Genomic DNA, 72,089 nt, shown 5'->3' on the forward strand with positions numbered 1-72,089 from the left:
CTTCTTCTTCTCCTCCTCATCCTCTTTCTTCTCCTCTTTCATATTCTCCTTGCCTTAATTTCCGCAACAATGACATAATTAGCCAATTTAGCTCCTAAAAGACATTATAAGCTCAAAATGGAATAAGAACCTTGGTTAGCTCATTAATATTATATACTTAGCTTGTTTTCCTCTATAAAGACATAATTAGCCCATTTAGCTCCAAAAAGACATTGTTAGCTAATTTAGCTCCAAGAAGAGGAGAAGAGGAGAAATGAAAAGAAGGAAGAAGAAGAAGAAGAAGAAGAAGAGAAGAAGAAGAGAAGGAGAAGGAGAAGGAGAAGAAGAAGAAGGAGAAGGAGAAGGAGAAGAAGAAGAAGGAGGAGGACAAGAAAAGAAGAAGAAGGAGGAGGACAAGAAAAGAAGAAGAAGGAGAAGGAGGAGAAGAAGGAGAAGGAGCCCTCCTTCTTCTCCTTGTTCTTCTCTCCTCCTTCTTCTCCTCCTTCTCCTTCTTCTTCTCTTCTTCTTTTTTCTTCTTCTCCTCCTCCTTCTCCTTCTCCTTCCCCTCCTCCTCCTCCTCCTCCTCGTCCTCCTTCTTGTTTTTCTTCTCCTTGTTCTCTTCTTGCTTCTTCTCTTTCTTCTTCAATTTAGCTTATTTGTCATATATATGTTGTTGTTCTTCTTCTTCTGACTTTCTTATTCCCATTTTGCAGATTGGATGTACTACATGCATGTAAGCTGGCATTGGAGTGCTTTAGTTTCCGTTTTTATTTAAGTTGATGAACAATGTGGAATTATATGTATATGTATATATGGATGAACAATATATGTGCAACTATATGTATGTATATATGGATGAAACTTTGTATGTGTTGGTTCTTTTGATATATGGGATGTACGTTGATGAACAAATGGCATTGATGACATATTTATATGTATATCATATATGTGTTGTGACCTATTTATCATATACTCCCTCCGTTCCTAAATACAAGACCTTTTAGAGGTTGCACTATGAACTACATACGGCTGTACATAGACATATTTTAGAGTATAAATTCACTCATTTTGCTCCGTACGTAGCCTTCTAGTAAAATCTCTAAAAGGTCTTATATTTTGAAACGGAGGGAGTATGTGCTATGAATTATATGTATATGTGCTGTGAAATAGAAAAAATAAACAAAAATGTGACAATATAGGCTCTTTGTCGTCTGCCAGCTCATGGAAAAGGCCTTTGCCATCAGCTGACCGACGGCAAAGGTGCCACGTGGCGCCAAGCTGTGCAACCTGGGCAGTAGCAGCTGGCCATATAGTATCTTTGTCATCTGCTTCCAGGGGGCAGACGGCAAAGGAGAGGGCACAGAGGAGGGGGGGGAGGAGGTGGAGGCATCCGGCACAGAAGAGGGGGGAGGCAGATGGCACAGAAGGGGGGAGGCAGACGGCATAGAGGAGGGGGAGGCAGACGACACACAGGAGGGGGAGGAGGAGGGGGAGGCAGACGGCAAAGAAGAGGGGGGAGGCAGACGGCACAGAAGAGGGGAGGCAGATGGCAAAGCCTTCGTTAGCCCCTAACGGAGGCAACGCCTGTCGTCTGCCGACTCGACCACTTTGCCGACAACTCCTATGAAAAGCTGACGGCAAAGCTCTTTGCCATCCGCTTCGGTGAGACAGACGGCAAAGAAGCTACAATGTCGTCGTAGGGTGACGCAGAAATTTTGCCGGCGGTTAGATACTTTGCCGTCTGTGATATTATGTTTGCCGTCCGTGATATGCTCTTTTTGACGTCTGCGATGGCAGACGGCAAAGAAGCTAATTCCTGTAGTGTAATATAAAGCTTGTACAATTTTAATTTGTGTCTAGAGTTGTGTTGTGATATCTTCGAGTGAGTCCCTAATCTTGATCGTGCGTACTTGCTTGTATAATTAGCATACAATCAAAATGGGGGCGTCACAAGTTGGTAATAGAGCCGACAATATGTAGGTAGCCCCGTTTCCAACTCCTTGGCCGAAGTTGAGTTTAGTACTTGAAAAACTTTTACTAACATTGTTGTGTGGCTTATGGCCCCACATCTCGATCGGATGTTATTAGGATCTTTTACTCCTCTTTTGTACTCTGGGTTTTGATCTCTCTTCTATTTAGGGTGAAGGAGTTTGCTAACTCTAACTCAAGGTTCTCGTAACTAGTTCCTCCCAGAGAGCCCCTCATTCCAGATGAAGGCTTGATTCATCAGAAGACTCCAAAGTTCTCTCAAGAACTTGTGCTCATCGCTTTTGCGACACCCTTCCTCCTCCAGCCCCTATGGATGACTACATACAAATGTTATTCATACTTTATTTTCCAATTGCTCTTGTTATTACAAGGTACAATGAATTATCTTACTCGGGATTCGTTTGTCCTCGGTTGACATAGGTTTTGCAAGTCCTTCGAATTGATATTCGATCTTCCGAAATCCTTAGTAGCCTATTGCTCTTCACCTTTCTCACCTACTTGCATTATGGTTATTTCCATATGTCTAGCAACATTCATTTAAATCCTTTGTGATTGTCCTTTGATCTTATTGATTTAGGTTGTGTGTGAATGCATGCAATCATCAGTTGATCCTCATAAATTATCTGTCCATCTCACACGTCTTTCCAAAGAGGAGCTCGTTCTCAGCAAATCAACCTTCAATCATTGTCCATCTAAGTCCAAACAACTTACTTGTATTTGATCGGAGCATCTGATTCTAATACACCAACCTAAAAAACATAATTCCTTTGGTATTTGAGTATTGATACTACTCACATGATCTATAATCTGATGCCTTCCATTTCTTCTTCCTCTGATTGGGTACTGATACTCACATCAGGTCCTTTGTGGACCGCCAAACCCATTGTTAGGTTATTACCCGATAGCATCCTTCATATTCAAAATTCTTGTGATATTCTTCCCATGATACATGATGGCATTGGTAAGTTGTGTCTTCTCCCTGTGATAAGTTGTATCCTATGCTTTTGTCAGCCATGCTCTTCAATCAGGTGTTAATGACTCTTAAAGTATGTGGTATATGTTCCTAAGATGCCCCGATGGGTTAAACCTATGCCTTCCCTAATCCATGTGAAGTCGAGAATTTTCACGAGTCTTACTCTTCACGTGTTTTGCTAGATATTATAGCAAAGCTACAACTTCATGAAAGGCGATGAGTAAATGGCAGGTGATGCATTGATGAAGTGGGAGTCAACCTTGAACTTTGTGTTCATACCCATGGACCCGGTGTATGTCTAATCATGGAAGATTCTAGTAACAATAAATTTTCCTTGGTATAATTTGATCTGGTATCTATGATCTTGTCCCTTCCAATTGTGGTTCCAACCATGTTGTTCTGATTTGTTTTCATTCTCACACAAGTGAAAGTGATTGTCTTCCACACATCAATACATTAGTCTAACCTCTAGTCTGATCTACCTCCGATTTTTATCCCTCGTATCTCGAGAATATCACTTAGCTATATAACTCCTTATGATCTCCTCATCAACTATGATATCTCCCTGAATCAAGTTTTCCTCATGTTCTGAGTTGTTGGACACTCTAGGACATCGATAACTGAATAGAGTATGCATTGCAATTCAACAACTCTTAGAAATCTGCTTTGCTTATGAGTTTGTACTCGATCATGTCATTCCAAGTTGTTAGGCTACATCATCATCGTCATGCTAGAGCTTGACCGTGCAATCTGTGTCCTTCATCCCCGTAACCCAATTCCAATAGTGCACTAAGCTTGCATCAAGCTTTCAACGTCATGCTGGTTGTGTTGAAAGGCAATTCCGATTCTGCGCTAGCACTCTAATCTTTGGTTCCGACAACCTTTCGCTTCTCCGTTCCTTTACTTCTGGTCATCGCTGAACGATTACATCTTCGTGAAACTTATCTTCAAATATGTTGTGATCATCATCAGCATTCTGAGCTCTTCCATGATATCAATCGAATTCATGATGATAAATACCATCCTTTCCCCTCAATGATTCATGTTATCATCGACAACCTTATTGCCTTCCCTCCAACACAAACGTGTTCATGTTTTGTGTTGTCCCTTGAGTTCCTTGCTATCCACCTTATGTTATGTTATACCTTGGAGTATTACCATCTTTTTATGTCGAGAATGTTATGAGAATTGTTGCACCTCTTAAAAAATCTTGATATAGTGATACTTCTCACCATCACCATTCATTTGTTTGTCCCGTGTTGTTTCTAACCGGAATACTAACAAGTGAACTCTGATGTCTGATTCCAATACTTCTGGCAACCATAACTCTTTAAAGTTAATGACTGATAGTTTCATTCTTAGTGTGTTGGTTGTTCACTCACCATTTTAGCATTGGTCGTGCTTCTGAGTCCGTATTTCCGAGTGCACCCTTTGATCAATTTTTAATTGTTGATATTTCCTCAAGCATATGTCATAATATCATTTGATCCAATAAATTCTATCTCCTTGTTCTTATAATTTTGGAAATTCATCCCTATCGAAATCTTGAGGGATTGTTGCTGATCCCATCGGCCATACCCTAAACTCCTCCATCTTTCATGATGAAGCTCTTGAAAGCATTATCTTTGTGCCTAGCTCATGAAGAATATGTTTGACAGAAGAAGTGGTTTCTCAAATTTCATGTGCATTCTTGTCACGACTAGTTTCCGAATAAAGGATTTAATTGGTAATCAGCCATTCGTGTCCACAGTGAAGAAAATATTTCTCACTGACACACTCAACTTGATGCAGAAAACCAGTAGTACTCAATATATTACAAGTAGAGCGAGGTCGCTCTACAAATTATTACAACACATCCAAGTCTTAGGATAGATGGAAATGTTACAGTGGTCTGGGGGTGACTCTACTGCTTGCAATAATAAAAGGGGCAAGTCACATGAGAGTAATGTGACATGACAAGTACTACTACACGCTAAGCCTCAGAGTGAAGCTCAACAATTTATTCAGTGTGGCGGAAGCGGTGGAATAAAACAGTGACGGACTCTAGGACCGCAAGACTGATCGGGACTCCTCTAGACATTGGACTCGCTATCGTAATCTTCGTCCATGAGATCTCCTTCATCCATATATGGCCACAACAACAAGCCAGTGATTACTCTGGAAAGTACTCGCAAATAGTTTGCACAAAAGATGAGATGCATGCAGTTCATTTTATTATGCATGGTTATAGTCAAGTTATATGCAAAAATATACGTACTGACAGTAAATAGGTTAGTGGATAAATCAGGCGGTAGTCCTCCCGAGATATCCATGCACAAAAATAAATACCACTATCGGGCGTCTGAGCAACACTACATACATGGGAAAAAGTAAATAACATAACATGCCACAATCGGGCGTCTCATCGACACAACATAAAGGGCTTATAATCAATAACAAAACAATGCCGCAGCCGGGTGTCTCAGTGACACCACATAAAGGGATTATAATGAATAACAAAACAATGCCGCAGTTGAGCGTCTGAGCGACACCACATAAAGGGTTTAAAATGAATAACAAAACAATGCCGTAGTCGGGCGTCTCAGCGACACCACATAAAGGGCTCATAAGAATAACCAAACAATGCCGCAGTCGGGCATCTCAGCGACACCACATAAAGGGCTTACAAGAATAATAAAAAGAATGCCACACTCAGGCGTCTTAGCGACACCACATAAAGGGCTTATATAAAATATTGAATATCCAGGAGGTAGAACCGTCCCAAGGATATCCAACAAAGAGAATCATAAGGGTTAGTCCAGACTAATAATACACGATATGATAATACCTTGTATCATCATATGGTTCACCACATCCAATATTATTAATATAACTTAGAGTCCAAAGACCGACTCTAGGACCGACACTTGACTTGTCCAACAACGTCCTTGACCGGGGACATGGCTACTCGAATAGTTTTGACTCTGCAGAGAGTGTACTCTTTACCCATAGTCCACGGTTTCCAATAGTCAATATGACTAATTCCGCATACGGCATTTTAGAAGTGGACACTCAGAATCATCAAACACCCACTTTACCTCCGCGAAGCCCGGATTCACCCGGACTACGCTGCCAACGTAAAACCATAAGACGGGGAGGCTCCGACCTCGACTAGCATGGGATCAACAATATTTATACCGCGCGCTTACGGGGAATGCCCTTCCTTCTAGTCCCAGACCGAAAACACCGATGCCCCCTGACTGGATGACTGGATTTAGTCCAGGGCCATGGAAACCTTCATACCGGTCCCTCTAATGGTGTGTGATTGATAATAGGTCTACAACTGACTATACCGAACCCATTATTCAGGGAACTGTGGTAGCACGGTAAGAAGTATGACACAGACAAGACTCGATCTAGGTCGATACTAGAGTTTACCAAATTTATACCAGCACCAATGTGCTCAAGCCATGACAAGGCCATAACCTAACACGTACCGCGTGACTAGGCTATTCCACAACCTTTCATAACCATCACTTGCCTTTATCATATTATATCACGGTTGATTATGTGTAACAAGTATGAAATATCAAGGTGTTTGAAAATTAAATATGAGCATGATAGCAAACAGCACACCAAAAGTAACAAACATGCTTGCCTAGTTCGACGTAGTCGGGATCAAGCTCGGTGCAGTTGGCGTCGGGTATCTCGGTGTCGAAATCTACGATATAATACAAACAACAACATAACCTACACTGCCTAGCTACTGGTATAGAAATATTTTTTAGAAAACTCTTAAAATAAACTAGACCTTATCAGGATCATTTTGCAAAAAGAATCACTACAAAAGGAGTTACAGAATAAAAGTTATAGGCAAAACAAAACTAGGGACTATTCTGTAATTAGTTTCAAAGGAAACAGGGGCTAGACTAGAAAGATTCCAAAGCGCCCGAGGGGGGTACGTTTCCCAGAAAGGAAAACGTCTTCGACCGAATACGCCTTTGACGAAAATGTTTCAGAGAGGGGGCGAGAGACTCACAGGGGAAGAACCCCCTGTCGGGTTTGAACTTCTCACCGGCGCGAGAGGCTTACGTTGATCGTCAGCGATGATAGGAGGGAGGAGAGAGCGAGCTAGGGGTGCAGGTGCACTCACTGTCGACTCGCGTGACAGATGGAGGTGGATGGGATGGCGGGGGATGGCTCACGACAGTGGCAGCAGATCTCCGGCGGCAGCAACTCCGGTGACACAACGAAATCGACAACCGAGGGCCCCTGTGATGAAATCAAGCACGGGGTAAGCATGGGAGGAAATCCTCGATGCGACCGAAGGTCTCAGGGGATCCTACCTTGACTTACACAGCACGGGAGCGGCCGGATCCCGAAGCGGATCTGGGCGGCCGGAGCTGGGGAAGAAGGTCCCTCAAGGGCCTCTTCCTGGATCGGCTGCTTCTTGGAGGGGAAGATGGAGTACGGGAGAGAGCTGGGTGAGCTCAGAAGTGCTGGGGAAGGGCTCTATCAATAGGCTCCGCGGGAGGGGCTTTGGCCATTACTCCGGCGATCAATTCCGATGAAGCAGACGCTTGGGCAGGCGATTAGGTGGTACTGGATGAACCTAATCACTCAGAGGAACTCATTTTTGACCCGAGGAGGCTTGGTCATGCACGAGTAGACTGTGGCGACGATGCGGTCAACACGGAGCTCTGTGGCAGCAGGAATGGTGCTTTGGGGTTGCAGGGGCGTTGCGACGGGTTTTGAGGGGTTGAACCAGAGCACGTGGTCGCGGGGAGGCTGCCACAGCGGTTGGCGGTGCCGGGCGGCGCGGGAGCGAAGCATGGAGCTGCCGCGGATGCTGTAGAGCCGGTGCCAGGGCTTTGGCTGGCTCTGTCTGTGAGCTACCGACGAGAGGAAGAGGCCAAGCCTCCGGCGGCACTGAGGATAGGGTCGAGGCACAGGAACGATGACAAACTGGCTGCTACTAGCGAGATTGATGACGGGGGCGGGGGGGAAGGTTGCGCATGTCTGAAGTTTCGTCTGAAATAAATTCAGACAGTTTCAGACAATTGCAAGTGAGGTGCTCGACAAAAAGAAAACCTTAGCGAGAAAAAGAATTGGATGCTGAAATTTGGAGGGGAGCACTCTCATTGGAAGAAAATAGGCTACAAAAATTTTCAGAATTTTTGGTGGAGTTTAAGGCAGGTTTGAATAAAAATAAGTTTCTGGTGTCAAACTATAATCGAACCAAATTTGAAATTTTCAAACTTGATGTCCCAAAGTTTTTGCTGGAATAGGTTGAGGATACTAAGGAGTACACACAATCAAGGTTTGGGGTCAAGATTCCAAAGGTAAAAGGAGGTTCCTTTGAAAAAAATTTGAAGCTCAAACTGATAACAGAATTTCCCATTTTAGCAATAAAAATAATTGGGGTGATCCAACCCTTCTAAATCTTTGGGAAACTTTCAAAGATAAGCTCAAGGATGAGGAGAGGAGTAAAAATATTTCAAAATAGAACGTTGATTAATTCTCTTTGAAGAATTAATAAATAAGCTTATGAAGTAATCCAAAAAAATAAATAAAAAGTAATCCAATTTAAGAATAAAAGAAATATTCTTTTACCCATTTCATTTATGAGAAAGGCCATGAGAATATTACTAAATTTGTTTGGTGGAGAAGAAGCTCAAAAAGTTTTCTCTCATGGAGATTGGCAAGAAAACTTCCAAGTTCTTGTCAAGTCGAAAATTTAAAAGAAAATCCAATTTAATCCAGAAAATAAAAGTTGAAAAATCTTGGGTGTTACAACACCTACCCCCTTAAGAAAAATCTCGTCCCCGAGATTTAAGCCATTCCTCAAGAAGTTGTGGTAATACTCTCTTTCCCATGTGGCTTCATCCTCTGAGTGGTTGCTCCACTGTACTCTAAATAGTTTGGTGACCTTCTGTCGAGTCCTTCTTTCTGATTCCTCTAATATCCTTACGGGGTGTTCCTGATAGGATAGATCCGGTTGCACTTCTATGCTATCATGAGATACTTGTTGCTCGGGGTTCCTCACACACTTCCTTAGCTGAGATATGTGGATCACATCATGTACTTCTGACAATTCTGCTGGTATGTCCAGTTGATAAGCAACTTGTCCTTTACAAGCAATAATGCGGAATGGTCCGATGAAGCGAGGTGCAAGTTTGCCTATGACTTTGAATCTCTGCAGTCCTCTCATGGGAGATACCTTAAGGTACATAATCATTGGGGTCGAAATCGACATCCCGGTGTTTTTGATCATAGTAGCTTTTCTAACGGCTTTGGGTTGTCTTGATTTTCTGTCTTATAACTTTCACCTTTTCCTCGGCCTCTTGGAGAAACTGTGGTCTGAAGATGCGGCTATCTTCGGTCTTTGACCAATTTAAAGGGGTATGACACCGTCTTCCATATAAGTCTTCGAAAGGTGACATCTCCAGACTTGCTTGATAATTGTTGTTGTAAGATAACTCGGTGTAGGGAAAACTGTCTTCCCAACTGTCTCCATATGTGAGTACACAAGCTCTAAGCATGTCTTCAGGGATCTGGTTTATACGCTCAGTTTGTCCTCCCATCTGAGGGTGATAGGTTGTGCTGAATACTAGCTGTGCTCCCCAGGCTTGTTGCGGATAATCCCAAAATATCGAGGTAAATTGGGTACCTCTATCGGATATGATAGTCTTGGGTACTCCGTGAAGACACACAATGCGGGCAACATATAGTCTTGCTAGCTTCTGGGTGGAGTATGTGGTCTTGACTGGTATGAAGTGAGCCACTTTGCTAAGTCTATCACTAATCACCCATATAGCATCATGCCCATGTCGGGACCGGGGTAGTCCGACAATAAAATCCATTCCTACCTCATCCCACTTCCATTCGTGTACCTTCATAGGTTGTAATAGCCATGTCGGCTTCTGATGTTCTACCTTGATTCGTTGGCACGAGTCACAACGAGCGATGAAAGAGGCAATATCTCTCTTCATTCCGTGCCACCAATATTTGGTCTGGAGGTCCTTGAACATTTTTGTGCCTCGGGGGTGAATAGAATAGGGCACGTTGTGGGCTTCCTCCATGATTTGAGTTTTGACGTTCTCTTGGTTGGGTATGCATAGTCGGTCTCTATACCACAGAGTTCCTTGCTCATCAATAATAAACTCGGGGGCTGATACGTCTCAAACGTATCTATAATTTTTGATGGTTTCATGCTGTAATCTTGTCAACCTTGGATGTTTTATGTACCTTTTATATATTTTTTGGGACTAACTTATTCATTCAGTGCCAAGTGTCAGTTCCTGTTTTTTCGGTGTTTTTGACTCCTTTCAGATTTGATTTTGGAACGGAGTCCAAACAGAATAAAATCCCCGAAATAATTTTTTCCAGAACAGAAGAAGATCCGGGGACTTGTGGGCCAAGGTAAGAGAGCTACAGGGGGCCCCACAAGCCCTATAGCCGCCACCAGGGGGGCGGTGGCTATCAGGCTTGTGGCCTCCTTGGCGCTCCCCTGCCCTAGCTCTTTCGCCTATATATTCCCTAAAATCCAGAAAAAATCAGGGCATCCACGAAAACACTTTTCCGCCGCCGCAAGCTTCCGTTTCTGCGAGATCTCATCTGGAGACCCTTCCCAGTGCCCTGCCGGAGGGGACTTTGGAGTTGGAGGGCTTCTACATCAACATCATCACCTCTCCAATGACTCGTGAGTAGTCCACTTCAAACCTACGGGTCCGTAGTTAGTAGCTAGATGGCTTCTTCTCTCTCTTGGATCTTCAATACAAAGTTCCCCATGATCGTCATGGAGATCTATCCGATGTAATCCTCTTTGGAGGTGTGTTTGTCGAGATTGTATGAATTGTGGATTTGTGATCAGATTATCTATGAATTATATTTGAGTCTTTGCTAATTTCTTATATGCATGATTTGATATCCTTGTAAGTCTCTCCGAGTCTTGGGTTTTCTTTGGTCAACTAGATCTATTATTCTTGCAATGGGAGAAGTACTTGGTTTTGGGTTCATACCATGTGGTGACCTTTCCCAGTGACAGAAGGGGCAGCAAGGCACGCATCATGTTGTTGCCATCAAGGGTAACAAGATGGGCTTTTATTGTAGATATGAGATTGTCCATCTACATCATATCATCTTGCTTAAGGTGTTACTCTGTTCTTATGAACTTAATACACTAGATGCATGCTGGATAGCGGTCGACGTGTGGAGTAATAGTAGTAGATGCAGAAAGTATCGGTCTATTTGTATTGGACGTGATGCCTATAAATATAATCATTGCCATAGATGACGTCACGACTTTGCGCGGTTCTAGCAATTGCTCGACAGTAATTCGTTCACTCACCGTCTACTTGCTTTCATGAGAGAAGCCACTAGTGAACACTACGGCCTCCGGGTCTATTCACAACTATCGTATCCACTTTTGCTTTTACTTTGCTTTGTTTACTTTTTGCTTTCAGTTCTCACTTTGCAAACAATCTATAAGGGATTGACAACCCCTTCATAGCGTTGGGTGCAAGCTCTTTGTGTTTGTGCAGGTACTTGTGACTCGACACGATTCTCCCACTGGATCGATACCTTGGTTCTCAAACTGAGGGAAATACTGACCGCCGCTGTGCTACATCACCCTTTCCTCTTCAAGGGAACACCAACGCAAGGCTCCAAGGCCGCGGGGAAATACTTTACATATTTGCCAAGGAAGTCCCTATAGGCGTAGCCCGTGACAGAAGGATTCCTGGCGCCGTTGCCAGGGAAGGTTTGTTGTCGCAGTAGCACAAGGATTTCTGGCGCCGTTGCCGGGGACGAGGATCGCTTGTCGAGGAGAGATCAAGTCAAGATTTCATTTGTCGTTTTCCTCTCGTTTTCCTCTCCCCCACTTCACATTTTCCGTTTTCATTTGCCTTTCTCCTTTTTCGTTTTTATTTGCATTTCTCCTTTGCCGTTTTCTTTTGCCTTTTTGCCGTTTTCCGTTGCTAGTTTTCTTGTTTGCTTGTGTTCTTGTTGGTTTGTTGAAGTCATCATGGCTGAAAACACCAAACTTTCCGACTTCTCAAGTACCAATAATAATGATTTTGTTAGTACTCTGATTGCTCCCGGAACTAGTGCGGAATGGTATGAAATCAACGCTGCCTTGCTGAATATTGTTATGAAAGAGCAATTCTCTGGCCTTCCTAGCGAAGATGCCGCATCCCATCTCAATACCTTCATCGAACTTTGCGATATGCAAAAGAAAAGAGATGTGGATAATGACGTGATTAAGTTGAAGCTTTTTCCTTTCTCGTTGCGAGATCGCGCAAAAACTTGGTTTTCTTCTTTGCCTAAAAATAGTATCGATTCTTGGGATAAGTGCAAAGATGCTTACATATCCAAGTATTTTCTGCCGGCTAATATTATCTCCCTATGTAACGATATCTTGAATTTCAAGCAACTTGATCATGAACACGTTGCACAATCTTGGGAGAGGATGAAGTTAATGATTAGAAATTGTCCCGCTCATGGCTTGAGTTTGTGGATGATTATACAAATCTTTTACGCTGGTTTGAATTTTGCTTCTCCCAATATCTTGGACTCCGCCTCAGGTGGAATGTTCATGGAAATCACGTTAGGAGACGCTACAAAACTCCTAGACAATATCATGACCAACTACTCTCAGTGGCACACTGAAAGGTCACCTGCTAGCAAAAAGGTACACGCTATAGAAGAAATTTAACTAGCTTAGTGCTAAGAAGGACGAGTTGATGAATTTGGTTTCTAGTAGAAATGCTCCTTTAGATCCTAATGACATGCCACTATATTCCTTGATTAAGAGTAGCAACGCTAGTTTGGACGTTAATTTTTTTGGTAGGAACAATTTTGGCAACAACAATGCTTTTAGAGGAAACTATGTTCCTAGGCCTTTTCCTAGTAACTCCTCTAACAATGATGGCAATTCCTACAACAACACTTATGGAAATCACAACAAATTACCCTCTGATTCAGAGAGTAATATCAAAGAGTTCATCAACTCTCAACAGATTTTCAATGCGTCCATAGAGGAAAAACTACTCAAAATAGACGATTTGGCTAAGAGCGTTGATAGGATGTCTTGTGATATTGATGCTTTGAAAGTTAGATGCGCTCCTCCCAAGGTCAAATTGGCTGAAACTTTCAAAGCTATGCGTGTCTACATGAATGAGAGCAAAGAAAGAACCGCCCAAATTTGCGCTAGGCATGAATGGTTTAAAAGGGTGCGTTCTAGTGATGCAAATCGCGAAGATCTTAAAGGGCTTGGTGTGTCTCCTCTTGAATCTTTGTTTTCGCGTGTCAAACCTATTTATGGAGGGGCTGGATATGAATCCACTTTGGTTGAAAAACGCCCCAATGATTCGGAGTCCACCTATCTTGATGATAAAGGTGTGGAGAGTGGAGTAGAAGAAATCAAAATATTAGGTAGTAATGAAACTCCCACTTTGGATTTCAAGGAATTCAATTATGATAGTTGTTCCTTGTTTGAATGCATTTCTTTGATGCAATCCATTGCAAACTCTCCACATGCTTATAGACAAAGCAAAGCCTTTACCGCTCATATCGTAGATGCTATGCTAAAATCTCTTGAAGAGAAGCTCGAATTTGAAGTCTCTATACCTAGACAACTTCATGATGAGTGCGAACCTACTATCAAAATCAAAATAAAAACTTATGAATGCAATGCTTTGTGTGATTTGGGTTCTAGTGTTTCCGCGATTCCAAAGTTTTATGTGATATTCTTGGTTTTCATGAGATTGAAGAGTGTTCTCTTAATTTGCATCTTGCGGATTCTACTGTCAAGAAATCCATGGGAAGGATCGGTGGTGTTCTTATTGTTGCAAATAAGAACTATGTACCCGTGGATTTCATTGTACTTGACATAGATTGCAATCCTTCATGTCCCATTATTCTTGGTAGACCTTTCCTAAGGACTATTGGTGCTATCATCAATATGAAGGAAGGGAATATTAGATTTCAATTTCCTCTATAGAAGGGCATGGAGCATTTTCCGAGAAATAAAATAATATTGCCTTATGAATCTATGATGAGGGCTACTTATGGTTTGAGCACCAAAGATGACTATACGTGATTCCATCACCTTTTGCCTAGCTAAGGGCATTAAACAATAGCGCTTGTTGGGAGGCAACCGAACGAATGTATCCTTTTTCTTTCTGTTTTGTGTTTTCCAAACTTTCATAATTCTGTTATGATTGTGTTTTTTGTGTTTCTTTTACGTTTGTGCCAAGTAAAACTGTTATGATTAGTCTTGTGGATGATCGTTTGGTCATGCTGGAAAAGACATAAACTTTCTGCTCACGAAAAGAATTTTCGTTTTTTTCTGTAAGAGCTTTTGAGTTGATTGTTTTTTCTGCTGATTGCTACGCAAATTCTTCAGACTTTCGTAATTTTTCAGAAGTTTTGATGTATCAGGAGTATACGAAGTATACAGATTGCTACAGACTGGTGTGCTGTTAACAGATTCTATTTTTGTTGAGTTGGTTGCTTATTTTCATGAAACTATGGATAGTATCGGGGGGGTATTAGCCATGGAAGATTGAAAATACAGTAACCCAACATCAACATAAGTATAATTTAAGTTTGCTACAGTACCTAAGTAAGTGGTGGTTTGATTTCTTATACTAATGATATCACGAGATTGAAAATATCGTGTTGTGAAGTTTTCAAGTTTTGGGTGAAGTTCTTATGGACAAAGAGATAAAGAGTGGCAAGAGCACAAGCTTGGGGATGCCCAAGGTACCCCAAGTTGATTCAAGGATGTCGTAAAAGCCTAAGCTTGGGGATGCCCCGGGAAGGCATCCCCTCTTTCGTCTTCAATCCATCGGTAACGTTACTTGGGGCTATATTTTTATTCACCACATGTTATGTGTTTTGCTTGGAGTGTCTTGTATCTTAGGAGTCTTTTATTTTTGTTGTGTCACAATCTTCCTTGCTGCACACTGGAGAGAGAGACATGCACTCACCGTGATTTTGTCGAGCTTCACTTATATCCTTTGGTAGACAATTCAGCTCACATGTGCTTCACTTATATCTTTTGAGCTAGTTGATTTGGCTCTATGTGCTTCACTTATATCTTTTAGAGCACGGAAGCGCGTGGCTTGGTAGTTGATCTACGCTATGAAAGAAGTCTCAAAAGGGGTAGTTATCCAAAGGGATATGAAAACTTCCACCTTCATGTGCATTGAATAGTAAGAGAAGTTTGATTCATCTCAATTAGTTTTGAGTTGTGGTTGTGGTAATATTTAAGTTGTTAGTAAGGTGTTGCAGATCTATAAATACTTGTGTTGAAGTTAGTAATTCCCGTAGCATCCATGTATGGTGAACCGCTATGTGATGAAGTCTGAGCATGATTAGTTTATTGATTGTCATCCTTTGTGTGGCGGTCGGGATCTCGCGATGGTTTATACCTACCAACCCTTCCCCTAGGAGTATGCGTTGAATACTTTGTTTCGATTACTACTAAAACTTTTGCAACAAGTATATGAGTTCTTCATGATTAATGTTGAGTCCATGGTTTAGATGCACTTTCACCTTCCACCATCACTATCTTCTCTAGTGCCGTGCAACTTTCGCCGCTGCACAAAACCCACCATTAGCCTCTCTCAAAACAGCCACCACACCTACCTACTATGGCTTTTTCAAAGCCATTATGAGATATATTTCCATGCAACTACCACTATGACATGTGCCACAGCTTCTACATTGCCATTGCATGATCGTAAGATAGCTAGCATGATGTTTCCATTAATGTCTATGCCATGCTAGATCATTGTCACGGTACACTACCGAAGGCATTTCATATAGAGTCATCATTGCTCTAAGTTTTGACTTGTAAGTGTGATGATCATCATTGATGGAGCATTGTCCCATGTGAGGAAATAAAAGAGGTCAGTGAAGCCCATTTACAAAAAGATGCCAAAGATTCCCACCAAAAATAAAAAAAAACTAAAAAAAGAGGCCAAAGAGCCCACCAAAAAATGAGAGAAAAAGAGAGAAGGGACAATGCTACTATCCTTCCACACTTGTGCTTATTAAGCACCATGATCTTCATGATTGAGAGTCTCTCGTTTTGTCACCACCATATAGCTAGTGGGAAATTTTCATTATATAACTTGGCTTGTATATTCCAATGATAGGCTTCCTCAAATTTGCCTTAGGTCTTCGTGAGCAAGCAAGTTGGATGCACACCCACTAGTTTTCTTTAAGAGCTTTCACATACTCTTAGCGCTAGTGCATCATTTGTATGGCAATCCCTACTCATTCACATTGATATCTATTGATCAGCATCTCCATAGCTCATTGATATGCCTAGTTAATGTGACAATCTTCTCCTTGTTTGTCTTCCAACCTCCACCACACTCGATTCCACTTAGTGCTAAAACCATGGCTCACGCTCATGTATTGCGTGACAGTTGAAGATATTTGAGAAAGTAAAAGTGTGAAAACAATTACTTGGCCAATGTCGGGGTTGTGCATGATTTAAATTCGTTGTGCAAGGACGATAGAGCAAAGCCAGACTATATGATTTTGTAGGGATAAATTTTTTTTGGCCTTGTTATTTTGAAAGTTCACGATTACCTTGCTAGTTTGCTTGAATTATTATTGTCTCCACATCAATAGCAAACTATTGTTTTGAATCTAATGGATCTGAACATTCACGGCACATAAGAGGAGTTACAAAGGACGTCTATTCTAAGTAGCATGAAAGCATCAAAAATTCATTCTTTATGACGTCCCTACTCGAGGACGAGCAGGAGTTAAGCTTGGGGATGCTTGATACGTCACTAACGTATCTATAATTTTTGATGGCTTCATGATGTTATCTTGTCAACTTTGGATGCTTTATGTACCTTTTATATATTTTTTTGGGACTAACTTATTAATTCAGTGCCAAGTGCCAGTTCCTGTTTTGTGTGTGTTTTTGACTCTTTTTAGATCTGATTTTGAAATGGAGTCCAAACGGAATAAAATCCCCGAAATAAATTTTTCCAGAACAGAAGAAGATCGGGGGACTTGAGGGCCAAGGCAGGAGAGCTAAAGGGGGGCCACAAGCCCTGTAGCCGCCACCAAGGGGGCCGGCGGCTACCAGGCTTGTGGCCTCCCTGGTGCTCCCCTGCCCTAGCTCCGGAAAGTACTCGCAAACAGTTTGCACAAAAGATGAGATGCATGCAGTTCATTTTATTATGCATGGTTATAGTCCAGTTGTATTGAAAAATATACGTACTGAAAGTAAATAGGTTAGTGGATAAATCAGGATGTTGTCCTCCTGAGATAGCCTTGGAGAAAAATAAATACCACAGTCGGGCGTCTCAGCAACACCACATACAGGGCAAAAAGTAAATAACATAAGATGTCGCAGGCGGGCGTGTCAGCGACACCACATAAAGGGCTTATAATAAATAACAAAACAATGTCGCAGTCGAGCGTCTCAGCGACACCACATAAATTATTGAATATCCAGGAGGTAGAACCGTCCCAAGGATATCCAACAAAGAGAATCATAAGGGTTAGTCGAGAGTAATAATACACGATATGATAATACCCCGCATCATCATATGGTTCACCACATCCAATATTATTAATATCACTTATACTCCAAAGACCGACTCTAGGACTAACACTTGACTCGTCCAACAACGTCCTTGACCGGGGACACGGCTACTCGAATAGTTTTGACTCTCCAGAGGGTGTACTCTTTACCCATACTCCACGGTTTTCAATAGTCATTATGACTAATTCCACGTACGACATTTTATAAGTGGACACTCGGAATCATCACATACGCACTTTACCTCCGTGAAGCCCGGATTCGCCCGGACTACGCTGCCAATGTAAAACCATAAGATGGGGAGGCTCCAACCTCGACTAGCATGGGATCAACAATATTTATACCGTGCTCTTACGGGGTGTGCCCTCCCTGCCGGTCCCAGACCGGAAACACCCATGCCCCCTGACCGGATGACTGGATTAAGTCCAGGGCCATGGATACCTTCATACCGGTACCTCCAATGGTGTGTGATTGGTAATAGGTCTACAACTGACTATACCGAACCCATTATCCAGGGGACTGTGGTAGCATGGTAAGAAGTATGACACGGACAAGACTCGATCTAGGTTGATACTGGAGTTTACCAAATTTATACCAGCACCAATGTGCTCAAGCCATGACAAGGCCATAACCTATCACATTCCTCGTGACTAGGATATTCCACAACCTTTCATAACCATCACTTGCCTTAATCATATTATATCACAGTTGATTATGTATAACAAGTATGAAATACGCAAGGTGTTGGAAAAATAAATATGAGCATGATAGCAAACAACACACCAAAAGTAACAAACATGCTTGCCTAGTTCCACGTAGTCGGGATCAAGCTCGGTGCAGTTGGCGTCGGGTATCTCGGTGTCAGAATATACGGTATAATACAAACAGCGAGATAAGCTACACTGCCTAGCTACTGGTATAGAAATATTTTTAGAAAAATCTTAAAATAAACTATACCTTATCAGGATCATTGTGCAAAAATAATCACTTCAAAAGGAGTTATAGAATAAAAGTTATAGCCGAAACAAAAATAGGGACTATTTTGTAATTAGTTTCAAAGAAAACAAGGGCCAGACTAGAAAGATTCAAAAGCGCCCGAGGGAGGTACGTTTCCCAGAAAGGAAAACGGCTTCGGCCGAAAACCCCTTCTGTTGGGGATATTACCTGCGGTCTAACCCGCCCTAGATGGACCGGGACATTAAAGGGGCGACTCAACCATTGGTAGTACGGGCCTTGGCCTAGGAGCCGGATGGCGGTTGAGGAGCTATACACAAGATAGACCACCAGGGAGGTTTCCAGTCTTGGAAGGCAGGGCGACTTAGAGAAAGGGAAAGCTACGATTTGTAGCATGGCCAGGACTCTTGTAAATCCTAGGGCCTCGACCTGTATATAAAGGCGAGTCCTTGGGAAGATAGGGCAAGTTAGAAATCATCGAGAGCTAGGTCAGGCGAGTTACGCCCTCCTTGTAATCGAAACCATCATCAATCTACACAAAGCTGGACGTAGGCTTCTACCTCCACACGAGGGGCCGAACCTGGGTAAATCAGAGTCTCGCTTTAACTCACCCCCTTTGAGTCGCCACCAAGGTGCGATGGCTCCATCTTTAAGTCCTTTCGTGAGGACATGTGCCGTGACAAAACCACGACAGTTGGGGCCCACCATGGGGCTAGTGCACGGTGGAGTTGAGTTCTCAAAGGGAGCCCTACTAAGGTCAGAAAGCTATGAGGTCGGCATCATGATGAAGAGTCGCCGTGGAAGTTACTACATCGACAACTCGCTGTGGGGGCCAGAAGCCGATTCAGTCGAATATGGTTACAGAGTACCATTCGGCAAGATCAACATCTTCATCGGCATGATTGAACACCCATGCCTGAGCCACACATCTCCACCAACATCGTCGAGCCGGCCAGGTACGTCCTCCCCATCACACGATAGAACAGGAGACGCCGTGTTTTTGTCGGTTTTACGCAGGGAGACAGCGTACGAGACGAAACGGCGACCCAGGAGGTCACCCCCGTCAATTCTGACGGCGAGTCATCCATCGGCGAGACAGATTCAATTCATCCTCTTCACGAAGTACAACTCGGAGGGCTGTCACTGGCAATGGACCCCGAGATCCTTGAGAGATCCCATCGACAATTGCCATCTATATGTAAGGGGCGGCAAAACCTCAGCAAAACCTGGCCGACAACAATGAGACCGGCGAGACGTCGAAAACCCCAGCTCAAGCCATGGTGGATTTAGCGGCGGAGGTCACCAGGCTCATGGAAACCGACGTGACGTCCGAGAATTAGGAGTCAATCAACGCCGAGCTGGCGAAGCTGCGGGTGGCGATGGCCAAAGCCCAGCGGGGCATGGAAGCAGAAGCTGCCAGGGTAGAGACGCAGCAGGCCGCAATCGCTGCGGAGACAGAACGGCTGAACACCGAGGGCTGGCGGCTCGAGAGACAACAGCGTGCATCCGATGCTATTCACCAAAGGAGACATCACGGACGCATCCCAGCCGACTTACACCCAACTCGCCTCTTCGACACCCCGTGCACCCCTGCGGCGGGTCCTGATCGACCTTCGCAAGCCTTCCCGGGGGGAGATCCGGTTCAACCACCCAACCCGCCGCCCGCCCCAACCAATGGATGCCCATGCAACTCGCTTCCAGACACCACGAGGCCACTTCTCAAATCCCGTGGACAATGTGCTGGCGGCAACCCGCCACCTAGAGTCCCTCCCGATTTACGGAAACTCCCCGACCAAGATAGAGGCAAGAAACGCCATCGAGATGCTGAAGACACCAGTGGTCCAAGACGCGTATTATTCACACAGCCTCGACCGGTTACACTCTACGCCCCAGGCGAGTCACACAAGGAGTCGCCACGAGGACTTACCCGCAGTTACCAGCGGGCAACGGCGTCTTCCTCAGACCAACCCACTCGGGATGCCCAACACGCGAGCCCAAGACATTGTGGTCGCAGCGCGAGTCGCTCGTCAGATGGAAACGGAAGTCGCGGCGGGTCAGGGTTTTCCGTCTTAAACCTAGACACCTCCCGCACCACTCGATGCCGGAGGCAAGCATATTGGGGTGTCGTGTCTCACCCCCGCTCTTCGTAATGAGCGGATGCCGAACAACTTCAAAGGACCAAGGAAGGTGCCCAATTACACGCCCGATCTTGAACCAGGATCATGGATCGAGAGTTACAAACTTGTGATGGACATGCTCGACGTAAACGAGGCAGTTTGCGCCAAGTATTTCACTATAATGCTGGAAGCAACGGCGCGTGCATGGTTGAAAAACTAACCGCCTAACTCCATCAACACTTGGGCAGAGTTAAACGAGCGCTTCATCATGAATTTCACAGGGACTTGCAAACGCCCGATGACCATTGTCGACCTACAAGACTGCGTCCAACGGCCGGACAAGTCGGCCCATCACTGGACTCGGCGAGTTGCGGAAGTTATTCATTCATCAGATGGCATCTCAGTGGCTCAGGCAGTGTTGATCTTGGAGAAAACTACCATTACGAGCCTCTGGTGCTTAAGCTGGGGCGGCTTAAGCAAAAAGTGCAAGACATGGGCGAGTTGATGGATACCCTCACCAGATATGCCGAGTCAGATGACACCAAGGATCGTGGAGAGGACGACGACAAGGCTAGCTCTGCCAGGAGGGGCGAGTCGTCGAATGGTCATTCTCAGTTTCAGGGCCGGGGCAACCACCACGGTGGGCAAGGCAAAAAGAGACAACAGGAAGGTCCCACAGATTTCGTTGCAAATACCAATACCGACAACAGGAACTAGCGCCAGAAGAAGCGAGGTTTTAGTGGGAAGATGCCGCGCATTTATCATGAGATGCTCAAAGGCCTCTGTCCACAGTATGCTACGACTGAGGGGCCGGCGACTCAATCTTGGGAGGATTGCTATGTGATGCAGGAGTTCTGGGCTGAGGCACTCAAGAAAGGCGAGGGTGGTGATCAGGGCTAGCGACAGGAACAGTTCGGCGCACCCGGGTCACGCCAGAGCCTGTTCGGAGGTTTTCCTAACCCGGGTCCACAGGGCGGGTCACAACCCAACAGTGGACAGTACCAAGTTCACAAGCAACAGCAGTACAGCCCGCCAGGAGTGTTTCAGCAACCGCCCCCGCAAGGTGATCTCCCGCGATAGTATGAACATATTGGTTTCCAGAATAACCCCAAGCAACTGAACAGCGAGCAGTATCATGTGTTCACCACCAGCACGTGCAAACGGGATTAGAAGGTGAAGCATAGAACCTTCAGCGTGGTTGAGCCGGCGCTCCCAAGGTACCTTCACTGGTCTGAACAACCCATAACCTGGAGCAAGGAGGATCACCCACCCCGAATGGATAACCCTGGCAATTTGGCTTTGGTCGTGGCTCCCCAAGACGGAGGATACACCCTTTACAAAGTCCTCATGGATGGAGGCAGCGGCATTAACATCCTGTACTTTGATACCTTTCAAAGGATGAATCTCTTGGAGAAAGACTTGATGCCATCGTTCACGATGTTCCACGACATCGTTCCCGGTAAGTCAGCGTATCCAATTGGGCAGATTAAACTTAACGTGGCTCTTGGCACAGAGTCCAATTACATGAGCGAGTCTCTCATGTTTGAGGTGGTCAAAATCAAGAGACCCTACCACGTGCTGTTTGGAAGGCCAGCTTACGCCCGATTCATGGCCCGCCCATGTTATGTTTATCTCATGCTCAAGATGCCTGGTCCTAAGGGACCTATTACGATCAGTGGAGACAGGAAGATAGCCCAAGAGTGCGAAGAGGGAGACACGTCTTATGCCGAGTCGGCTTGCGCGGCCGAAGAGATCAAGTTTCACCAAGCTAATGTTGATCCGGCAGACATGACGCCGCTCAAGAGGCCAACAATCGAATCTGAGCCCCCCCTCAAGTTTAAACCAACGGACGACACCAAGGTCATAGACTTCACGCCTAGCGACTAAACTAAGTTGTTTACTATTGCGACGGGTCTGGATCCCAAATAGGAATGCGCGCTCATCGAATTCATCCATGAGAATCAGGACATCTTAACGTGGAAACCTTCTGACATGCCAGGTGTATCGAGAGAATTCGCTGAGCACCACATTAATACTGACCCCAAAGTAAAGCCAGTTCGACAGTACCTTCGCAGGTTTAATGAGGAGCGACGTAAGGTGATCGGAGAGAAAGTCGCCCAGCTCTTGGCCGCCAGGTTCATCATCGAAGTTTTCCATCCTGAATGGTTGGCTAACCCGATCTTGGTGCTAAAAAAGAACGGCACCTTCTGCATGTGCATCAACCACACTCACCTCAACAGAGCCTGTCCAAAGGATCCCTTCGCCCTTCCCCGCATTGGTCAATTCATTGACTCGACGGCGGGTTGCGAGCGTTTGTGTTTCTTGGACGCTTATTCAGGATACCACCAGATCAAGATGGCGGTGGCAGACGAGGAGAAAACATCCTTCATAACCCCCTTCAGAGCCTTCTGTTACGTGTCTATGCCGTTCTGGCTCAAGAATGCAGGGCGACTTATCAGCGTTGCATCCAAAATTGTTTGCACAACCAGATCGGTCGTAATGTCCACGCTTATGTGGTCGACATCATAGTCAGATCTCAGAAGAAAGAGTCCCTCTTGGAGGATCTCAAGGAGACTTTTGACAACTTGCGCGTCTACCAGATGAGGCTTAACCCCACAAAGTGTGTGTTTGGTGTTCCTGCAGGAAAGTTATTAGGTTTTGTGGTATCACAACGCGGCATTGAAGCTAACCTGGACAAAATCGAAGCGATTACCTCACTAGGAAAGTCGGCTAATATTAACCAGGTCCACCGCATGGCAGGTCGTATCGTGGATTTAAGTCGTTTTATAAGTCGCCTTGGGGAGAAGGCCATCCCCCTTTATCAGTTGCTCAAGAAAACTGATCAATTCCTATGGACGGACGAAGCCAACGAAGCATTTGAAGCCTTGAAGCGAAAATTCTTTAAGCCGCCAGTACTGGCGGCTCCGACAAACAAGGATCCTATGCTTCTGTACATCACAACCAATTCCAAGGCAGTAAGTGTGGTAGTGCTTGTCGAGCGGAAGGAAGAAGGAAAGGAATACCTGGTTCAGTGACCAGTGTATTTTATAAGCAAAGTCCTAACCCTCTCCAAACAATGCTACCCGCATTGGTAGAAGCTAGTCTTTGGGGTGTTTATGGCGAGTCGGAAGCTGATGCACTACTTCCAAGAACATCCTATCACGATAGTAAGTTCTGCCCCCCTTGGCGACATTATACAAAATCGAGAAGCAACAAGACAGATTGCTAAGTCGGCCATCGAGTTGGGGCCTCTTCACGTGTGATATACTCCCCGCATGGCTATTAAGTCTCAAGCATTGGTGGACTTCATCAACGACTGGACCGAGTTGCAAATTACATAGGATAGGCCTGATCATACCTATTGGACCATCTATTTCGACAGATTCAGACAATTGGAAGGCTCGGGGGATGGTGTGGTGATAACCTCGCCTCAGGGTCACAAATTTTGGTATGACCTCCGGCTCATGTTTCCATGTACAAACAACGCAACAGAATATGAAGCCTTGCTCCATGGATTGCGACTCCCCAAAGAGATGAACCTCATGCGAGTCAGATGTTTAGGCAACTCAAATTTGGTGGCACGACAGGTTTCCGGCACCTGGGATTCTAGAGATCCCTTGATGGCAGCTTACAGGCGAGCTGTGTCGGACGTGGCGGGTCACTTTCATTGTTATCAAGTGGAACACAACGACTGGCGACTCAATGAACCAGCAGATGCTCTTTCCCGTCTCAATTCACAACGTAAGCCGGTTCCCCCAATGTCTTTTTGGATGTATTACATAACCCTTCGGTGAGGCTACCTTCATAGGAAGACTTGCAGTGCCGGACCCGGAGTCTCAACTTGTGGTGGCTCTTTGTGCCACTCCGGATTGGGAGATTCCCTACCTGGCGTATCTCACACGAGGCAAGTTACCCGTAGATGAGTTATTGGCTCGCCAAATCATCCGTCGGTGCAAATCCATGGTCATACACAACGGCGAGTTGCAAAGCGAAGCACCTCAGGGGTATTTCAAAGGTGTGACTCTTCTGAAGAAGGATGTATGATCCTCAATGAAATTCATGCAAGCGACTGTGTTCATCATGCCGGGTCACAATCCTTGATCTCTAAGGCTTTTCGACATGGGTTTTACTGGTTGACGGCTCATGCAGACGCGGAAGAGATATTTCGCCAATGTGATGGTTGGTAGAAATTTGGGCGTCACATGCACGTACCGGCTGAGGAGTTGCGGATGATCCCAATCACTTGTCCATTTGCTGTCTGGGGGTTAGACATGGTTAGTCCTTTCAAGATGTCGTCCAATAAAAAGACTCACCTATTGGTGGCGGTTGACAAGTTCACTAAGTGGGTCGAGGCAGAGCCCGTTAGTAGCTCTGACGCAGATACGGCTGTCAAATTCTTGAAAAAATTGATTTTCCGGTTTGGATACCCTCATAGTATCATTACTCATAATGGTACTTATCTATCGAAGGGCGCAATGCAAGAGTTTTGTAGTCGAGAGCATATCCAGCTTGACGTTTCTGCAGTTGCACATCCCCAGTCTAATGGGCAGGCAGAAAGGGCGAATCAGGAAATACTGCGCGAAATCAAGCCCCGGCTTATGGTGCATGAGGAGCGTACTCCAGGATGTTGGGTGGTAGAGTTACCCTCGGTATTATGGAGCATCAGGACCACCCCCAACCGCTCCACGGGTTTTACTCCTTTCTTTCTGGTCTACGGGGCAGAAGCGGTGTTGCCAAGTGACATTCAACACGATTCACCGCGAGTCGCCGCCTATGTGGAGCAGGACAACGAGTTGGCACAACAAGATTCGTTGGATGCTTTGGAGGAAGAGCGAGACTTGGTTGCGTCACGATCGGTGATCTATCAACAAGACTTGCGACGCTACCACAGCCGCCTTGTCAAGAGCCGTACTTTTCAAGAGGGCGACTTAGTGCTCCGGTTGATTCAAGATCACACTGATATGCATAAGTTATCACCTCCATGGGAAGGACCGTTTGTCATCAGCTAGAATCTTCGGAACGGCTCATAATATTTGGTGGATCTTTGCCTAGATAGGCCAACTGCAGAGGTTGAGATAACTCGCCCGTGGAATATAGCTCGCCTGCAGCCTTACTACATCTAGAGCCATGGGCTCCTTTCTGTTTTTATAGATCTCAGAACTTGTAATCCTTTATTTATAAAGCAATAAAGCCGGCACCCACGAACTTCGGGGTCCTTTGACGTTTCAGATTTTGGAAAGCATGAGTCTTTATTTTTCTCTGAGTCGTTCTAACATGGAAGCTATCAGTACCAAAGAGCATAAGTCGCCATGCTACACTTATTTCAAACCTGGGTACTGATAAGCCAAAGTGGACCAGTCGCCACGTTGCATGGTTCAAACATGGGCGCCTTATATGGTTTTGAGAATTAAGCCGGCTTACTTGGCGGGCTATAAGTTCCCAAGTCGTTTTGCAGTAAAAGCGCACACGCTTCTGCAATCCTATGTCCGACTTTTCCCTAATCATAGGTCACTTGGGGGCTTCCACTCACTGAGTTCAGCCTGAATACCCTCTTGGCTAGCGGAAAATTACCGCATTACAAATGGTTATACTGGACTATGTGTTGGACAAGTCGCCACATGGACCTATGTACTTTTGGCGAGTTAATTCGTTATATGGACCCTGAACTCACCTTGGTTAAAACATACAAGGTACCGGCCGGAGCCACACATGGAAAATAGAGAAACTGTTGGTTCACTGAACCTGCTTCACTGAAGCTTGACTCACGCCTGATCAGCCGGTATAAACAATATGGGCTGTTGCAAAAGCTTTCTTGGGTAACACTAGAGTTTTGCAAACTCGTCTTATCCTGTCGCAGCTCATTGAGCCGACGAATTTTATTTCTTGATGGCACGACCACAAGGTTTCATAATATCCTTGTGTATCTCGCCGAGACTCATTGAATCAGCCTTTGTTCACAACTCGCCGCGACTCATCGGGCCAGTTTTTAATTGGTATTTGCCATAACCCAGGGGGTTGGTTTATCTTTTGCCATAACCCAAGGGGTTGGTTTATCTTGTGCCATAACACACTGAGTCGGCTTATGTTTTTCCTAACACACAGGTTGAAGGCTTTTATGTCAAACTGTGACACTTCCTCTCTTATCAAGCCGAAGGATTGTAAATGGCGATTCATGATACCATAAAGGGATAAATTATTCACGAATGTCAAGCAAAAGGCATCAGTGACATACTGTTTCCCTACAAAATCTAACAAACTATTACATGGCTCGCACGGCCAAGTCGGGTGTTATCCCCCGATAAAGAAGAGATCAGATTGTATTTTAACGCTCGCATGGCCACGATTACATCTTGAGAAGATTCAAGCCGCCTCCGGGTCACCTTGCCTCGACCTCTCTCCACCTTCAATTTGTAAGTTGCCCAGTTTCCAGTTACACTTGGATAAGGCGACGAACTCATCTACATCATTAAGGAAGATGGATAGATCTACATCAAGGTCAAAGGGATTCTTGGGGCGGCGAGGAGCCAAGCTAGTAATTTCGTACGAGGGAGGAGTCACATTCTTGTTATTATCATCATACGCGGCTTGGTATTTGTTTAAATCCAAGCCAGCTGCCAGTTGAGTTGCCGCAAAGCGGGATTCCTTGATTACTCGGTGGTAGTCGTCCACGGTGAACTCCGACCCGTCGTCTTTCAGTTCAGGATAGCCAGTAGCTACCTCTTCTGGTTTCAGCTCAGGAGCATAGGCCAAACACCGTCTGAGGGTATTCAGGGCTCCCTTCCGAGCGGCCGATCTCTTCAGCTCCTCTAGTTCAGGGGCAACGTGGACAGGTAGCTGAGCATGCTCTTGATGGATTTAACTGGCTCTTTGCTGCCCATCACTGCTTTAATCGTTAGCATGCTCCCTGTATACAACTGCTCGGTGAAGGTATACATCGCCTTTAGTTTCAGCATGCAGTCATCTTGGAGATTGGCGGCTCGTGGACCTACAAAGAATACATCTCTGTTTGTTAGTCTTGGGAAACTAGACTAATTTTTTGATGAAGGGGATTAATACTTACCAAACATGGCTAGAGTCATGTTGGAGATGTGTTTTTTCAAGACGGAGAGCTCTTGCTGGGCGGCTTCTAGTTTCCCCTCGGCTTGCTTAGCCCGCTTCAGTATGGCGGCTTGGTCATCTTTGGCTTTCTTATCCAGGTTCTGGTGATCAACCTTCATTCTTTCTACTTCAGCCAGAACCAAGTGATACTTCTTCTCACACTCAGACCAAGCATTCTGCTGTTCGGCTAAATTCTTCCTTAATTCATCTAGGGCTCACTCGGTTTGGGTCACAGATTCCTACAAAGCAAAATTTGGGGAGACAAGTTTCAAAACTATTGCAAGCAATATTCCTGACACTTGGGGGCTAATGTATGATTCTATTCAAAGTCATACAAAATTCAAGACCTGGCTCATCTTTCAAAAGATGACCCGGCCCTTGGGGGCTACAGGTTGAAGTTTTTACCAAAATTCAAGACCCGGCTCTTCTTTCAAAAGATGACCCGGCCCTTTGGGGCTACAGGTTGAAGTTTTTCCCTAAATACAAGACCCGGCTCATCTTTCGAAAGATGACATGGCCCTTGAGGGTTACAGGTTGAAGTTTTTCCCTAAATACTAGACTCGGCTCATCTTTCAAAAGATGACCAGGCCCTTGGGGACTACAGGTTGAAGTTTTTCTCTAAATACAAGACCCGACTCATCTTTCAAAAGATGACCGGCCCTTGGGGGGTACAGGTTGATGTTTTTCTCTAAATACAAGACCTGGCTCATCTTTCAAAAAGATGACCCGGACCTTGGGGGCTATGGACAGATACGGGTCTAACAGACATTGCAACAATTATTTCATCAAGCAAGACTAGCCTATTGGAAGGCTAATGGGTGGAAGAGAATATCTAATAAACAACGTACCTCATGTTTTACTCTCATCATGTGGATCAAACTTTTGTTCATTTCATAACTCGTCTCCAAGCGACTCGCGAAGCCAGAGCAGAGTTGATCAAATTCTAGCTTCTCATACTGGGGAAGCTTCAACTTACTGACATCTTGTTCGACGGAAGGACGGGATTACTTTGAGATGTGTTTAGATAACACCGCCACCGCAGGTTTGGAGTAGCCAGTACTAGTGATAATGACGGCATCTGGATCCTCAGTCGCCTTGGGAGAGCTCGGCGGGTTAAAATTGTCAGCAATTTCCTTTAAGATGTCTGGCGAGGCGTCCCAGACGTCAGGGATGTCATCCGCAGGAGCATTATGAGCCGCCACTTGGCCCTTGTCCAGCTCTAGGGCAGAGGTGCTCGTGCCTAACACCTCAGTCGTCTTAGGAGCGGAAGACGAGTCACCAGTTTTCCTCTTCTTCGCTTGTGCTCTGAGATGAAAACATCAAAAGTTAAGGCAAGTATCATTATTGGGAAGAGAAAGTGTTAATAAAAGAACTCACCCTTGTACACGAATCAATGGCGGAAGAGCCGACATCGTTGAGTCGCCAGATGAAGGAGGAGAAGTCTGAGAGAATAAAGTTCAAAGAGTGAAGGAGTTGTGAATCACATTTTCTACAAGGAAAAGATTATGGTTAACAAGAGTATACCTCACTTGTGCGCTTCCGACCGGTTGTCTTTTCAGGGAACCCAGAAATTAAGTAGCCAGAGCGGCTCCGGGTTTTGTGCTTTGGAGTATATTTCGCCTTCTTCAAAAGGAAATCAGGGTCCATATAAGCATTTGGGTGAGACATGGGAACTTTCCCACAGATCCGCCTAGCTGGCCTAGGTGAAGAGGAAGCTGAGTCGGAAGAAATAGAAATTACCTCAACCGCGTCATCTTGGCTCTCGTCGTCATCGCCCTACGCACAAGCACACAGGGTATAAGCATGAGTCGGAACATAAGGATGATAAGTAAAGGGGAAGTTTTACCTCTGACTGTTCTTCGACAACCTGTGACTCGCCGACAACGGATGAGACCTTGACGGCGGCTTTGCCTTTGCTTGCTTTCTTCTTCTTCTTTGGTGGTGGTTTGATTGTTTTTGGGCTGTCACCTTTGGTCCCCTTCGCCAAAAGGGATCACCTTTCTGATAGACAGAATAAAATTCCATACCCGGAACGTTGGCACATGTATTTACAAGGTAAAGGAAGGCGGCTTAGATTCTTACCGATGGAGCCGGGTTGGAGCGGCAGAAGGGGTTGAGCCCGATTTTGGCACAATCTTCCAAAGACTCGCCGGTTAGGTTCTTGATTATCCCAACAATGTCCCTCTCTGTGAGTTTTTTATGGTGGAAGCATTGCGGATGGTTCATGCTACCATTATATTCACACATCAATCCGTTTCGGCGACTGAGAGGAAGAATGTTCCATTCCACCCAACATAGGAAACAGATCAACCCCGATGAGCCCATTATTGGTCAAGGACCGTAACTCGGAGAAAATGGGGATGAATTCTGATTCTTCTTCTTCTGCGAGCTTCTCGGGCAGCTTGAAATCCATGGGCAGGCGATCTTCTCTATAACCCGGAAGTGGGTTCTCGCCAAGAGAAGTGTCGCGACAGTAAAACCAAGACTCAGCGCAGCCTTTGAGATGGATGGGCAGAAGGACCGATGGAAACCCACGCTCACGGCGTCTCTTGATGTTGACTCCTCCGAGTTCATGATTGGGTCCGTTAGAGAATTCAGTCTAGCGATTCAAATGAAAGAAGTTCTAGAACAATGGAACTATGGGCTCTCTTTGCAGGTATACCTCGAAAAACCTCGTTCAAGATAGTGAGTGAAAATTACTACTTCTCCTTCGGCAGGGTTGGGGATCAACTCGCCTGGGGCGGTTCGCCAACCGATGACTTCCTTGCTGTCGAGGCGACCCGACTTAACAAATTTCTCAAGAATAGCATCATCAATCTTGGTTGGTAACCAATCGCATTTCGAAACAACGACCATGACTACAAAAAGAGGAAACAAGGCGGCTCAGTGGGGACCATGAAATACAGTAACTCGCCAGTTCGAGATCTACGTTGTGTCTGTGAAGGACCTTATGACTCGCCATTAGGTGACAAAGTATGGATGTGAAGGCATCCTAACTCGCCAGCTGGGAGGTTTATGAAATATCAAATAAGGTATTATGACTCGCCCCTCGACCGGAAAAAGGCATATCTATGGTGATAGTCTAACTCGCTGTGGTGGAAGGAACTGAGCGGCGACTCTGAAAGGTTTTTTTCCTTAGGGATATTCCCGGGAGAAGGACAAACATGTTTCTAAAAACGAGCAGTGAATTACGGATCTATGGGTGGAGCGAATTAAAAGGATAATACTTGATAAAATGGCGAAGGCTATGAACACAAGGATGCGACAGTGCTATTATCTGGATCTACGGAGTAAAAACTCAAGTGGCGGAGAGATGCAATGAAACTACCATGATTTGCTAACTATAAAGATATACCGCAAGAGTATTAAGCAGATCCGGAGCAAAGAAAGACGTTCGTTGCATTTCCGAGCTAACTTACAGGAACAATGGAGTTCTCGGTCCTAGATATTCCCTAATGGGGAAATGCGTTTACCTGAGAGAGGAGTACGGTGCCAGAGATGGACGCGGAGAACTTTGCGCCTTCATTGGCTCGGAGACGCCGAGGAACCCACGGCTGGCGACGGAGCTTCGGGGGCCGGTGAGGAGGCCGAGGCGCTGGCACGAGGAAGACGAAGGGCGCGAGGAAGACGAAGGTCTCGAGGAGGCCGAAGTGGGGGTAGGTGACGGTGCCCCCACTCCCCCTACGGCTATTTAAAGAACCAGAGCTGGAATCGAGGCGACCAGCTCGGGAATCGAGGCGACAAACCAAAATTTGCAATGACGGCGCTTGGATTTTCGGGATAAGTAAATCGTGGTGCAAAAAATCCATTGGTGGTTACGACATTAAAACCCCGGAATTAAAGGGATAAGGTGATGTCATCAAACACTGCATGGCGGTTCAAACAATTCATGATGAATGGCGGATTATCATCCGTCGAAAAGCAAGGATGGTACAAGTCGCCACAAATGAGTGAAGGTTTATTGGCGTGAATGAATTCAAGACAATCTGGGCCTAATGTTGGGGATATTACCTGCGGTGTAACCCGCCCTAGATGGGCCGGGTCATTAAAGGGGCGACTCAACCATTGGTAGTATGGTCCTTGGCCCAGGAGCCGGATGGCGGTTCAGGAGCTATACAGAAGATAGACCTCCAGGGAGGTTTCCAGTCTTGGAAGGAACGACGACTTAGAGATAGGGAAAGCTAAGATTTGTAGCATGGTCAGGACTCTTGTAAATCCTAGGGCCTCGACCTGTATATAAAGGCGAGTCCCTGGGAAAGATAGGGCAAGTTAGAAATCATCAAGAGCTAGGTCAGGCGAGTTACGCCCTCCTTGTACTCGAAACCATCATCAATCTACACAAAGCATGACGTAGGCTTTTACCTCCACACGAGGGGCTGAACCTGGGTAAATCTGAGTCTCGCTTTCAATCACCCCCTTTGAGTCGCCACCAATGTGCGATGACTCCATCTTTAAGTCCTTTCACGAGGACATCTGCCGTGACAAAACCATGACACCTTCGATGGAAACGTTTCGGAGAGGGGGGAGAGACTGACAGGGGAGGCCCACCTATTGGGTTTGAACTCCTCACCGGCGCCACAAGCTTCCGGTGATCGTAGGCGACGATAGGAGGGAGGAGAGAGCGAACTAGGGGAGCGGGTGCACTCACCGTCGACTCGCCTGATGGATGGAGGTGGACTTGATGGCGGAGGATGGCTCACGACGGCGGAAGCATATCTCCGGCGGCAACAACTCCGGTGACTTGACGGAATCGACAACCGAGGGCCTCTGCGATGAAATCCAGCATGTGGTAAGCAGGGGAGAAACTCCTGGATGCAACCGAAGCTCTCAGGGGATCCTACCTCGACTTACACAGCACCGGAGCGGCCGGATCCCGAATAGGATCTGGGCGGCCGGAGCTGGGGAAGAAGGTCCCTCGAGGGCCTCTTCCTGGATCGGCTGCTTCCTAGAGGGGAAGATCGAGTGCGGGAGAGAGGTGGGTGAGCTCAGAAGCGCTAGGGAAGGGCTCTACAAATAGGCGCCGCGGGAGGGGCTTCGACCACTACTCCGGCGAGGAATTCCGGTGAAGCAGGCGCTTGGGCAGGCGATTAGGTGGTACTGGACGAACCCAATCACTGAGAGGAACTCATTTTTGACCCGAGGAGGCTTGGTCATGCACAAGAAGAACGTGGCGACGATGTGGTCAACACGGAGCTCTGCGGCTGCAGGAATGGTGCTCTGGGGTTGCAGGGGCGTTGCGACGAGCTTTGCGGGGCTGAACCAGAGAAGGTGGTCGCGGGGAGGCTTCCAGAGCAATGGGCGGTGTCGGGCAGTGCCGGGCGGTGCGGGAGCAAAGCACGGAGCTGCTACGGCTGCTGCCAGGGCTTTGGTCGGCTCTATCGGTGAGCTACCGATGCGAGGAAGAGGCCAAGTCTCCGGCGGCAGTGAGGATAGGGTCGAGGCACAAGAGGGACGGCAAACTCGGTGCTACTGGTGAGATTGACGACAAGGGGGGGAGTTTCCCGTGTCTGAAGTTTGGTCTGAAATAAATTCACACAGTTTCAGACAGGTGCGGGTGAGGTCATCGACAGAAATAAAACCTTAGCTAGAAAAAGAATTTGATGCTAAAATTGGAGGGAGCACTCTCATTGGAAGAAAAGAGTTTAAGGCCGGTTTGAATCAAAAATGAGTTTCTGGGGCCAAACTTCAGTCAAACCAAATTTAAAATTTTCAAACTTGATGTCCCAACGTTTTTGCTGGAATAGGTTGAGGATACTAAGGACTACTAACAACCAAGGTTTGGGGTCAAGATTCCAAAGGAAAAAGGACGTTCCGTTGAAATAGAATTGACGCTGAAACTGATTATAGAATTTCCCATTTTAGCAATAAAAATAATTGGGGTGATCCAACCCTTCTAAATCTTTGGAAAACTTTCAAAGATAAGCTCGAGGATTAGGTGAGCAGTAAAAATATTTAAAAACAGAATGTTGATTAATTCTCTTTGAAGAATTAATAAATAAGCTTATGAAGAAATCCAAAAAAATAAATAAAAAGGAATCCAATTTAAGAATAAAAGAAATATTCTTTTACCCATTTCATTTATGAGAAAGGCCATGAGAATATTTCTAACTTTGTTTGGTGGAGAAGAAGCACAAAAAGCTTTCTCTTATGGAGATTGGCAAGAAATTTCCAAGTTCTTGTCAAGTCAGAATTTCAAAAAACAATCCAATGAAATCCGGAAAATAAAAGTTGAAAAATCTTGGGTGTTACAATTCTTGTCGCCGTGTATATGAGAAGTTTTGTTTCGCTTCCTCTGGGATCATCCCAAATCATTCACGCATGTGTGAAGTGTTATATGTTTTGAAGATTTTCTATATTCACTTCATATAACTTTCTTAGCACCCCAAGTCACTGACTGATTCGATCAAGGAAAATTAGTTCCTTCATAAGAGCTAATCCAGGCTTACACAAGGACTTTGTTATCCTCTATGATGGTTCCCAAGCCGAACTCGGTTGCTTGCCATTGAAGGATTTCCATGTGGTCATGAATGTCTTGACGTTGTGTTCATGTGTCTTACAGTCCAACTCATGATTCAAGACTTGTTTCTGTAGTTCCTATCCCGACAATCTTACATCATCATCTCGTCCATTTTTGTGGCCCCCTTTTCTTCACAGGAATCATGAGCCTGACGTATCCTGCCACCAATCTGACCTGAATCTCGGGCATATATGATGGTTGGAACATTTCCCAATAATTATAACTTGGTCTTTATGTAACTCGGTACGGTGATGTCTTGTCTAACACACCTGGACAGAGGACCTATTGTAATGTTCTCTTCCTTAGTAAGGTTAGCCATTCTTCCATGAGGAAATTGTGAGTCTTATTTTATAAGTTGTTCCTAATGGATCCTCTGTGTATCCAAAGTGTGGCCTTTTACCTCATGACCATATCTACGCTACCTTGAACATGACTGTGGTATTCCGAACATCAAGAAGAACATGCAAGGTGCAATACTAAAAAGTTCTTGATCAATTATCCAAACAGTATTGAATGGGTAAACATCATGATTCTCCTTGCCCTTTTACCTAAATGATTATATATATACTTGGTGACCTATCATGTATACCATGCTCTGTTTTTCGTGGGAAAGGTATAATCTAATACTTGTGTATGAACACATTTTCCTTTCCATTGGTATTTTTAACCTTTCTTGTAATCTAACTTATCTGAGTAGTGGTAATTCCCTGCTTAGGTAAAAACCTCGGTGTACAACTGTGTCAGTAAGAACTTGTTACTATTGTGGATAACATTTCGGTAGCCGCCGATGGACGAGAACTTTGTCTATTGGTCCACCTCATTTAAATGAGAAGGAAAATAGTTATATTCGTTCCATGCCCTTGGTACCGACGATGTTGCCAACATAGCTAACAGGCTGTCTTCTGACATGTATTGCTACCAAGACCGTGCAAGATGGCACCGTTCTGCCTACTCTTAACCCACATGGTAGACCCATAACCCATTGTTCCACGGGATCGAAACCTGACTCTCGTGTACATATTTGATTCCAAGGTATCCTTTGCACTTGGCTTTGTATGTAATTCTCGAGCCATCGTCCAAGGGATGATCAATTCTAATATCGGGCGCAATATATACTTTCGTTGCTCTGAACCCCTTTCACCTTCTGATTAGGCATCGAAGGTTCCATACCGTTGTAAACGTTTGCACCCTCGCCTATTGCTCCTAGTGAATTTCCTGAGTTACAACTCGAGAATTAATTCATGTCTTCTTCCCTATGTTCCCCATCAGATGCCCAACTTTGTGGAGATGGATTCTTCCAGAGTTATTCCTCCTATCGCATTTGTAGGACGATGAAGATCCTGAAGGAAGGATGATGACTCCATCAGGTTGACCTGAATCAGAGTAATGAATACATCGACGAGAAGGACCAACCCGTTCGAAGAGAGCAATGAAGACAAGAAGACTCGTTAGATTTTCGTAGCCAAATTCTTCCCCCTTACTTCTACCTCTTAATTCTCGGGACGAGAATTTCTTTTAGTGGTGGAGAGTTGTGACACCCCTAGTTACCACCAACAGTAACTGATGCAACCAAGCAATAGTGATGGTCATGATTAAGCTAATCCATTTTTGCTGAACACTCATTCATCACATTTGAATCATATCTCTTTTCAAAGTTCTTTTGAAATTCAAAATTAAATAAATAAGTGGTTTAAATATTTTGGCAATCCTGAAAAAAATCATGTTTGTGTTACAAATATTCACCTGGTATTTATAAAATATGATCCAACATTCTATAAAGTATTTTAGTGCCTCCAAATAATTAGAACACACGCCAAACAATTAATTGAATGCCTTTTAAATTTTTGAAATTATCAAACACTTCAATGATCCCCAAGCTTTTTGTGGCTCTTGATGATATTGCAAGGGTAATAATGGGCCCAACTCTATATTTTTATAAAAGTCAATTTATTGTTAAAAATAAAACAAAACAGTTTATCTAAATTCACAAAACGGAAATTTAATTAAAAAGAAAGCCCCCCCCCATTTTTGTCCGCTCATTCCCTACCTCCCGCTACAGTGGCGGCACAGGACAGAGCCAGGGTGTGGCGGCCATCCACCGGCTGCCCCCTCCCTTATAACACCGGTGACCACCGCCGGGAAACCCTAACCATATCTCCCTCTCCCTCGCGCCCCTTCCCCTTCCCAGCAAGCTCAAGCTCGAGCTCGCTCGCAAGCCGCCTCGACCCCGACGCAACGGATCCTACCGTCGTCTCTGACCTCCTCCTCACCAGTCCCCATCAAGCCTCGTCGCTGTCTTTGTTGCAACGCTAGTGAGACCGGATCGCCTCTACCCTTCTGTCTCGGAGGCGCCCGCGCACGTGCACCGTCGTGCTCGACAGCCCCGGGCCACTCCCGTGCGCCACCCACGGCCGCGCTCACCCCACATTCCCGTCGCTTCTAGGCTGCACCCGGCTCGCCCCCACCTAAGCCCTCACGTGCTCGTACCGGTTTGCGACCGTGCCCCCCCCCCGTGCGAATCATCGCCGCTGCTCCATGTTGTTGCCGCCGCTGCTGCCCGCTCGCATGGCCCCTCTCTCGATCGATCGCATGAGCCTACGTGTGTGTGTGTGCCCCGCGAACCTGTTGCCGACAATCTCGCGCATGGTATCGTCGCTCGGGTCCGCAGCCCCGCTCCCCACGCCATGCCGTTGTTGGCCCCGTCGCTACGCTCCTGCTGCTCCATCGCGACCACAACTTCTACTACCGACAGTTATCGGCCGCTGCTGTCCACGACTCGCCTCCCTAGTGAACGCGTTGCGCCTGTGGCCAGCATCATGGCCACCGCCACCCGCCGGTACGCCATGCGTGCGACATAGTCGACTGGCCTGTTTAGTGATGGGGTTAATTCCCCACCCCACTTAATCTATTTTTTAAATAATACATTTCTTAGTTACTCGGAAAAAGCATACACTGGTTCAAAAAGTTCCAAAAATAACACACCTTCGGCCAAGCCAAAGCCGACTCGCTCTAGTCGGTTTTGTCGTAGCCGATTAGTGCATGTCGGCTTTGGCTAGGCCGATAGGCCACTCGGCCTTGCTAGATTGGCTCCAATCGGCTCTGGTTAGGCCGATTATTACTGATCGGCTCTGGTTAGGCCGATTAGTATTGATCGACTTTGGCTAGGCTGATTAGTACTAATCGGCTTTGGCTAGGCCGATTAGTACTAATCGGCTTCATCGTGACCAATTAGTACTGATTGGCTTACTAGTGTCCAATTATTACTAGTTGGTGTTGGTAAAGCTTATATGTGCATGCACACCTTTTTTTCCTAAGCAACTATGATTTTTTGATGTCCAGAATAGCAAAATATCCCGTCTAAAAAATCCCGCCATAGTTTACCGTTGTTGACTTCCCGCCATAATTGCCCATGCTTCTAACTTCCCGCCATAAGTTCCCGCTTCTAACTTCCCGCCCTCGTTTCCTAATTTTTAGTTCCCACGGATATCTCCCGCCATATTTTCCCACTTGTCAGTTCCCGCCTATTCTTCTCTTCTACGCCTATAAAACCCCCTCCACACTTCGGTGAATAACGAGTCGAGTGTAGTACCGTAGTTGCGTCAAGATCTCCCATTATCCTTTTGATCTTAGTTTTATCGGTGGTATGTGATGACACACAAGTATAGGGGATCAATCGTAGTCTTTTCAATAAGTAAGAGTGTCGAAGCCAACGAGGAGCATAAGGAAATGACAAGTGGTTTTCAGTAAGGTAATTTCTGCAAGCACTACAATTGTAGATAATGAGTAGTTTGGTAGCAAGGTAATTCGTGATGAACAAGTAACGGTAACGGTAAGTAATATGCAGCAAGGTAGCCCAATCCTTTCAAGGCAAAGGACAGGCCAGAATAGTTTCTTATAATAGGCAAAGCGTTCTTGAGCGCACACGGGAATTTCATCCGGTCAATTTCATCATGTTGGCTTGATTTTTGTTTACTACTTCGATAATTTGATATGTGGGTGGATTGGTGCTTAGGTTTTGTTCTTACATGAACAAAACACCTACTAATGATTACCCCCCCCCCCGCATGTATCCGCAACTACGAGAAAAGTATTAAGATAAAATCTAACCATAGCATTAAACATTTGGATCCAAATCGGTCCCTTACGAAATAGCGCATAAACTAGGGTTTATGCTTCTGTCACTCTCGCAACCCATCACTTAATTACTACTCCACAATGCGGTGAAGTTTCATGTGGTCAACATTCACATGACACCACTAAGGGAATCACAACATTCATATCATCAAAATATCAAACACATATCAAGTTCACATGATTACTTGCAACAAGATTTCTCCCGGGGCCTCAAGAACAAAGGTAACTACTCACGAGTGATAAAAATGCTAAAGATCAGAGGGGTATTAAATAGCATAATGGATCTGAACATATAATTTTCCACCAAATAAACCATATAGTGATCAACTACAAGATCTAATCAACGCTACTAGTCCCTCACAAGTACCAATCCGAGGTTCCGGTACAAAGATTGAACACAAGGGATGAACTACGGTTTGAGAGGAGATAGTGCTCATGAAAATGTTGATGAAGATTGGCCTCCCCAAGATGAGAGGGTTGTTGGTGATGACGATGGCCTAGATTTCCCCCTCCGGGAGGGAATTTCCCCTCACAGAATCGCTCCGCCGGAGGGCAAAAGTCCTCTTGCCAAACTTCCGCCTCGAGACAGTGGTGTTCCGTCCGAAAAGTCATCTTTTATTTTTTCTAGGTAAAACCAATTAAATACCAGAAGAGGGGCACCGGAGGTGGGCTGAGGGGGGCAGAACCCACCATGTCGTGCGTGGGGTGCCTGGCACGCCCAGGTGGGTTGTGCCCACCTGGTGGGCCTCCTCCGGTAGTTGTTTGCTCCAATATTCTTCATATATTCCATAAAAATCCCCGTGAAGTTTCAGGTCATTTGGAGTTGTGCAGAATAGGTAACTTTGACGTGCTTTTTCAGGTCCAGAATTCTAGCTACTGGTATTCTCATTCTTTGTATGTACCTTGCATATTATGAGAGAAAAGGCATTATAATTACTCTAAAAGGCATTATTATGCATAAAACATTGTAAATATCAGTATAAAAACATGATGCAAAATGGACGTATCAACTCCCCCAGGCTTAGACCGCTCTTGTCCTCAAGCGAAAAAAGGAAATCGAAAAACATGTTCAGATGCTTAGAGAGAGGTGTCGATTAAAAAAATACGTACATAGAATCATCATGTATATTATTATACCAGCAACAAACTTTATCCAACTTTCATCATATAACTTCTCGTGAACAAGTAACAATTCATCACAACATCGAAGTATAAAGCATAAACCTTATTGGAAACCAACAAACTATGTTCTCAGTCAACTTTGCAACACAATTCACCATATTTTTAGGAAGGGTCACGTATTGGAGCCTTTAGGCAAGTCCACATGCTCAAACATCATGTAATGTTCTATCATTGCTAACACTCACCGTGTACCCATGAACAAAAAGTCTTAACCGAACACATAGAAAGATAGGGGCTTATAGTTTTGCCTCCCAACGTATTCGCCTCAAGGGTGATGTCAACAATAATAACTCATACTCACCCATATCTAACTGTATATATGTGCCTAGATATTCCCTCACCACATTATGCTTTCAAAATAGAAAATAGAAAGGAAGAGAACAATACTTTGACTCTTACATAAAAGTAAATTCATAAAAGTAAAAGATAGGCCCTTCATAGAGGGAGGCAGAGGTTGTCATGTGCTTATTTGTTTGTATGCCAAATCCCTTACTGCAAAAGAACATTGCGTCATATTGCCTCTTGTGACAGAACCTTTATTATGTAGTCCGACACTTTTATTACTTTGCCATCACAATTTCGTACAACGCTTAATTTCCCTTACACTAAACAATACATCACATTTAGAACCAATATTTATTGCCTTATTGCACTGATGAAAACTTACTTGAAGGACCTTACTTGATCCATAGGTACGTATGGTGGAATCTTGAAACAAGATTTGGGTTTAAGGGTTTTTGGATGCATAAGTAGTATCTCTACTCAGTGCGGAACTTTTGGCTAGAAAAGATATTGGGAAAGCACCACATGTTAAAGGATCTATGACAATATAACTTCTATGTGAATATGAACAAGCATAACTCATTACTTTGTCTTCCTTATCCAACGTCAACTATTTTGGCACAAAATATTTGATGGCGGCTCACAATCACAAAAGATGTCCAAGATAGTGTATTTACATGTGAATCTTCTCTTCCCTTATTAACTTCTTCATGAATTACATCATTGACCAATGTTGTGTTTGTAAATCTCCAACAAAATTTACTACTTATACTTTTCCTTATATAATGTCATTCCTTACCATAAGATTTAGCACATGATCTTTTTCATCTATTTCTTTCCTTTATTTTTTTATGCTAATCATGAAATTAAAGAAAGCAAACTTGAACTAACTTAATCATATATGTCGCACACGATTACACAGATAGATAGATAGAGCACTAAGAAAACTCTCAAAAAGAAGGGATCAAACTAAACTTTTATTTAGCTATTTGAAAAGAAAAACTCAAGATCGAACTAAGGTAAATAAAGGCAAAGATGGTGGTGTGATACGATACCGGGGCACCTCCCCCAAGCTTGGCTCAAGCCAAGGGGAGTGCCCATACCCGATACTCAAGTCTCCTTTGGTGGTGAAGATGATGAATGTGGTGGTGATGATGAGGTACGTTTATCTTCCGGTTTCCATGGCAGCGGCTCACCATCATAAGAGGAAGCCCCAATTCTGTGAGTCCTGCAACTCGTAGCCTCAATGGATTGAGTGGTATCCATCACCCGCACCCACGCATCTCAATGGATTGAGTGTGATCCATCACCTCCCGCAAGTATGGGTTGATGACCTTCTCTAAGAACTTGTCCTTGGAGGAACTCGAAGCGGACATAGCGATTTAGATCTGCTAGGAAAACAACACGAAACAAGAAAAGGGGATTTCTTCGTGATATGGTGGTCAACGGCTTTGGGGGGATATAAAGATTTTTTTTATCATGGGAAACGAGCAAAACAAGGGGGAAACGTAGTCGGGAACATGCCCGAGGTGGGCTCAACCCACCTGGGCGTGCTAGGGTTACCACGCGCGGCCTCGTATCTTGTGGCCTCCTCGGGTGTCTTCCGGATTGTTTCTTATTTTCCTAATTTTGAAAATATTCTAAAACTAATAGAAAATATTTTTGAGGATTTTTTGGAGTCCGTTCACTTCCCGTATCACGTACCTCCTCTTTTTAGGAATTCTGGAGTGTTCTGGAAGGTTTCTTTTATGTGTTTCTCCGGTGTCATGGTTTGGATAATATTGCTTTCAACATTAATGGGCGTACTATTGATAACCTTCAGTTTATTACCTTCATAGTTATTTATTTTGATAGCTCCAGAACGATAAACCTCCTCGATAATATATGGTCCTTCCCATTTGGAGAGAAGTTTACCTATAAAGAATCTAAAGCGAGAGTTACATAGAAGAACATATTCTCCAATTTTAAATTCTCTCTTTTGGATTCTTTTATCATACCACCTCTTAACTTTTTCTTCAAATAACTTGGCATTTTCATAACCTTGGGTTCTCCATTCATATAGTGAGATAATATCAAATAACCTGTTTTCATCGGCAAGTTTGAAATCATAGTTGAGTTCTTTTATTGCCCAATATGCTTTATGTTCTAGCTCAAGAGGCAAATGACAAGCTTTTCCATAGACCAATTCGTAAGGAGACATGCCCATAGGATTTGTATATGTTGTTCTGTATGCCCAAAGTGCATCATCTAATTTCTTAGACCAATTCTTTTGGGGCGTATTAATAGTTTTTGTCATATTAATTTTATTTCTCTATTGCTAAGTTCAACTTGACCACTATATTGTGGGTGATAGGGGTGATGCAATCCTATGGTTAACATCATACTTAGCAAGCATTTAAAGAAAGCACCATGAATAAAGTGTGAACCACCATCAGCCATTAAATATCTAGGGACTCCAAACCTAGGGGAAATAACTTCTTTAAGCATTTTAATGGAAGTGTTATGATTGGCACTACTAGTTGGAATAGCTTCTACCCACGTAGTAACATAATCAACAACAACCAAAATGTGAGTATACCCATTAGAGGAAGGAAAAGGTCCCATATAATCAAAATCCCAAACATCAAATGGTTCAACAGCAAGTGAATATTTCATAGGTATTTCTTGATGCTTACCGATACCACCAATTATTTGACATTCATCACAACATAAAACAAACTTACGTGCATCCTTGAAGAGAGTAGGCCAATAAAAACGAGATTTCAATACCTTGTGAGCAGTTCTATCTCCAGCATGATGTCCTCCATAAGCTTCGAAGTGACATTTCCGTAGGATTTGTTCCTATTCATGCTTAGGTACACAACGTATAATAATACCATCTACTCCTTCTTGTAAAGATGTGGGTGATCCCAAAAGTAATGTCTTAAATCATAGAAGAGTTTTTTTTCTTTTGTTGGTATGTGAAACTAGGTGGTATGTATTTAGAAAAAATATAATTAGCATAGTCAGCATACTAAGGTGTGTTGTGAGAAACATTTTTTGCACCCAACTGCTCATCAGGAAAACCATCATCAATAGGCAGTGGGTCATCAAGAATATTTTCTAACCTAGACAAGTTATCCGCTATGTGATTCTCGGGTCCTTTTGTATCAATGATATGTAAATCAAATTCTTGTAGCAAGAGAACCCACCTAATGAGTCTAGGTTTAGCATCTTTTTTTTCCATAAGATATTTTACAGTAACATGATCAGCATGAGTAGTTACTTTAGAATCAACAATGTAAGGTCTGAACTTATCGCAAGCAAACACAACTGCTAAAAATACTTTTTCAGTAGTAGCATAATCTTGTTGAGCACTCTCTAGAGTTTTACTAGCATAATGAATAACATTTAATTTTTTATCCACTCTTTGCCCTAGAATAGCACCAACAACATAGTCACTAGTATCACACATAATTTCAAAAGGCAAGTTCCCATCAGGTGGTTGAACAATAGGTGCAGAAGTTAAGGCTTTCTTAAGTGTTGCAAAGGCTTCTATACAATCAACATAAAAAGTAAATGGAACATCCTTCTGTAAGAGATTTGTAAGAGGCCTATAAATTTTAGAAGTCTTTGATAAACCTCCTATAGAAACCATCATGACCAAGGAAACTACGAATACCTTTAATATCTTTAGGACATGGCATTTTCTCAACTGGATCAACTTTAGCTTGATCCACCTCAATACCTCGTTCAGCAATTCTATGACCCAAGACAATACCTTCATTAACCATAAAGTGGCACTTCTCCCAATTCAAGACAAGATTAGTTTGCTCACATCTCTGCAAAACTCGATCAAGGTTGCTCAAGCAATCATCAAAAGAAGTTCCATATACAAGTAAATCATCCATGAAAATCTCAACAATATTTTCACAGAAATCAGAGAATATAGGAGTCATACATCTTTGAAAGGTAGCAGATGCATTGCATAAACCAAAAGGCATGCGTCTATAAGCATAAGTTCCAAAAGGGCAAGTAAAGGTGGTTCTCTCTTGATCAGGTTGTGAGACAAGTATTTGAGAAAAACCATAATATCCATCAAGAAAACAAAAGCGGTTGTACTTAGATAATCTTTCTAGCATTTGATCAATAAAAGGCAAAGGGTAATGATCTTTCATAGTTGCTTTGTTTAATTTTCTGAAGTCAATTACAATTCTATAGACAGTAACAATCCTTTGTGGAATAAGTTCATTTTTAACATTATGAACAACAGTAATACCTCCCTTCTTAGGGACACAATGAACGGGACTTACCCATCTACTATCAGCTACGGGATAGATTATACATGCTTACAAAAGCTTTAATATTTTAGTTCTTACCACTTCTTTCATTTTCTGATTCAAATGTCGCTCGTGATCAACAACGGGTTTAGCATCAGGTTCCATATTAATCTTGTGCTGACATAGAGTAGGACTAATGCCCCTAAGATCATCAAGAGTATATCCAATAGCATATTTGTGCTTCTTCAGAACTTTCAATAGTCTTTCTTCTTCATGTTCTGAAAGGTTAGCACTAATAATAACATGATATATCTTATTTTCATCATGATAAGCATATTTCAGAGTCTCAGGCAATTGTTTAAGTTCAAACACAAGATCACATTTAGGTGGAGGAGGACCTCCTAAAGTTTCAATAGGCAAGTTGTGTTTAAGCAGAGGTTGTTGTTCAAAGAAAATCCTATCTATTTCATTTCTTTCATGCATATGCATATCGTTTTCAGGGTCTAGCAAATATTGTTCCAGTGGATCAGTTGGAGGCACGACAATAGAAGCAAGACCAATTATTTCATCCTTACTAGGAAATTCCTCTTTATGAGGTTTCTTATTAAACTTGGAAAAAATTAAATTCATGATTCTCATCACCAGAACTCACACTAACAGTTTCTTTTTCACAATCGATCTTAGCATTGGGAGTGTTCAAGAAAGGTCTACCAAATATAATCGGACAAAAATAATCTTGTGGGGAACCAATAACTATAAAATCGATAGGGTATTTTATTTTCCCACACAAGACTTCAACATCTCTAACAATCCCAAGTGGTGTGATGGTGTCTCTATTAGCAAGTTTAATAGTAACATGTATGTCTTCTATTTCAGCGGGTGCTATTTCATCCATAATTTCATGATATAAGGTAAAAGGAATAACACTTATGCTAGCACCAACATCACATAAACCATGATAACAATGATATTCTACTTTAACTGAGACAACACGCATGCCAACAACTGGTCTATGTTTATCTTTATCATCAGGTTTAGCAATTCTAGCCGCTTCGTCACAGACGTGAATAACATGCCGGTCAACATTTTCTACCAAGAGATCTTTAACCATAGCAACACTAGGTTCAACTTTGATTCGTTCCCGTAGTTTCGATGCTCTAATATTACTTTTGTAGACCACTGTTGAAGGGTTAGCATGTTCCTTTATCTTAACAGCAAAAGGTGGTTTTTCAATATAAGAAGTGGGAACAACTGGGTCAACATTGTAAATAATAGTTTCCTCCTTAGCTATGTCTGGTTCTTTAATTTCTTCTTTAATAGGGGGATGATATTTAAACAACTTCTCCTTAGGGAGTTCATCATGAGTAGCAAAATATTCACACAAAGAGGCTACTATCTAAGAGTGAAGTCCATATTTAGTGCTAAACTTTTGAAAAGCATCTGTATTCTTAAAAGATTTAACACAGCCAAATTCAAGTGTAATACCTGACTCATTGCCTTCATCGAGTTCCCAATATTCAGAGTTGCCTTTAATTCTTTCCAAGAGATCCCACCTGAATTTAATAGTATTCTTGATAGAAGAACCAGTACAAGAAGTATCGAGCATGGATTGATTATCACAAGAAAGCCGAGCATAAAAGTTCTAAATAATAATTTCTCTTGAGAGATCATGATTGGGGAATGAATATAACATTGACTTCAGCCTCCCCGAACCTTGAGCGATATTTTCTCCTTCACGAGGTCAAAAATTATATATATAATTCCGATCACGATGAACTTGATCAATAGGAGAAAAAATTTGGTGAAACTCCAATTTCAGTCGATTCCAGTTCCAAGATCCAATATCATCGCATAGCCTATATCATGCCAATGCTCTTCCCTTCAAAGATAAAGGGAAAACCTTCTTCTTAGCTTCATCTCCGGGCAAACCTGCAAGCTTAAATAACCCACAAATTTCATCCACATATTTCAAGTGCATATCACGATGTGTGGTTCCATCTCCTGCATAAGTATTAGCTAATAGTTGTTCTATCATACCAAAAGTAATTTCATAACTAATATTTATAGTAGGTTCTATTGGGGATATTATCCCGCCACGAGACCCGCCCTAATAGGCCGGGTCAAGATGATGGCGGCTCAAACATTCATTTTCAAGATGGGTCGTGACTTATCATGCAGAAGGTACAAGGAGAAGCGAGAAGAGTCGGTTGTAGCCCAAGACATCAAGATGCCGACTTATGGCCCATAGAGAAGAAGGGCCTCGAGAAGTTTACTTGCAATGAGAGTAAGGTGAGTTAGAGATATGTCAAGTCACGAATTATACGTGACCCAGACTCTTGTAACCCTAGGGCCTCGACCTATATATAAAGGTGAGTCTCTAGGGCTGATAGACTTAAGTTATCACCAATCGAGAGCTAGGTCACGCGAATCTGCACCCTTGTAATCAATATACACAGAGCAGGACGTAGGCTTTTACCTCGATCAGAGTGGCCAAACCTGGGTAAAATCGTCTCTCGCTCCCTACTAACCCCTTTGAGTCGACACATGGTTGCGATGCCCCCATCACTTAGTCCTCTCACGAGGACATCTGCCGTGACAAAACCATGACAGTTGGCGCCCACCGTGGGGCTCGCACACGGTGGAGTTGAGTTTTCAAAGGGAGCCCCTCGAGGGCTTGGGAGCTACGTGGTCGGTCTCATGACTAAGAGCTACCGCGGAAGGTAGTACATCGACAATTCGATATGGGGTCCCGAGGCCGGTTCAATTGAATCAGGTTACCGGGTCCCCTTCAGCAAGATTCATGTCTTCATCGGCAAGATGGAACATCGGTCCCTAAGACGAACATCTGCACCGACATCATCGACCTGGCTCGGCTCGCCCAGCCGGCCAAGCCTCGGATCGGGCGGCGTCACGTCTTCGTCATCTTTACTCATGGGGTTAGCCTCCTGGATGAGCCGGAAGCTGGTGGAGATACCCCTGTCAACTCTGACAGCGAGTCATCAATTGGAGATACTCATTCAATTTGTCCTCTCTACGAGGGAAGGCTTGGGGGCTTTCCTGAGGTGGCAATCCCTGAAGGAACACATGAACCAACGCGCCAAGTTGCCATCTACATGGTGGGGGCAACGGCGGCTCAAAATCAGCCAAACGCGGCGACCCCTAATGGGGCCAGCGGGTCTAGAAAGATACCGGCCTAGGCCATGATAGATCTGATGGTTAAGATGTCAAGACTCATGGCAGTCACCATGGCGGCTGATAACCAAGAGGAAGTCAATGCGGAACTAGTCAAACTTCGGGAGGAGATGGCATAGATACAACGTGAGATCGATGCTGAGAGGACCCTGATGGCGGATCATCAGGCTCAGATTAACGAAGAGGTAGAGCCCTTGAAGTTGGAGGCATGGCGACTCGAGCGTCAGCAAGTCGCGTCTGATGCCATCCATCAGAGGAGGCAGCTGAGTCGAATCTCGGCCAACCTGAACCCTACTCGTCTATTTAGCATCCCACCTGCGCCTGCCGCAGAGCATAACCAGCCTCGTCCGAATAATCCGCAAGTTGAGATTGTTCAGCAGTCGATGCAACCCCCATTGATCCAACAGGCGGCCCAACACTTCCAAACACCCCAAGGTCACTTCTCCAACCCAATGGATAACGTGTTGGCTGCGACCCACCACTTGGAGTCTCTCCCTATTCGTGGAAACACCATGCTTGAGGTGGAAGCAAGGAATGCCATTGAGATGTTAAAGACGGTGGTGGTCCACCAGGCGCAATTTTCATATAGTCGTGATCGACTGCATTCCACGCCACACGCAAGCCACACGAAGAGTCTCCCATATGATCCCCTAGTGGTTTCCAGCGCCGGCCATCGACACCAACCTCAAATCAACCCGTCCAAGCCGCCAGCATCAAATGCTTAGGCGCTTGTCAATGCTGCACAAGTCGCCTGACAGGCAGAAGCAGAGGCGGCAGCGACATTGGCGGGTTAGGGAGTTCCACCATATACCCAGCTGGCTCTTGGGTACAGTGGATCAGGAGGAAGGAATATAGATGTCCTCTACCTATCATTTGCTGTACGCAATGAGCGCATGCCTAGAGACTTCAAGGGCCCTCGTAAGGTGCCCAATTATACACCCGATCTTGAGTCGGGGGCCTGGGTTGAGAGCTACGAGTTGGCTATGGACATGCTTGATGCCAGTGATGCAGTCTACGCCAAATATTTCACCATGATGTTAGAGGGGCCGGCTCGCACGTGGTTGAAAAAATTACCACGCAATTCCATCAACACTTGGGCAGAACTCAAGGAGCGTTTCGTTAAGAACTTTTGAGGTACTTGCAAGCATCCAATGACGATTGTAGATCTTCAACATTGTGTTCAGCAAGAGGATGAATCGGCCCATCAATGGACGAGGCGGGTCGCGGAGATTATTCATTCTTCGGATGACATCACGGCGGCTCAGGTCGTGCTGATCTTGGAAAAGAACTGTCATTTTCAACCTCTGGTGTTGAAGCTCGGTCGTCTTAAGCGAAAGGTGCGGCATATGGGCGAGTTGATGGACACCCTCACTAGGTACGCCAAGTCAGACAGCACGAAGGATGTCAACTCTAATGATGATAAGGCCAGTGAAGTTAAAAGGGGAGATGGAGTTAAGGGCCACTTCCAGACTCATGGGCGGAACAGTAATGAGGGATGTCAGGAAAAAGGAGGCAGCAAGATGGCGTGTCAGATTTTGTTGCTAACGCCAGTGCCGGGCCCATAAACGAGTGTCGTAACATCGGTCAAGATCGGGGTTTTAGCAGGAGAAAACTGTGCAATTACGAAGAGTTGCTTAAGGGACCTTGCCGTAAGCATAGTACCCTAGGTGCCCTGTCTGCTCACTCTTGGGAAAACTGTTTTGTAATGCAGGAATTCCGTCTTCAAGCGTCCATAAACCGCCAAGAAGGCAACGAAGGCGCCCAACCGATTCAATTTGGCCCGGGCAGGTCACGAGGCGGCCCGTTCGATGATTTTCCTAACCCGGGTTCTGAAGGGCGAGGCGGCTCAGACAACAATGGTGGACAATCGTCTAGCCAAGGTAACCATCAGTATAATGACCAGGGCAATTTTCAGTAGCCAAACAACCAGGGTGGCTTTTAGATGAATCCTAAGCAATTCAATGGTGGTCAATACCATGTTTTCACCACTGGCACCTATAAAAGGGATAATAAAATAAAGTAGAGGGCAATCAACTATTGGGGACGTTGCATGGGAAACAAAAAAAATCCTACGCACACAAAGACCTATCCTCACTACTGAAATTCAGTAATTTGCCGTCTACCAAGGTGGACGGCAAAGGGTGCAACCACGGACGGCGAAGGCTTTGCCGTCGGTCAGCTGACGGCAAAGTAGACGGCAAAAAAATATCCGGTGAAGAGGTTCTTTGCCGTGTGCTTTCTCAAAGCGGACGACAAAGAATCTTTGCCATGAGGGAGCAGACGGCAAAATAAATGGGACGACACATATTGCAACGTCCCCGTTAAGTGTTAACGGCAGGCCTCCTCTCTTTGACGTCTGGCTTCCCCCCTTTGCCATGTGGGGGTAGACGGCAAAGAGGGGAGAGAGAGGGGGCAGATTCCCCCCTTTGCCGTCTGCCTTCCCCCCTTTGCCATGTGGGGGCAGATGGCAAAGAGGGGAGAGAGGGGGTAAATTTCCCCCTTTGACGTCTGCCTTCCCCCCTTTGCCATGTCGGGGCAAACGGCAAAGAGGGAGAGAGAGGGGGCAGATTCCCCCCTTTGCCGTCTGCCTTCCCCCCTTTGGCATGTGGGGGCAGACGGCAAAGAGGGGAACCAGCCCCTTTTTTATTTCTTTTTTGTTATATCCAGCATTCTTAACAATAATCAGGATATATATATATATTTGACATAAATAAATTTCTTTCCATACTCATAACCATATTAAAATAACCTCTTATATCCAGCTTTCAAGTTGCATCCGTACCAAACCATATATTACACCAGTTTCATCCACGTGCAACAAAGTTTCATATATTCATAAACTACAATAGTTTCAATACAACCCATGGTACAATAAATCATCTTCAAGCATTCCATCAATATTTTCCAAGCTTCCCGTGAAGTGAAGGTAATCTGCAAAATGACAAATAAGAAAGTTAGAAGAATAATACTAGACGAAGTAGTGTATATATACGTTATTTCGGAGAGAAATTAGCTAAGTATAGACCATTTAGGAGCTAACTAAGCTAATTATGTCATTTAGGTGGAACCCTAGCTAACTATAGGTCGTTTTGGAGCTGACTTGGGTAAAATAGATCATTCCGGAGCAAACTATGTTTATGAAGCCATTTTTGATCTAGCTAGGCTAATTATAGGCCATTTAATACCTAAGTTAGGGGGAATAGGTCAAGTTGCAGCTACGTAAGCCTTATTATGTCATTTAGGAGAGAACTTAGCTAACTATAGGTCATGTTTTATTAAATAGACCATTTAGGAGCTAACTAAGCTAATTATGTCATTTCGTAGGATAATTAGCCAATTTAACCTTTCTTGGATGAGTCTAAGCTACGTAGAAGAAGAGAAAAAGAAGAAGAAGTAAAATAAGGAGGAGGAGGAGGAGGAGGAGAAGGAGAAGGAAGAGGAGAAGAAGAAGAAAAGAAGAAGGAGAAGGAGAAGGAGGAAGAAGGAGGAAGGAGAAGGAGAAGGAGGAGCTCCTTCTCCTTCTTCTCCTTCTTCTTATCCTCCTCCCTCTCCTTCTTCTTCTTTTCCTCTTCTTCTTCTTCCTTCCTTTCATTTTTCCTCTTCCTTCTCGTCTTGTCCCCTTCTTCGGGCTAAATTGGCTAAGAATGCCTTTTTGGAGCTAATTATGTCATTTCGAGGATAATTAGCTAAGTATATGTCATTTTTTATTAAATGGGTCATTTTGAAGCTAACTAAGCTAATTATGTCATTTAGATGGATAATTAGCCAATTTAGCCTTTCTTGGATGAGTCTAAGGTACGTAGAAGAGGAGAAAGATAAGAAGAAGTAAAAGAAGGAGGAGGAGGACGAGGAGGACGAGAAGGAGAAGGAAGAGGAGAAGAAGAAGAAAAGAAGAAGGAGAAGGAGAAGGAGGAAGAAGGAGGAAGAAGAAGGAGAAGGAGGAGCTCCTTCTCCTTCTTCTCCTCCTTCTTCTCCTTCTTCTTATCCTCCTCCCTCTCCTTCTTCTTCTTCTCCTCTTCTTCTTCTTCCTTCCTTTCATTTTTCCTCTTTCTTCTCCTCTTGTCCCCTTCTTCGGGCTAAATTGGCTAAGAATGCCTTTTTTGAGCTAATTATGTCATTTTGAGGATAATTAGCTAAGTATAGGTCATTTTTATTAAATAGGTCATTTTGGAGCTAACTAAGCTAATTCTGTCATTTAGATGGATAATTAGCCAATTTAGCCTTTCTTGGATGAGTCTAAGATACGTAGAACAAGAGAAAGAGAAGAAGAAGTAAAAGAAGGAGGAGGAGGAGGAGGAGGAGGAGGAGAAGGAGAAGGAGAGGAGAAGAAGAAGAAAAGAAGAAGGAGAAGGAGAAGGAGGAAGCAGGAGGAAGAAGAAGGAGAAGGAGGAGCTCCTTCTCCTTCTTCTCCTCCTTCTCCTTCTTCTTATCCTCCTCCCTCTCCTTGTTCTTCTTCTCCTCTTCGTCTTCTTCCTTCCTTTCATTTTTCCTCTTTCTTCTCCTCTTGTCCCCTTCTTCGGGCCAAATTGGCTAAGAATGCCTTTTTGGAGCTAATTATGTCATTTCAAGGATAATTAGCTAAGTATAGGTCATTTTTTATTAAATAGGTCATTTTGGAGCTAACTAAGCTAATTTTGTCATTTAGATGGATGATTAGCCAATTTAGCCTTTCTTGGATGAGTCTAAGCTACATAGAAGAAGATAAAGAGAAGAAGAAGTAAAAGAAGGAGGAGGAGGAGGAGGAGGAGGAGAAGGAGAAGGAGAGGAGAAGAAGAAGAAAAGAAGAAGGAGAAGGAGAAGGAGGAAGAAGGAGGAAGAAGAAGGAGAAGGAGGAGCTCCTTCTCCTTCTTCTCCTCCTTCTCCTTCTTCTTATCCTCCCCCCTCTCCTTCTTCTTCTTCTCCTCTTCTTCTTCTTCCTTCCTATCATTTTTCCTCTTTCTTCTCCTCTTGTCGCCTTCTTCGGGCTAAATTGGCTAAGAATGCCTTTTTGGAGCTAATTATGTCATTTCGAGGATAATTAGCTAAGTATAGGTCATTTTTTATTAAATAGGTCATTTTGGAGCTAACTAAGCTAATTCTGTCATTTAGATGGATAATTAGCCAATTTAGCCTTTCTTGGATGAGTCTAAGCTACGTAGAAGAACAGAAAGAGAAGAAGAAGTAAAATAAGGAGGAGGAGGGGGAGGAGGAGGAGAAGGAGAAGGCGACGAGAAGAAGAAGAAAAGAAGAAGGAGAAGGAGAAGGAGGAAGAAGAAGGAGAAGGAGGAGCTCCTTCTCCTTCTTCTCCTCCTTCTCCTTCTTCTTATCCTCCTCCCTCTCCTTCTTCTTCTTCTCCTCTTCTTCTTCTTACTTCCTTTCATTTTTCCTCTTTCTTCTCCTCTTGTCCCCTTCTTCGGGCTAAATTGGCTAAGAATGCCTTTTTGGAGCTAATTATGTCATTTTGAGGATAATTAGCTAAGCATAGGTCATTTTTTATTAAATAGGTCATTTTGGAGCTAACTAAGCTAATTATGTCATTTAGATGGATAATTATCCAATTTAGCCTTTCTTGGATGAGTCTGTGCTACGTAGAAGAAGAGAAAGAGAAGAAGAAGTAAAAGAAGGAGGAGGAGGAGGAGGAGGAGGAGAAGGAGAAGGAGAAGGAGAGGAGAAGAAGAAGAAAAGAAGAAGGAGAAGGAGAAGGAGGAAGAAGAAGGAAGAAGAAGGAGAAGGAGGAGCTCCTTCTCCTTCTTCTCCTCCTTCTCCTTCTTCTTATCCTCCTCCCTCTCCTTCTTCTTCTTCTCCTCTTCTTCTTCTTCCTTCCTATCGTTTTTCCTCTTTCTTCTCCTCTTGTCCCCTTCTTCGGGCTAAATTGGCTAAGAATGCCTTTTTGGAGCTAATTATGTCATTTCGAGGATAATTAGCTAAGCTTAGGTCATTTTTTATTAAATAGGTCATTTTGGAGCTAACTAAGCTAATTTTGTCATTTAGATGGATAATTAGCAAATTTAGCCTTTCTTGGATGAGTCTATGCTACGTAGAAGAACAGAAAGAGAAAAAGAAGTAAAAGAAGGAGGAGGAGGAGGAGGAGGAGGAGAAGGAGAAGGAGAGGAGAAGAAGAAGAAAAGAAGAAGGAGAAGGAGAAGGAGGAAGAAGGAGGAAGAAGAAGGAGAAGGAGGAGCTCCTTCTCCTTCTTCTCCTCCTTCTCCTTCTTCTTATCCTCCTCCCTCTCCTTCTTCTTCTTCTCCTCTTCTTCTTCTTCCTTCCTATCATTTTTCCTCTTTCTTCTCCTCTTGTCCCCTTCTTCGGGCTAAATTGGCTAAGAATGCCTTTTTGGAGCTAATTATGTCATTTCGAGGATAATTAGCTAAGTATAGGTCATTTTTTTATTAAATATGTCATTTTGGAGCTAACTAAGCTAATTCTGTCATTTAGATGGATAATTAGCCAATTTAGCCTTTCTTGGATGAGTCTAAGCTACGTAGAAGAACAGAAAGAGAAGAAGAAGTAAAAGAAGGAGGAGGAGGGGGAGGAGGAGGAGAAGGAGAAGGAGAGGAGAAGAAGAAGAAAATAAGAAGGAGAAGGAGAAGGAGGAAGAAGAAGGAGAAGGAGGAGCTCCTTCTCCTTCTTCTCCTCCTTCTCCTTCTTCTTATCCTCCTCCCTCTCCTTCTTCTTCTTCTCCTCTTCTTCTTCTTCCTTCCTTTCATTTTTCCTCTTTCTTCTCCTCTTGTCCCTTCTTCGGGCTAAATTGGCTAAGAATGCCTTTTTGGAGCTAATTATGTCATTTCGAGGATAATTAGCTAAGCATAGGTCATTTTTTATTAAATAGGTCATTTTGGAGCTAACTAAGCCAATTATGTCATTTAGATGGATAATTAGCCAATTTAGCCTTTCTTGGATGAGTCTAAGCTACGTAGAAGAAGAGAAAGAGAATAAGAAGTAAAAGAAGGAGGAGGAGGAGAAGGAGAAGGAAGAGGAGAAGCGGAAGAAAAGAAGAAGGAGAATGAGGAAGAAGGAGGAAGAAGAAGGAGAAGGAGGAGCTCCTTCTCCTTCTTCTCCTCCTTCTTCTCCTTCTTCTTATCCTCCTCCCTCTCCTTCTTCTTCTTCTCCTCTTCTTCTTCTTCCTTCCCTTCTTCGGGCTAAATGGGCTAAGCTAATTATGTCATTTAGATGGAAGTCTAGCTATCTTTTATTAAAACACTAGAAATAACATACCTAAGTTAGGGTGAAGCACGGTGGCTCTGGCTTGTTTCGCCTGGAGAAGGCTGCCCTGGAGAAGGCTCGACTGTAGAAGGGTCGTGCGATGCGTTTCGGGAGATATTCTGCACCAGACATCGTTTGCAATGTGTAGTTAGCATGAGGACACTCTTAAGATCACTCCACTGAAATGAAACTCACCGTCCCCGCCACGTTAATGACTGGCATCGGCAGAGGGACTTGGCCGTTCTTCTCGCACATAGACTGTACATTTGGTCTCGACAAGTCAAACTTTTTATTTATTAATGAAACGGACATTCAAATGCAAGATTTGAAATAACATGAAGACGAAACTTACCACGAAGAGCTCGTATATGGCCCTGGTAGACGCATCATTCCATGCCCTCTCTGCCTCCACCAATGCAGTCGTCCTCTCCTCAAGCTCCCTAATTTCCTTATCCTTCTCCGCCATAGCCGCCTGCATTGCCTCTCTCTCTTTCTGAATAGCAGCCTGCAACACAACTCATTGTTAGCAATGTAATCATATTGGTTCCAACGCACAACATAAAGAGGAAAGATAGTTGAGTCCATTAAACTAACCACGATGGCGAGCTCGACTGGCCGTGGACGACGTGTTATCTCCGGACAAGAGCTCGTTTGGCGTGCCTTTATCTGCCGGAGAGTGCTAGGAAAACGTATAAGGCCGTCTCCAATGGCGATCGAGCCATGGGGCCTCCCGTTGCCTGCTATCATCACCAGCTCTGGATCAATAGGCCCCTCGCTCGGGTTAAAGTCCTCCCCTTTCCTCGCCTTCCCGTGATCTCTGTACTTCACTAGCTTGTCACGAGCTTCACGGGCTTAAGAATGAATTGCATGAGGCATGAAGCAAACCACATACCCAGTTCTCGCCAAGTTGGATTACGTTGACGCTCCCTTGATGGTGTGGCACGCCAACCATTTTTCCATGCCTCTCCTTGGCGTTGTTGTGGCTGGCCTCCCATGTTTTGGAGCACCACTGATCCACCAAGGCCTCCCAACAATCCATCTTATCCACACACCATCTCGGGGGCACCTAAGTTAATAAAGAGAAATTTGAGTGCGTGAGAACCAAATCAAGGAAACTAACTACAAAGCCTTAATAATATGTAATTACCTTCATGTAATGCTCCTTCTCCATCTTAGCATCACGGCACTTCGCCTTGTCAATCCTAATACGCTGCGTGGCATAGTAGTCTCGAACAACCTGCACCCGAGGCTCGTGCCGAAAGTTTTGAAGTAGGCGGCAACATTCGGTTTCGATAACCTTTGCCGCGTCCTCCTCGTATCCCTCCTCACACCTGTAGAAGGTCTGCAAACGAGACAACACCGATTAGTACAATAAATAGCTATGGTTGATTTATAATTGTGTGAAAGAGAAATTACCCAGAACTTTTGGATCACCATGTTCGCCCTCGTGTCACACAAAACACCGTCGATCTCCACCTCCGGCGGGGCCGGGGCACCCAAGTAGTGCTCCCAGGTCATTCCTATCTCTCGCTCCCGACCGAGCAACGTAACAAACCCTGGGAAGTTTAGACGGCAAAGAACACCAAGGACGTTGTTCGGCTTGCGGACACCCTTGGCAACAATCCAACCCCTACAGTATGACAAATTAAAGCCAAAACATTAGATATTTGAGAAAACGCGAAGGCAAAAGGTTAAATAAGAGTAAATTAACTTACTTGTCCCCATTTGGCCTAATCGACCACCTCTGCTCGGGGGTCGCTCGCACGAGCGGGAGCCCCGAACTACCACGCTGGTAGACGGTAGCCCCCTCACCCAGCTCCTCGTTGCTACCAGCATGGCCACTTGGCTCAGGCCAGGTATCCCACTGGGTCTCTTGGGACGTACCCTCATCCCTGCTTTGCTCCGAAGTCACCTCGAAGGAAGCCTCTGGGACACGAGTCTCGTGGGTCGAAGGCTCGCCAACCTGAGGCTCGTCGACTCGAGGCTCGTGAACCGGAGACCGTGTAGCCTCCACCTGAGACGAATCCACCCTAGAAGTCATGTGCTCAGGTGAATCAGCTTGGGGTGGTGGCGGAGACCGTGTAGCCCTACCTCTCCCGCGGCCACGTGTACCTTTAGTACAACATAAATACCAACATGAGTAATAAAATGTATATAAATACCAACATGAGTAATAAAATGTATATAAATACCAATATGCATACAACATGAGTACAACATAAATACCAACATGAATACAACATGTACCTTTAGTGCCTCTCGGCTTCGCGGGGGGTCGACCTCCTCTCATGGGGGGCGCTCCTTGCATAGTAGCAAGCAACACTCTCCGAAGAGGCGTGCCAGGAAATGAAGTACCCATCCCATCACCCACCGACGAGGAAGCAGCCGCGGAATGATTTCGACCCTTTCCCACCATCTTTCAACACCTGTCATGACAAAGAGTAAATGAAATTAGTACAACATAAATACCAACATGACTAATAAAAATTGAATACCTAACATGACTAATAAAAATTGAATACCTAACATGAACTCAAAATTTATATATAGTATAATAGTTGAATACCTGACATGAACTAATAACAATCGTCATCGTCTATATATGCTTCGGGGTCAATAAATGCATCATGATCATCACTATTATCAATAAATGCATCATCATCATCACTATCACGAAGAACATGTGGAAGGCCACCATTATGTAATCGGTCAAGAAGTGACAGGTCATCCGCAGCAGTAACCTCTTCTTCTTCCGTCTCTTCCTGTTCGGGCTCAGGGGTTAAGACGGATTCACTGTCGCTGTCTACTTCAATGTTCTGGGGTGAAGTAGAGTGGTTCTTGAAACGTTTCTTGGACATACGTGTTTCTTGGAAGAATTCTCCTTCATATGTGTCTAGGTTAATGTGAGGTTCGTAATCCTCTTCATTGAGGGCAGCTGGTCTAAAATGTGGTGGCACTTCATAAACGACATCGCAACCTTTGAGATTTGGATCAGTTTGGCAGGCCCACGGTAGATAGAAACCTTGTGTCGCCTGTTGAGCCGTAATATAGACATCGGGAACATCTAAGTGGGTGTTTTGGTTGATTTCGACTAGTCCTATATGTTCATGAGTCCTTCTAGTCTCCGTCGACTCAAACCAATAACATTTGAAGACTACGACGGTCGGTGGGTTTTCACCATAGAATAGAAGTTCATAAATTGCTTCAACTCTTCCATAATACTCGGTGTCTCCTTCGCCGATAGCAGAGACAGAACAATTTGTAGTCTTTAGGTCGGGCATAGATAGCTCTTTGCCAAAGGTACGAAAGTGATACCCGTTTATGTTGTATTTGTCAAATGAACGGACCTTATAGTCAAAACCGTTAGCGACTTGTCTCAACTCGGTGTCCATAGACTCTGCATCAGCCTAAAAGTTTAGTACGAAAGAATGGATGCATTAGCCGCAAATTAGACCAATAAATCAAATGGGCCCTTAATGGTAATTAATTACCCTTTGTTTGAACCAAGAGATGAAACCGGGATAGTCGCCTCCATGCTTTGCGAGAAGCTCATAATCTTCGACGGAATCCTTTTCGATGACCGCTCCATTCGAGAATTCGGCGACGTATCGACTATATCAAATATCTGGGAATAAGGGTAGTTCAAAGCAATTAGAAGTTGCGGAACAATAAATTACCGAGAACTTACTCGATGTACGGCCGCACTTCTGTTAGGTTGGTGAAGATATACAATGAAATGGTCCGCCATTCTTCGACATCCAAAGATTTCCCTTTCGAAGCACCGGATGGTGCGAGCTTACCTTTGAGTAGGCTGAGGTTGCATCGAACTTTTTCTCGATCGCCATCATTGTACCGAGGCTTCGGGTTATGCAAATGATGATTTTTGGCTTCGTAGTGTGCTATCACGAAGTTTGCCGCCTCCTCAGTAATGAATGCCTCGGCCATCGATGCTTCAATTCTACGTTTATTTTTACACTTAGCTCAAAGCGTCTTCTGCATCCTCTCAGTTGAGTAGCACCATCGATTTTGAACGGGCCCCCCATTCTTGCCTCGGTCGGGAGATGCAAAATCAAATGTTGCATTGGATTAAAGAAGCGCGGTGGAAATATCATTCTAATTTGCAGATCAACTGCGGCGCCAACTCTTCCATTTTATCTAGCACGCCAGGCGATAGTTCTTTCGCACAAAGAGAACGGAAGAAATAGCTTAGCTCTGCCAGTACTAGCCATTCATCCTTAGGGATAAAGCCACACAACATCACCGGCATTACCCGCTCAATCCATATGTGCCAATCATGACTCTTGAGCCCAAATATTTTCAATTTCTCAAGACTCGGTCCCCTCTTTAGATTCGCAGCATACCCATCGGGGAACATCAACCGCATTTTCACCCACAATAGCATTTCCCTCATAGCTGGCCTTTCAAGATTGAACCATGCCTTTGGCTTCGCTATGCTTTGCTTTCCTTTCCGTTGTCGCAAGTTTCTCAATTCCAGTAGTTCATGGTGATGTCCATCTATGAGAGGAGATTTGGATCTACGTACCCTTGTAGATCACACAGAATGAAGCGTTAAGAAATGTGGTTGATGTAGTGGAACGTCCTCACGTCCCTCGATCCGCCCCACAAACCGTCTCACGAACCGTCCCACGATCCGTCCCACGATCCGTTCCGATCTAGCGCCGAACGGAGGGCACCTCCGCGTTCAGCACACGTACAACTCGACTATGATCTCGGCCTTCTTGATCCAGCAAGCAAGACGGAGAAGTAGATGAGTTCTCCAGCAGCGTGACGGCGCTCCGGTTGGTGACGATCTACTCCTGTAGGGCTCCGCCCGAGCTCCGCAGTAATACGATATAGAGGAAGAACTATGGTGTCTAGATCTGAGTTGCACATGGCAAAAGTTGTCTCAAATCAGCACTAAATCACCACTATATATAGGAGGGAGGGGGGAGGAGGCTTCCCTTGAGGGCCAAGCCCTCAAGGGGTGCACCATCCAAGGGGGAGGTGGACTCCCACCCCAATTCGGTTTGGGGGAAGGAGTCCACTCCTTCCTTCCCACCTCCCCTTTTTCCTTTTCTTTTTCTTTTCTTTTTGGTATTTCTATAAGTAGCGCCATGGGCCCCTCTCGGTGAACTCCCAGAACCCATTCGTCACTCCCGGTAGATTGCCAGAATTGCCCGAAACTTTCCGGTAACCAAATCAAACCATCCTATATATCAATATTCATTTATGGACCATTCCGGAAACCCTCTTGATGTCCATGATCTCATCCGGGACTCCGAACAACATTCGGTAACCACATATATAACTCAACTATACTAAAACATCATCGGACCTTAAGTGTGCAGACCTTGCGGGTTCGAGAACTATGTAGACATGACCCGAGGTACTCCTCGGTCAATTTCCAATAGAAGGACCCGGATGCCCATATTGGATCCTACATATTGTCCAAAGATCTTATCGGTTGAACCTCAGTGTCAAGGATTCATATAATACCGTATGTCATTCCCTTTGTCCTTCGGTATGTTACTTGCCCGAGATTCGATCGTCGGTATTCGCATACCTATTTCAATCTCGTTACTGGCAAGTCTCTTTACTAGTTCCGTAATACAAGATCCCTTGACTTACACTTAGTCACATTGCTTGCAAGGCTTGTGTGTGATGTTGTATTACCGAGTGGGCCCCGAGATACCTCTCCGTCACATGGAGTGACAAATCCCAGTCTTGATCCATACAAACTCAACAGACACCTTCGGAGATACCTGTAGAGAACCTTTACAGTCACCCAGTTATGTTGCGACGTTTGATGCACACAAGGTATTCCTCCGATGCCAGTGAGTTATATGATCTCATGGTCATAGGAACAAATACTTGGCACGCAGAAAACAATAGCAATAAAACGACACGATCAATATGCTATGTTCATTGTTTGGGTCTTGTCCATCACATGATTCTCCTAATGATGTGATCCCGTTATCAAGTGACAACACTTGTCTATGGTTAGGAAACCTTGACCATCTTTGATCTACGAGCTAGTCAACTAGAGGCTTACTAATGACAGTGTTTTGTCTATGTATCCACACATGTATTTGAGTTTCCAATCAATACAATTATAGCATGGATAATAAACGATTATCATGAACAAACAAATATAATAATAACTAATTTATTATTGCCTTTAGGGCATATTTCCAACAGTCTCCCACTTGCACTAGAGTCAATAATCTAGTTTACATCACCATGTGATTTTAACAAATCCAACACCCATATAGTTCTGGGGTCCGATCACGTCTTGCTCGTGAGGGAGGTTTTAGTCAACGATTCTGAAACTTTCAGATCCATGTGTGCTTTACAAATCTTTATGTCATCTTATAGATGCTGCTACTACGTGCTATTCGAAAATACTCCAAATATCTACTCTACTATACGAATCCGTTTTACTACTCATAGTTATTCGGATTAGTGTCAAAGCTTGCATCGACATAACCCTTTACGACGAACTCTTTAACCACCTCCATAATCGAGAAAAATTCCTTAGTCCATTAGTTACTAAGGATAACTTTGACCGTTGTTCAGTGATTCAATCCTGTATCACTCTCTGTACCTCTTAACATACTTGTGGCAAGGCACACATCAAGTGCGGTACACAACTTGGCATACTTTAGAGCTACGATAAGGAAATATCTCCAGGTCTTGAGTGTGTGCACTACGGCTGCAAGCTCCAAATCATGCGTGGCATAATTCAACTCATGGATTCTGAGATGTCTGGATGTATAGGCTACAACTTTTCCTTCTTGCATGAGTACTCCTCTGAGTCCTTGACGAGAAGCGTCACAATAAACCTGGAAATCCTTCCGAATGTTAGGCAATATCAGCACTGGGGCTGTAACCAAATGTTTCTTCAACTCTTGGAAACTGGCTTCACATTCCTCGATCCAGTTATACTTGGACTCCTTCTTCAACAAATCTGTCATGGGCTTGGCAATCTTTGAGAAATTCTCGATAAAGCTCCGATAATATCCGGCAAGTCCGAGGAAACTGCGGATCTCCTTAACTGAAGTGGGTGCTACCCATTCGGTGAATGCTGCAAACTTGGCAGGATCCACTGCTATTCCATCTCCCGAAATAATATGTCCGAGGAATCCAACTTCCTTCAACCAAAATTCACATTTGCTGAACTTCGCATAGAGCTGATGCTCTCGTAGTTTCTCCAAAACTAGTCGGAAGTTTTCCTTGTGTTCTTCCTCGTTCTTGGAGAATATCAGTATGTCATCGATGAACACCACGACAAACTTGTCCAGGTATTCCATAAATACCTTGTTCATCGTACTCATAAAATATGCTGGAGCATTAGTCAAACCAAATGACATGACTGTGTACTCATACAAACCATACCTTGTGGTCAAGGCTGTCTTGGGTATATCTTGTTCATGAATTTTCAGCTCATGATACCTGGGTCGAATATCGATCTTGGAGAACACTCGGGCTCCAACTAACTGGTCAAACAAATCATTGATCATCAGCAAGGGATATTTGTTCTTGATGGTCGCCACGTTCAATGCACGATAATCCACTACCATTCTCAAGGACTTATCCTTCTTTTCAACCAAGAGAACTGGGGCTCCCCAAGGTGAAGAACTCGGGCGAATATACCCCTTATCCAACAACTCCTTAATTTGCTTCCTGATTTCCTCTAAATCATTTGCGGGCATCCGATAGGGTCTCTTAGATATTGGGGTTGTTCTGGGTAATAGCTCAATCAGGAACTCAATCTCCCTATCTGGTGGCATACCCGGCAATTCCTCTGGAAATACATCTGGGAAGTCTTGTACAATTGACACTTCCTCCAGAACTACTCCCGTGAGAGAATTGACCCGTTTACTCCATGATGGGCGTTAGGATACGTACTTAATCTGTTTTTGCTCGGGGGTGGTGAGCAAAATAAACTTAATGTCACAATCAATATTTCCTTCATACTTGGCCAACCAATCCATGCCTAGGATTACATCAAATCCCTGAGACTCTAATACGATGAGGTCGGTGGGAAATTTATGGTTTCCAATGTTGAGACTCAATGCATGGCATCCTATCCCGGCTGTCATCATGCCTCCTCGGGACCTGACCTTAATGGTCTGGCTCAGGGTTCTAGTTGGTAAGCTATACTTTTCCACAACTACCCTTGATATGAATGAATGTGTTGCACCAGAATCAAAAAGTACCAATACTGGACATGAATTTAGCAAAAACTTACAAACCACAGTATCGGGGTGATCATAGACCTCTTCAACATCAATGTGGTTCACCTGAGCTCAGGGAAAAGGATTGGGCTTCCTTGCTGCTGAGTTGTTGTTGTCGTTTCCATTCCCTGCTTGTTCTGGGGACATTCGGTGGCATAGTGTCCCGTATTCTGGCACTTGAAGCAGGTGATATGGTTCAGATCCTTCTTAGTTGGAGCAGGGTGGTGCTAAGTGTCGTTACCTCCATTACCATTCTTGAAATATCCGTCATTGCGGTTGTTCCCATTTCCTCCATGGTTGTGCACTAGATGGTTATGCTGGACGTGTCCTCCAAACTTACCGGCTCTTGCTCCGTTATTCCCTAGATAGGGGGTGTAACGAGGCTTGTGCTGAACGCCATAATTGAACTTCCCATGCCCATACTTCCGTTTGCGGTTCTCCATCTGCTGTTGTTTCCCCTCCAAGATAAGGGCCTTATCTACCAGCTCCTGGTAGTTGTTGAAGTTGGCCACAGTCATCTGAATGCTCAACTCATCGTTGAGTCCTTCCATGAACTTCTCCTGCTTGGCCGCATCATCGGCCACATCTCCAGGTGCATATCGGGCAAGCATGCTGAATTCATCAGCATACTGAGCCACAGAGTGAGTTCCCTGGCATAAGTTGCGGAACTTGTGCTTCTTCAGACTCATGGCTCCAGCTGAGACATGAGCGGTGCGGAAGGCTTGCTTGAACTGTTCCCGGGTGACACCAGCGATGGGATAAGTGGTGGTGTAGTTCTCCCACCAAGCAGTTGCGGGTCCTTCGAGTTGGTGCGTGGCAAAGCGTACCTTCTCAGCTTCAGTACATCCAACAGTGATTAGTTCCCTCTCCATCTTGCAGAGCCAATCATCTGCCACAATGGGCTCAACACTGCTGGAGAAAGTCAGAGGGTTCAACCTTAGAAAGCGGGTGAGATTGTCGGCCTGGGGTGGTTGTTGTTGTTCTGGTTCTGAATGAGCAACTACATCAGGGTGTTCTGCTATTGGATCAACTAAGCAAGTTCCGGCGGGAAGTTGGAAGCAGGGTCACGTCTTGGAGGCATCTGGTGTTTGTAGAGGGGTGGGATTAGCATAGAACAAGGGTCTAAAGAGTAATTACACTACCCATATGAAATGCAACAAACAATTATCACACCACACATTTTATTCATTATCACCACAAAAGGTTCAAACACGGCGATAAAAGTGGCAATATCCTAGACATCGGCCTAAACGTTTAACGACAAGATAAATTGGTGGACTTGTCTATGTGTCCTCCTCAGAAAAGCATGGTGGTGGGTCCATCGGTAGAGCTTGCTTCGTAGTCCTCATCATTGCTGGTCAAGGGGGCTACGTCTCCTTCACGGTGAAGGTTCTCGCCCATGTCCAGTTCTTCCTCCAGATATGCGACACGAGCCTTCAGCTTCTCGATCCTCTCCAAGAAGTCCTTCACCTCCAATTCGTGCTCGTAGTGGATTTCTCGGGCTTCGCCTTCGAGGTCCAGTTCGCGGAGCGATAGTTGCTTGATCCTCTTCGTGTCCTTGCCAACACGAATCTCCAGAGTTCTGATATGTGCCTCCATGGTCTGAGCATAGGACAGGAGAGTGTCGTCAGTCTTGGTCAGAATGATTTCTCCATCAGCTCCTCTCCGAGAGACCGTGAATAAGTCCGGCAAGATGGGACAACCTCTGTACTCCTCATTGGTTCTTCCGAGTGCACAGTTAACCGCTATGTCCCTACTGAGAATCCAGCTGGGTGCGATGAACTTGAACTCCACCGGTTCTGTGCGTGGCTCAAAAGTTCTTCCGGGGATGTGCACGTCAATCCTATAGCGTGTATCTTTCGGGTAAGATGAGGTAGGCTTCCCGGTGATGGTTGGTAGAGCAATCCTCAAGTCCTTAGTGATCTGCACCAGCTCCTTTCCGAAGGGCATTGAGGCGTCGGGCTGGAAAAACTCCGTGATCATAACGGGGATGAAGGTGGCCATCTATAAGATATTGGAAGATCGGAGAGAAGTCGGAAATGAGCAGAAGAGAAAATACAGAAGATTTAAAGATATAGTAAAATAGTTTTCTTCCTAAAGCTTTTCCAATCCTAGAGGTTACGTCCTACGGTCAGCGTGTGCTTTGATACCATATCTGTAGCGACCCGACCTGAAACGTCCAAGTCTCTGGTGTTTGTGTACCATCCCAAGATCATGCTGGTACACACATAGTACATCAATGTATATATCGAGAGTTCAATCACACAGCTTTATTAATCGGATCTCACATCGAGTACTTTATTACAATAATGATTACAATAAAGAGGCTAAAGGCCAAACTCATGAGATAAGTAAACGAAGACTAGCAGAAGCTTCAAAGGTAGTAGAGTCCATCTGACTCCAGGGCATAGCACCGAGCGTAGATCGTGACCCCACTCCTGGTTGGAAAAGTACTCTGCAACATGACACGTTGCAGCCATGTAGGTCAGCATATTGAATATGCCGGCAAGTCACAACAGAGAGAGGTGAAAAGTATCATCTATTCTACATGCATATATGGCAGGTGGGGCTTTCAAGTTTTTAGTGGAAAGCAAAGTTTTCTCCTACAACAAGAGAGGGCTAAAAGCAAAATATTACCACATTGTTGGTTGTTAACAAGATGGTTCCACCAAGCAATTCTCGTACCCAAGTTGTCAATAATACCCACATCATTATTAATTGTGTTGAGAATTCCAGATAGTTTCAGTTCCTTCGGCTCAAGTTGTTCATGACCATGGACACGGCTAATCGATTAGGTTTGGGTACTCTGCAGAGTTTTGCACACGTTCCCCACAATATTTGATCGCTTCCGTTGAATGTCCTCGCACTACAGGGTGTTTGAGGACCGGATGATCAAAACATGGTCTTTCAACGGATTCCTCTGAGCCTTTGTTGGTGCCCATCCAATCCTACCGTTCTTCTACATCTCGTAGCACTGCCCGTCCAGAGTCGCCGGGTTGTCCAACCAAGCGAGAGCCCATAATGACTTGTGGCTGTGCAGGTAAGCCTTGGGTCTTGAAGCATCAAATCATCTCTTCGTGCCTGGGTGAAGCTTTCCGCAAGATGTCATGGCGCTTCTCCATGCATCCCGGGTCCTCCGCTGTTTTATCCCAGGGGGCCATCAAAACCGTCCTTCACCTAGAGGTATATTGCATCCCGAGGTCTTGAAAGACTTGACATATCCGGTCTTGATTATTAAAATTTTCTCACAACACTCGTGACAGACTCTCACCCAAAACCCCGTCTACTTAAGCATAGCAAAATAACATGTATCGTCCCGGGCCAAGTAACAAGGGTGATGGGTGCCTACCACATGATACTACATCAAGAACCAAATTTCGGGTTTCTACTTAGCATGCAATAGGTGAAGAAGGGTTGATCTACAATGCATATAAAACATAGGAAATATGATCAACGTGACTTGCCTTGCTGACGACTGTCGAACTCGAACGCTTCTAGATAATAAGCTTCTCACTCCGGGTGATTTATCGACACAAAAAAATTCATAAAATAAGCACCACAATGACAAGTAATCAAAATAAAACAACAGACAAAAATAGCTATAACATGTGAGATGAAAAATGGTTTTTCGTGAACCAAAACAGAATCTGTTTTGTTGAAATCCCCAAGATAAACTATCTTAAAAATTCTGAAATTAAACCTACTTATAACTAAGATCACTAGTGATCAGTAGAAAAAAGAATCAATTAAAATCTATTTTTAAACTCCCGGTATGCACAAAATAAGATTTAGCCCAAATATGTTCTAACTCAAATTGTATAAATTCAAACATAGTCAAATTTTAGATTTTCGGAAACTACATAAATTTTGTGATCTAATGCAAAAATAATCACCTTAATTGGATTTTAAGATTAAAAGTTATTAAGAAAACAAAAATAGAACTATTTGTGTTACAGATTTAAAATAGAAAACAATACGGTGATGTGGCACGGTCTGATTGGGTGAAACCGTGCGCTGCTAGAGCTAAACTAACAAACGGCCGATATGAAAGAAAAACGTTACGGTTAAATAAATAAACTAACCGATCGGCCGGTTCTTTTTAGAAAACCGAAGGGGTAAGTCCCTACCTAATCTACACCCTATGATCTAGATCTAACGGTAAAAACAAAAACAAAAGAAAAAATAAAAGAAATGAGGCAGAACCTCACCGTGGCTGAGCAGAGGAACTCTGACGAGGTGAGCAGGGAGGCTAGGGGCGAGGTTTCTCGGGTCTGTGTGGAAAAATGGGGTGCGGCGGGGTAGGGGGTCTCCCTGGCGGCGGCAGGAGGCGAGGGGAGGCGCGGGAGGGGCGCGGCAGGGCGCCAGAGTTCTCCTGGCGGCCGGCTCCGGCGAGCTCTGCACGAGGCGGACGAGGCAGCGAGACGGGGTTGTGGCGACGGGAATGGGGTGCGGTGGATGCCCCGGTATTTATAGGGGGCGAGGGAGGTGCAGGAAATGAAGAAAGAAGGAGATCGGGAAGGATGAGGATCTTGGTCTCCCCTGCCATGGAAACTAACGTGCACAGAAGGAAGGTGCGAGAGGAAGGAGACGACGGGGATGGGCCAGATTCGATTTTGCAATAATGGGCCGGCAAAAGTTTCCTAATAAAAGAGATTTTATTCCTTTTTTGAAAACAGGAAATAATATGATAAAAAGGAAATAGGATATACTCGGAATATAGGGATATTATATATTAAAATTATCAGAAAAATAAATCCAATAAGATGGACATTTTCCACGGCCAAAATAAATACTTCAAAAAAATGTTTTTCAGAAAATCCCTAAATTGGTTTATTTTCTTTTTTAAAATATTTTTCAAATAAACCTTGGGTTTTATGGTTCAAATATTTCAAAGGAATACCCCTGGTTTGGAGGGTCATGTTCCTCCACTCTTTCTTGCTTGGCACGACAATATTTCCGGCATTCCGTGAGTGAAGAAAATAAAATGCAAAGTAAAAATCGAAGGAAAATTCAAATGCTACTTTTATTTCAAAAAAAATGCATAGATGCTTAGTTACAATTGTAAAACATTCCAAATTATGATATTTGGGATGTTACATAAAGTATGCCATGTTGTGTACCGCATGTGATGTGTGCCTTGCCATGACTCTGTCAAGAGGTACAAAGAGTGATCCAGGAATGAATAACTGAACATCGGTCGAAGTTATCCTTAGTAACTAGTGGACTAAGGATTTTGTTTCTCGATTATGGAGGTCATAATAGAGTTCGTCGTAAAGGGGTACGTCGATGCAAGCTTTGAAACTAATCAGGATAACTCTTAGTAGTAAACCGGATTCGTATAGTGGAGAGTCATTTGGAATAGTTCCAAATGGCGCGTGGTAGCAACATCTATAGGATGAGATAGATATTTGTAAAGCACACACGGATCTGAAAGGTTCAGACCCGTTGACTAAAACTTATCTCACAAGCAAGACATGATCAAGCCCTAGAACTGTATGGGTGTTAGATTCATTACAATCACATAGTGATGTGAACTAGATTATTGACTCTAGTGCAAGTGGGAGACTGTTGGAAATATGCCCTAGAGGCAATAATAAATTGGTTATTATTATATTTCCTTGTTCATAATAATCATTTATTATCCATGCTAGAATTGTATTGATTTGAAACTCAAATACATGTGTGGATAGATAGACGACAAACTATCTCTAGTGAGCCTCTAGTTGACTAGCTCGTTGGTCAAAGATGGTCAAGGTTTCCTAGCCATAGACAAGTCTTGTCACTTAATAACGGGATAACATCATTAGGAGAATGATGTGATGGATAAGACCCAAACTATGAACGTAGCATATGATCGTGTCAGTTTATTGCTACTGTTTTCTGCATGTCAATGTATGTGTTCCAATGACCATGAGCTCATGCAACTCCCAGACACCGTAGGAATACCTTGTGTGTATAAAATGTCGCAACATTACTGGGTGACTATAAAGGTGCTCTATAGGTATCTCGGGAGGTGTCTGTTGGGTTGGCATGGATCAAGACTGGGATTTGTCACTCCGTGTGACGGAGAGGTATCTCGGGGCCCACTCGGTAATACAAAATCATCTTGGCAATATGCCCTAGAGGCAATAATAAACTGGTTATTATTATATTCCCTTGTTCATGGTAATTGTCTATTATTCATGCTATAAATGTATTAACTGGAAATCGTAATACATGTGTGAATATATAGACCACAACATGTCCCTAGTGAGCCTCTAGTTGACTAGCTCGTTGATCTATAAATGGTCATGGTTTCCTGATCATGGACATTGGATGTCATTGGTAACGGGATCACATCATCAGGAGAATGATGTGATGGAAAAGACCCAATCCTAATCATAGCGCAAGATCATGTAGTTCGTCTACTAAAGCTTTTACAATGTCAAGTGTCATTTCCTTAGACCATGAGATTGTGCAACTCCCGGATACCCTAGGAGTGATTTGGGTGTATCAAACGTCAGAACGTAATTGGGTGATTATAAAGGTACACTACAGGTATCTCCGGAAGTGTCTGTTGGGTTGGTACGAATCAAGACTGGGATTTGTCGCTCCGTGTGACGGAGAGGTATCACTCGGTAATGCATCATCATAATGAGCTCAATCTGACTAAGGAGTTAGCCACGGGGTGATGTGTTACGGAACGAGTAAAGAGACTTGCCGGCAATGAGATTGAGCAAGGTATAGGGATACCAACGATCGAATCTCGGGCAAGTGTCATACCGATAGACAAAGGGAATTGCATACGAGATTGAGTGAATCCTTGACATCGTGGTTCATCTGATGAGATCATCATGGAACATGTGGGAGCCAACATGGGTATCTAGATCCTTCTGTTGTTTATTGGACGGAGAGATGTCTCGGTCATGTCTGCATGGTTCCCGAACACGTAGGGTCTACACACTTAAGGTTCGGTGATGCTAGAGTTTTTATGGGAATTGTATATGTGGTTACCGAATGTTTTTTAGAGTCTCGGATGAGATCACACACGTCACGAGGAGTTCTGGAATGGTCCGTAGGTAAAGTTTGATATACGGGAAGTCCAATTTCGGTCGCCGAAAAAGTTTTGGGGTTTATCGTTATTGTACCGGGACCATCGAAAGGGTACCGGGGGTCCACCGGGAGGGTCCACCTATCCCGGAGGGCTACATGGGCTGGAATGGGAAGGGAACCAGCCCCTAGTGGGCTGGTGAGAGGCTAGGAGAAGGCCCAAGGTGCATGGGGGGCAAACCCTAGGCGTGGGGGCTGCCTTGGGTGGCAAGCCAACCCCTAGGGCGCCGCCCCTCTTCCATCTAGGGTTGCCGCACCTCCTAGGGTTTCCCTAGGGGTGGCCGCACCCCCTCTCCCTCCCTCCTATATATAGTGGAGGTATTGGGATGGCTACACACACACGTCTCTCTCTCTCTCTCCCTCGACGCAGTCATAACTCTCCACCTCTCCTCCTCCGCGGTGCTTGGCGAAGCCCTGCCGGAGAGCCACAAACTCCGTAGCCACCACGCCATCGTGTTGTCGGAGTTCTCCCTCAACTTCTCATCCCTCCTTGCTAGATCAAGAAGGAGGAGACGTCCCCGGGCTGTAGGTGTGTCGAACGCAGAGACACCGAATGTTCGGTGTTTGATCGAATCGCGTTCATAGTAACGCTTCCGCTTTGCGATCTTCAATGGTATGAAGATGCTCTACCTCTCTCATTGCTGGTTTCTCCTAGTTTGATCTTGGTGTGACATAGGAATTTTTTTGAATTATTACTACGATCCCCAATAGTGGCATCTGAGCTAGGTCTATGCGTAGTTTCTATGCACGAGTAGAACACAAAAGTTGTGGGCGATGATTTTGTCAATTGCTTGTCGTTACTAGTCTAGTCTTTTTTCGGCGGTATTGTGGATGAAGCGGCCTCGACCGAATTTACACGTACGCTTATGTGAGACTGGTTCCACCGCCTGACATGCACTTGTTGCATAAGGTCGCTAGCGCGTGTCTGTCTCTCCCACTTTAGTCGAATTGGATTCGATGAAAAGGTTCCTTACGAAGGGTAAATAGCATTGGCATATCAACGTTGTGGCTATGACGTAGGTAAAAAATGTTCTTGCGAGAAACCCATAGCAGCCACGTAAAACTTGCAACAACAATTAGAGGACGTCTAACTTGTTTTTGCAGGGTATGCTATGTGATGTGATATGGCCAAAAGGATGTGATGATATATATGTGATGTATGAGATTGATCATGTTCTTGTAATAGGAACCACGACTTGCATGTCGATAAGTATGAAAACCGGCAGGAGCGATCGGAGTTGTCTTAATTTATTGTATGAGATGCAACGCCATGTGATTACTTTAGTTTATTGCTAACGTTTAGCCATAGTAGTAGAAGTAATAGTTGGCGAGACGACTTCATGAAGACACAATGATGAAGATCATGGTGTCATGCCGGTGACAACGATGATCATGCCGCGCCCTAAAGATGGAGATCAAAGGCGCAAGATGATAATGGCCATATCATGTCACTATATGATTGCATTTGATGTTTATCATGTTTCTTTATCTTATTTTCTTAGAACGACGGTAGTAAATAAGATGATCCCTTCACTAAAATTTCAAGAAAAGTGGTCCCCCTAAGTGTGCACCGTTGCGAAGGATCATTGTCTCAAAGCACCACGTAATGATCGGGTGTGATAGATTCTAACGTTCGCATACAACGGGTGTAAGCCACATTTACACACGCAAAACACTTAGGTTGACTTGATGAGCCTAGCATGTACAGACATGGCCACGGAACACGAGAGACCGAAAGGTCGAACATGAGTCGTATGGAGATACGATCAACATGCAGATGTTCACCATTGATGACTAGTCTGTCTCACATGATGATCGGACACGGCCTAGTCGACATGGATCATGTATCACATAGATGACTAGAGGGATGTCAATCTAAGTGGGAGTTCATTAAATAATTTGATTAGATGAACTTAATTATCATGAAACTAGTCTAAAAATGTCTTTACAATATTGTAAATCCAATGTCCAACGCTCATGTCAAACTCAATTTCAACGCGTTCCTAGAGAAAACTAAGTTGAAAGACGATGGCAGCAACTATGCGGACTGGGATCGTAATTTAAAGCTCATCCTTGCTGCTTCCAAGAAGCCATATGTCCTTGATACACCGCTAGGTGACCCTCGGATTCCCATGGCAGCCCAGGATGTTCTAAACGACTGACAGTCGCGAAATAATAACTACTCTCTGGTTTAGTGCGGCATGCTTTACAATTTAGAACTGGGGCTCCAAAAGCGTTTGGAGAATCATGGAGCATCTGAGATGTTCAAGGAGCTGAACTGGTTTTCCAAGCTCATTCCCGGGTCGAGAGACATGAGGTCTTCGACAAGTTCTTCATCTGTAATATGG

This window comes from Hordeum vulgare, chromosome 3H, assembly GCF_904849725.1.
Source record: "Hordeum vulgare subsp. vulgare chromosome 3H, MorexV3_pseudomolecules_assembly, whole genome shotgun sequence".
Classification (NCBI taxonomy): domain Eukaryota; kingdom Viridiplantae; phylum Streptophyta; class Magnoliopsida; order Poales; family Poaceae; genus Hordeum; species Hordeum vulgare.